Here is a 60,948-nt window from a genome sequence, read left to right as displayed (position 1 = left end):
TGTCACTTGGGGCCTTGGAAAGACATTCAGGAAGGGAGTTACTAAGCCTGAATTTCTGGAGATATGTTTAGTAGGGAAGAATTCACTATAATCCATGAATGATTGATTGATTTCTAGAAAGGCTCACGAATGTTTCTTTTTGCCACTCAGGACTGGACCTCTGAATCAGTACGGAATATGAATGAAAGCGGTCAGGGGAGAACTGGAGGATGCTGGTGGAGGCTGGAAGGCTTGCAGTCACCTGCATGTGCTTATCTAAGTGATGAGAATGTAGGAGCAGCAGGACCTGGCCCATCACTACCCTATGTTTGTTACAGGAGAGAGGACCGTCCTCCCACAGGTCAGAGCTATTGTTAATCAAGGTGTCAGTGCAAGATGCATTCCCACTCCTGACTTCTTCCTGTAAATAGGTTTCCTGAGTGGTGTTGGTTTATTTTCAATTTGGGAGCCAGTTCAATCAAATGTTTCACTAGATTCAAGTTTGATGAAAATACTAGCAAATCCCCCAACTAATGAGTCACTATAAGTAACTCAAGGCATCAGTCCTGCTCCCCACATAAGGGAGTACTGGTCCTGAGGAAATGGGACCGCATATATAGGGAACAAAAGTGATACAATGGGCCATGAGGGTGTGATGAGTAGCCCAGTGATTGCTTTTGGTAAATTCTGCTGGCCATATGGGTTTCAGTTCCTCTACATAGACAAGGAAATGCTCCTCATGACCGACAACGGCTCCTCCTGCACCAAGGCTGTCTAGTCATTAGAATGGTCTCTGGAAGACAATATCATCAGCAATCAGTCAGCCAGGAGCTGGCTTCTGTGGTACTGTGTTGTTGCTAATAGTTTTTGTTAGAGCAACTGCATTGTGGGAGGCCTGATCCAGGGAAGGCAGAAACCAAAGCCTGTGCTCCCAAGGAGGTTATGAAAAATGAAGAAAAACACCAGCCCCTCTGCAGGGGGAAGCTGGAAATGGTTGGAAGGCCCACCCACGGCTAGAACCCCAGCACTTGGGTCATGACTCACCCTGGGTAGGTCAAGTACAGGCCCCACTTCTTCAGGCCTTGGTTGTGGATCACACCCTGGATTCTTCCCCTTCAGGTACAGCCCAGTTGCCATGATGCTTCTTGAGTCAATGAGCTCTTTGGTCTGCTCTTCTGCTCAAGCAAAGAAAGGGTCTGGCTTCAGTTCTCAGAGGCTGATAAGTACCAAGGTGGCAGAATATGGGAGTATCCTGCAGGTGCTCCCAGCATCTGCCCTGGCTCAGGTGCCAGAGGCTTGCGGTTTTCTAGCTCTTGACCTCACACCCTCAAATGTTTGTTTTCCAATTCCTTCCTGAATAACAGGGTGAACATGCCACCCCTCCTGGTGGCTAATGGGGTTCCTCAGAACTGGGAGGCCACAGTCCAGATCCTGAGGCTCTTCACCAAGCAAAGGCTGGAGAGCAAAGCCACTCACTCACAACTCGCTCTCTCTCTTTCTCTTTCAAATTTGGGGAAGGGGAGGCCATCTGAGCAGTTTTTCTCACACTTCCCAGTAAGGAACTCATACAGGACCAAGTGAGCTCTAAGCCCCCAATAAAAACATTCAGCTGTTCCAATGAACTTCTTGTGATCCTGAAATCTGCAACGCTAGAACCAAGGCAGACGTAGGTACTGCAGTTACCTAACACCACAGAAATATTGTTTTTATTTCATAAAATAATAAATTTAAATACTGCTGTGGTTTCCACATTTGCCCCCTCCAAAACTCTTGTTGGAACTTATCTCCAATGTGGCAGCATTAAAATGTGGGGCCTTTAAGAGGTGATTAGGTCACATGAGCTCTTCCCTAATGAATACATTAATCTATTCATGGAATAATGGGTTCATAGACCAACAGGTTATCTTGGGAATGGGACTGATGGCTTTTTTTTTTTTTTTTTTGAGATGGAGTCTCGCTCTGTCACCCAGGTTGGAGTGCAGTGACGTGATCTTGGCTCAGCTCATTGCAACCTCCACCTCCCAGGTTCAAGCAATTCTCCCACCTCAGCCTCCCAAGTACCTGGGATTACAGGTGTGCACCACCACGCCCAGCTAATTTTTGTATTTTAGTGGAGACAGGATTTCACCCTGCTGGCCAAGCTGGTCTCGAACTCCTGACCTCAAGTGATCTGACTGCCTTGGCCTCCCAAAGTGCTAGGATTACAGGTGTGAGCCACTGTGCCCAGCCAGGACTGATGGTTTTAAAAGAAGAGGAAGAGACCTGAGCTGGTACACTCAGCCCCCTCGCCCTGTCATGCCCTGCACCACCTTGGGCCTTTGCAAAGAATCCCCACAAGCAAGAAGGCCCTCACAAGATACACTCCCCGGACCCCAGACTTCCCAGCCTCTAAAACTGTAAGAAATAAATGTTGTTTCTCATAAATTACACAGTTCCAGGTATTCTGTTATTAGCAACAGAAAAGAGACTAGGACAGATATCACAGTTGGATTGTATTCTACATGTTCTGACTGGTTCTCCAGAGAAGCAATGCATAAAAAGAGGAATAGTCGGCCAGGCGCGGTGGCTCACACCTGTAATCCCAGCACTCTGGGAGGCTGAGGCAGGCGAATCACGAGGTCAGGAGTTCGAGACCAGTCTGGTCAATATGGTGAAACCCCATCTCTACTAAAAATACAAAAATTAGCCGGGCGTGGTGGCGTGTGCCTGTAGTCCCAGCTACTCTGGAGGCTGAGGCAGAAGAATCACTTGAACCCAGGAGGCAGACATTGCAGTGAGCTGAGATTGCGCCACTGCACTCCAGCCTGAGCGACAGAGCCAGACTCTGTCTCAAAAAAAAAAAAAAAAAAAAGAGGAATAGTCTCCAAAATAGTAAACAAATTCCTGCAGACAGAAAATATAATGGTGGATACCTGAGCTAGGAGAGGGGGAATGGGGAACTATTATTCAATGGATACAGAGTTTCAGTTTAGGAAGATAAACAAGCTCTGGGAATAAACAATAGTAATGGTTACACAATGTGAATGTACTTAATGCCACTGAACTCAAAGTTGGTTAAAATGGTACTTGTTATGTTAGGTATATTTTACCACTTGAAAAATTATAGGTGATTGTGCGTCTAAGACAGTTATCAGTTTAATCTTCAATAGAAATAAATTGACAAACAGAAATACACAACGACTTCATTTTTAACAAAGTCAAAACATGCATACGAAAAGGTTATGGGGGTAAAGGCAAGGGTAATTATTTTTTTCCCCGAAAGGTATTTTCTACAATGAATGTTTTTATGTAATAAAAAATGAAATGACAAAAGTTTAGAATGTTTGTGGGTTTTGTTCCTTAAATCCTTAATTATATAAATTAATATCTACATTATATAGATTAAGATACATATTTTTCCTCTATCTAAACATTTCTCCATTCTCTGTATCTTAAATCCTGACATTAAATGTCATTAAATTTCTTAAATCTCAAGAGAACGACTTGGTTACCAAGGAAGATACAATCCATAACGTAGAGAGTGGGTGAATAAAAGCAGCTTCTAATGTTCTCAACTGCTTTTCTCCTGTCAACCAAATGTTTCTGTAAATAACTCATTTCTGTTGGTTTTGGGAAAGACGTGGGAGAAGGAAGAATCCCTGAATGGAGGAGTCTGGAAAAGACGCTTGACAAAACGCCCGCGCTCTCTGGAGACGCAGTCAGTCCCCTCCCTTCTAGGGTCTGGTCTTGACGATAGCATCTCGTGTTTTGGGGATGCCTTTCCCTACCAGATTCTTCTAAAGCCCAGCTGCACCCACCCTTAAGTGGGAGATAAGGCTTCTGCCCGCAGGCTCTGCGTTCTTCCACCCGGCCCCACCTTTGCTGTGGACTAAACAGGAGCCACTGGACTAGAGTACACTGACTCTCGGCTCTGCGAACCAAAAACTCCAGGACTAAGGAATAGCAAGGTTAGGCTGAAAAAGTCCATACAGGGCTTGCAGTAAACGTCTTTTCAGGAGCCACTCGCCCAGTGCAGGAAGTCGGTACTTAGTTGACTCGAGCGCTCCAGGGAGATGCCCGACCCTACTCTGCGCAGCCCCGAGGCACCAGGTCCGCTTCCGCCAGGTCCACTGAGGCAGGCACGCCCAGCTCTGGGACAGTCAGTAAACAAGCCACGAACCGCGCCAGGGATCAGAGCACCCAGAGGCCTCGCCCAGCTGCCGGCGCAGCCAATCGAAGCGCAGCCAGGCGGTGGGGCGGTGCCGGTCGAGCCCAGACCCGAGGTTTTAGAGGCAGAGTCAGGCGAAGCTGGGCCAGAACCGCGACCTCCGCAACCTTGAGCAGCATCCGTGGAGCGCGCCTGCGCAGCTACGACCACAGCAGGAAAGCGCCGCCGGCCAGGCCCAGCTGTGGCCGGACAGGGACTGGAAGAGGACGCGGTCGAGAAGGTGTGCACCAGCCCTGGCAACGAGAGCGTCTGCCCCGAGCTCTGCCGGCCTTGAGGTGGGGAAGCCGGGGAGGGCAATTGAGGACCCCGCGGAGGCGCGCGACTGGTTGAGCGGGCGGGCTAGCCTCCGAGCCGGGTGGACACAGGTACCGCAGCCAGGCCGCGCCGCGCCGACTCAGGGCCTGGCCCGGCCAGACAGGGAAGCCCAGTCCCCGCACGCCAGACAGCGGTACTCCTGCTGGCATCACCGCATTCTCTGACCGCTACAGCCTGTGTGTGGCACAGGCGTCACGTCCCCAGCCCTGCCACGCCTGGAGCCCTGGAAGCTGGCTGCAGGGCGCTGGCTTCCCGCGTGCGGCCATATGACCCCGTCCCTGATTTAGGGGAGCAATTTGGGGTGTCGGCAGCACAGGCCCAAGTGAGTGAAGGAGGGAGCAGTGCGTGCTCTCCTTCCCAGTTTTTCCTGGGAAAGCATTTCAGCAAGGTTTCATTTAAGGAGAGATTGGGGCGGGCGCGGTGGCTCACGCCTGTAATCCCAGCACTTTGGGAGGCTGAGGTGGGTGGATCACCTGAGGTCAGGAGTTCGAGACCAGCCTGACCAACATCGTGAAACCCCGTCTCTACTAAAAATACAAAATTAGACGGGCGAGGTGGCACACGCCTGTAGTCCCAGCAGTTCAAGAGGCTGAGGAAGAATGGCTTGAACCCGGGAGGCAGAGGTTGCCGTGAGCCGAGATCGCACCGTTGCACTCCAGCCTGGGCGGCAGAGCAAGACTCCATCTCAAAAAAAAAAAAAAAAAAAAAGGAGAGATTGGAAAACATATCTCAGCTTTGTTAGGAAGATGTGTGAAGGCCTCCTAACCCTTGGGGATCTCTTTGTCCCTACTTGGGAATCCCACCTTATCATTAGTGAGGTTTTGCCTGGGCACAAAACCTGGATTTTTTGCGATTGGTACAAAACCTGGATCAACCGTTTCCTGGTTTCCTAGTTGTTGCCTTAAGCTTCTCACCCACAAGGTACTTTCATACCTTTCTCATAACCTAAATTATCGTTGCATAAACGGTTTCAGCTCCTACAGCTCTGGACAGGCTGCTTTTCATTTTGGTGAGTCCATCCAGTACCTCCACGTGCCCTGTTTTTCTCCAAGCACATCCTTGGCCTCTTCCACAGTCCTTGGGTAAATGCTTGGGAGAATAATTGAAATATTTTTATTCTACCATGGTGGCCCTACTTTTTCAGGGGGCAGTAAGATGGCTTTTTAGGATTGGTCTAATCAGATCCTCATTATTGTTCCCTTCCTAGGTTTTAAAACATGAATCCAACACTCATCCTTGCTGCCTTTTGCCTGGGAATTGCCTCAGCTACTCTAACATTTGATCACAGTTTAGAGGCACAGTGGACCAAGTGGAAGGCGATGCACAACAGATTATACGGCATGGTTAGTGGCACCTGAAACTTCCCCAGAAAGAATAGTCCTGGCTGTTGAGAAGTTTTAGTCAGAGAGTAGCTTCTAGAGGCCGGCTTTTACCAATAGCCTAATGTAATAACCTAATGGTGTGGATTATGAGCACAATGTGGACATTCATCCCTGTTGTGTCTCAGTTTGGAGAACAGCATCCCCAGAGGTGTCAAGCCTTCCCTTGCCATGGTTTCTCTTCCATCTCTGTCTGCAGATTCACTTGGTGAGGATGAGATGGGTTTTAGGTAGAAGTAAAGAGCATCAGTTACATGTTTGCCTCTAGAATGAAGAGGGATGGAGGAGAGCAGTGTGGGAGAAGAACATGAAGATGATTGAGCAGCACAATCAGGAATACAGGGAAGGGAAACACAGCTTCACAATGGCCATGAACGCCTTTGGAGACATGGTAAGTGTGCTGTGGACTGCCGAGCTCTGTGCTTCCTCTCTTCGGTTCTTTACTAAGGTAATCTCTTGCTTTTCAACATTGTATTTCCTTTTCCTTGAAGACCAGTGAAGAATTCAGGCAGGTGATGAATGGCTTTCAAAACCGTAAGCCCAGGAAGGGGAAAGTGTTCCAGGAACCTCTGTTTTATGAGGCCCCCAGATCTGTGGATTGGAGAGAGAAAGGCTACGTGACTCCTGTGAAGAATCAGGTGAGGCAGTGTCAGGTTCAGACCTCCCATCTTCCCAGGAAAGCCAAGAAGTGATTGACATCTTTGTTTTGGTAGACTTTAAAGTGATGTGCAGTTCACTTTTTAACAGTATTCAGATGTGTGAGCTGTTGTCAAAGTCTTACTATGTTTTTTTTTGTGGATGACAGCTTTTTTTTATTCCCTTTTCAGGGTCAGTGTGGTTCTTGTTGGGCTTTTAGTGCTACTGGTGCTCTTGAAGGACAGATGTTCCGGAAAACTGGGAAGCTTGTCTCACTGAGTGAGCAGAATCTAGTAGACTGCTCTGGGCCTCAAGGCAATGAGGGCTGCAATGGTGGCCTAATGGATTATGCCTTCCAGTATGTTCAGGATAATGGAGGCCTGGACTCTGAGGAATCCTATCCATATGAGGCAACAGTAAGTGAAGCTCATTGTCATAATTCCAGCTCAGCTTTTGGAAGGTGGACACTTTCAGAGATAACAGATACCTTTTACGGAATTCATATATTAGGGCTGGGTGGGGTGGCTCACGCCTGTAATCCCAGCACTTTAGGAGGCTGAGCCGGGCAGATGGCTTGAGCTCAGGAGTTTGAGACCAGCCTGGGCAACAAGGTGAAACCCTGAATCTACCAAAAATACAAAGAAAATTCACACCTGTAATCCCAGCACTTTGGGAGGCCGAGACAGCAGATCACGAGGTCAGGAGATTGAGACCATCTTGGCTAACACGGTGAAACCCCGTTTCTACTAAAAATACAAAAAATTAGCCGGGCGTGTTGGCAGGCGCCTGTAGTCCCAGCTACTCGGGAGGCTGAGGCAGGAGAATGGCGTGAACCCAGGAGGTGGAGCTTGCAGTGAGCTGAGATCGCGCCACTGCACTCCAACCTGGGGGACACAGTGAGACTCCGTCTCCAAAAAAAAAAAAAGAAAATTAGCCGGCTATGGTGGTGTGCATCTATGGTCCCAGCTAGGCTGAGATAGGGTGATTGCTTGAGCGTGGGAGGTGGTTGTGCAAATGCACTCTCCAGTCTGAGTGACAGAGTGAGACCCTGTCTCAAAAAAAAAAAAAGTTCACATGTTAGATGGCAGAATCTGCATCTGCAAATTGTGACTGCTGTCATTATAAATTAGCCTTTGCACAATCCTGTGATTAGATGGGTAACATATAGCTGTTCTTGCTTCTAGTAACGTGAAGAATATACGAGCCATTCTACATATACACATTTCTCTATTGTGAAAAATGTCTTATGGAAGTAAACCTAGAGGTCTCATTGAAGAGACTGGAGCCAATTTTCAGTTTCAAATTAACTAGTAGCATTTCACTTCCTGGGATGATTTATAACAGTGGTGACTTGGAAATCCTAAGCTGCACACTGCTGAGTGTTGTGGTTGTAACTCATGTTCTCCAGGAGGAGGATAGCAGTAATCAAGTCTTTTTTTCCCTTTACCTTTGAAAGGAAGAATCCTGTAAGTACAATCCCAAGTATTCTGTCGCTAATGATACCGGCTTTGTGGACATCCCTAAGCAGGAGAAGGCCCTGATGAAGGCAGTTGCAACTGTGGGGCCCATTTCTGTTGCTGTTGATGCAGGTCATCAGTCCTTTCAGTTCTATAAAGAAGGTAAGCATTTTTTTCTTTGTAGAAATTGATGCAGAAAAAGAGTATCATGACATACGAGCATGATAGACTCTGGTTTGTAAAGTTCAGTTTAGATATTTAGGTGCTTAGCATCATAGTTGTTCATTCTGTACATGCAATATTTATACCCGATGTTTCCATTTGACATTATGTTGAGTATATCTCCATGAATATAAGTACTTCATAACTTTTTATAAACAGCTACATCATTTACTGTGTAGTTTAATATATTTAAAATATTCTGCAATTGTTGGATTTTTATAATTTTTCCAAAGATTTTTACTTCTGTTATTAAATCCGAAAAGAGTCTTTTGATTCAAGGATTTTAGTGTTCTGTGCTACTTTTTTAGATTGATATCCTAAAGTAGAATTACAAGCTTACAAAGAGGGGTCTTTTTTTCCTCTAGGAAAGCTTTTTTTTAGTGAAGGATTTATGCCGATTTCTATTTCTGCCAGTTGTAGATGAGAGCTTAAATCCCTAGCCTTAATAACAATAGATCTTATTGTTGTTAAGTACTATATGGAATGTGTGTCACTTCACTGAATTCAGAGATGCCTCATTCTCTGTGGGTGACAGGATGGGTTACTGTTGTGTGTCCTCTGGAGCTTCTCACCCCAGCCTTCATTTTACTATCCCAGGCATTTATTTTGAGCCAGACTGTAGCAGTGAAGACATGGATCATGGTGTGCTGGTGGTTGGCTACGGATTTGAAAGCACAGAATCAGATAACAATAAATATTGGCTGGTGAAGAACAGGTATAAATTGCCAGAAATACTTACATTTGAAATTCAAAAGAGAATACTTATTTGCAAACAGTGTTTGGATACAGTTCCACATGCCCTTAGGCATACTTCTGAAATCCCCAGAAGTCTAAGTTGAACATATTATATTAATGTTTGATTATAAAAGACACTGTCACAAATATCTTGGAAGTATGAATATAATATTTGTTCCATTGTATAAATGTGTGTCTAAGGCTGGGCGCGGTGGCTCACGCTTGTAATCCCAGCACTTTGGGAGGCCGAGGTGGGCGGATCACGAGGTCAGGAGATCAAGACCACGGTGAAACCCCGTCTCTACTAAAAATACAAAAAAATTAGCCGGGCGTGGTGGCAGGCGCCTGTAGTCCCAGCTACTCGGAGAGGCTGAGGCAGGAGAATGGCGTGAACCCGGGAGGTGGAGCTTGCAGTGAGCCGAGATTGCGCCACTGCACTCCAGCCTGGGTGACAGAGCGAGACTCCGTCTCAAAAAAAAAAAAAAAAAAAAATGTGTGTCTAAATCTGAACAGTTTTTAAATTCTGAGGCATATCTGGCTGCAAAGACATCCTATTCTTTTCCTGTCTCTGATGTGCAGTTCTGTGAAAGGTCACAGTTTTGAGGCTGGGATGGAAGTTATGTCCAGGTTATGTCAAGAATTTTTTAAGGATAAACAGGAACATTGCCTGTCCTGATTCTTTCTGTTAAGTCTATGGCCTCTGGCACAGTGTTTAAGTTGGGTGTTCCTGTTAATAACCCTTTAGGCTTTATTCTTTCTCTGAAATGGAAAACCTGCTCTTTTTTCAGCTGGGGTGAAGAATGGGGCATGGGTGGCTACATAAAGATGGCCAAAGACCGGAGAAACCATTGTGGAATTGCCTCAGCAGCCAGCTACCCCACTGTGTGAGCTGGTGGACGGTGATGAGGAAGGACTTGACTGGGGATGGCGCATGCGTGGGAGGAATTAATCTTCAGTCTACCAGCCCCTGCTGTGTCGGATACACACGCGAATCATTGAAGATCCAAGTGTGATTTGAATTCTGTGATATTTTCACACTGGTAAATGTTACCTCTATTTTAATTACTGCTATAAGTAGGTTTATATTATTGATTCACTTACTGACTTTGCATTTTCGTTTTTAAAAGGATGTATAAATTTTTACCTGTTTAAATAAAATTTAATTTCAAATGTGGTGGGGCTTCTTTCTATTTTTGATGCACTGAATTTTTGTGTAATAAAGAACATGATTGGGCTGTAAGCCATATCTGCTGTGCCAGTGGCTCACTAGGAGGAAGAGTGGGTGGCCTTCTGGGTCTTCTAGTCACAGATGTACAGATCTCATGTCAGCTGCCAGTGGCTGTGTCTTAACCAACCCTTGATTGCAGCAAAATTTGAAAATGATCTATGAGGACAAAGGAAAATTGTTGGAATAAGGAAAAATACTCACTTTTTAGAAAAGTGAACATACATATATATAATTTTAATACTAGAAAAGGACCTTAGTGATCGTGTTTATTTCACCCAAGGTGGTTGCATCTCAGTCAAGTTACAGGGCAAAGGTCTCAGCCCGTTTCTGGAGCATCTTCCCCCGCTGCTGGTGAAGGCCCTGTGGACACTTTGCAGTCGAGGCAGGTGAAGAACTAGTGCATTGCCAAGGCTGTTTGTTTTTGGGTCCTCAAGGGATGAGGAATAAACTGCAGGGTTTGAGGCTGGGGTTCAGAAATGGTGCTCTGGCCTCAGAAAATAAAAGACAGGTGAGAGGCTAGAAATGATAATCTGTTGCCCCATTTAGAGCAAGCTACCTGAAAATACCTGATTTATTTTTTTTAGATAGAAAAACTTCCCACATTGCACTAGCTTAACAGCCCATACTTCCATCACCTGTGTGTTTTCAGAAGTCTCTTGTTCCAACTGAAGGAAATATAAAGAACAGATGAGAATGTCTAATGAATAGACTCCATATCACAGAGGAGGGTAACCAGGTGCACAGTGGAGTCTCAGCTTACAAAGCCTCGGGCAGGCTCTGTCCAAGTCCATCTCGACTGGACCATGTGCCATACTGGACTCTCATGTGCCCTTCCCGAGTAGATGCTAAAAGTTCAAACTTTTTGACCTAAAATGGCAAATGCGGCACCTGTGAAATTCTTTGGGTATTGTAATAAAAGTCATCAGGGGTAGCAAGATTTGGGGAGGTTCCCAGGCTAAATCCCTCGTGCAGGTTGGGGCTTAGATTTGACACAACTAGAATTTATATACAACACCCACTACATGCTGGTCATCACCACTGTGGAACAGACAGACCCTGACCTCAAGGAGCTGAACAGTTACGGAGAGTGAGGTTATCAGGGAGGGCTTCCAGGAAGAAGTTAAAGCAGATGGCTAGAGCAGCTAGTCAATAAGGGAAGATGAAGAGGTGAGCATCTTAGCAGAGACTAGCACATCAGCAACCCTGCGAAAAGACCCTGTGGTTACAGACCCAGTAAAAGTCGCTGGATCCAGGTGTTGGGAGATGAAGCTGGTCAAGAGGTAGATTTTCAGGATAAAGGAGCCACTGGGAGTGCAGTGAACAGACTGTTGGTTCTGTTACTGTAAAACAAACCACCTAGAAACCCAATGGCTAGGAAGAAACATCTTTCACATGATTCTGCCTGGACTTGGCTGTGTGGTTTTCACGTGGAGGTCTATATCTGTGCTTGAGACATCTGCAGGTTTGAGTAGACTGGACATCTGCAAAGGCTCACTCACATGACTGGCTTCAGATGCTGGTGTTGGCTGGACATTCAACTTGGGCTGTTGACCAGAGCACCTGCGCGGGGCCTCCCCATGGCTTGGGCTTCCCACAGCATTGATACTGGGGGAAATACAGATATAGTGAAATTGAGTGTTTTAAGTTTGTCAACTTGGAAGGTGTATACATACAGCTTTAAACGCTGAATTTCACAAATGTTCATGATTATCTCTTTGTTAATAAGTTAATAAGAAAAATAATTTCCAGGAGACTTGGTCTCTTTTCTCCAGTACTACAATTTACACATTCCATAATTCATGTTTAAAATTTTTTTATTTACACTTTCAACAAGTATTCATTGGGCACCATTTATGAGGCAGTGCTGTGCTGCCAACACAAAAGTGAAGCAAATACTCATGACTCCTTCCTCTGTAGCTCATGTTCCCATTGAAAAGCAAATCAAAGCCTGGCACAAACCCATGGGCAAGTGCAGCACTAGGGAGGTCTCAAAGGAGCACAGGGACAGTCAGGGCACACACCAGGGACATGCCACCCTCCAGGGTCAGAGTAGGTATAAGCAGGGGCCATCTGATCCCAATTTCAAGCATTCATAGCTGTCATATCTTGGACAGGGCATGAGAGGGCAGTTTCTCTTTGTGCTGTATTATTTCAATTTTTAGGTAATGGACCTTCATTATTTTCACAAGGTAACAGATTCCAAAAGTACGCAGTTCAAGAAAAAAGTTATAAAGAATTGACAAGAAGAAGGAGGAGGAGGAAGAGGGGGAGAAACAGAGGGTCCTTAGATAACTTGATGAAGGCGAGTCTCCTGTTTGGGGACTGATGTTCCTGAGATCTGTGCGGATGCTGCTCAGCGGGTCCATCACACAGCACAGGCGTGAGGAAGCACCACTGCCCAGCTGGACTCCAGGGTGCTCCACGCACCTCTCAGTCACACAGAACCTCTCTAAGGATGGTGGCTGTTGGCTCCAATTGACCATTCCCTGGCAAGAGAAACAGGGAGGGGGTTTTGCTAAGGGCTAAAGGAGGGATGGACAATGAGGGGATAGACCAGGGACAGTGTTCTAATGAGACTGCTTTAGTGAGGACGCAGGGTGACTCTGCTCAGGACGCCAGAACACTTGCTCCCTTCAGCTGCCCTACTCCCCACAACCATGCACACTCCCGTCATCCCAACCTGGGGCAGCATGTTGAGCACTTAACAGAACCGCCATTTCTGTGGCTTTTTCATCCCTTTCCTTTCCCTCCATATTCAGGAAGAACAACAGATGACTAATCACCCACACTCAGGGAAGTCCAATATAAGTAGGAGCAAGAGCAAATCCTGAGCTTTGGGTCATTAATTCTTCTGAAAAACCATAGCAGAGACTTCCTGTTTCCATTACAATGTGGAAGGAGTTTTGAAGTTGTAACCATCCACTCACAAGTAAAAAGCTGAACAAATTGAAAAATCAACAACTCTTCTTAGAATCATCAGACAAGTGAAGACACACAGCAAACCACTGCCTTAATAATTAGAGAAATGAATGTCAAGAATCACAGCTTACAGAAGGAGAAATTTATGAGCAGAGATTTCCACAGGAACAAGTGCTTAGTAAGGAAAACCAAGCTGTAACTGAGGAATTGCCAGAGGTCCATGTGGACAAGTCTGAGAGTTAAAATTCTAGGAGTTGTGTCCTAGAGGGGCTCCTCAAGTTGTAGGGCTCCAATAGCAATACCAGGTTCTCAAAGTAGAAATCTAACACAAATTCCCTCATGATTCAGGTATGTGTGGTGGGGCGGGAAGGGGTGTCATGATATGAAAATATGCCAGAGCATTCTGTTCTTCTTAACAAGGCCTCTCCTCAAGAAAAACTTGTTTTGTTTTTTTTTGAGACAGAGTCTTGCCCTTTCTCCCAGGCTGGAGTGCAGTGGCACGGTCTCGGCTCACTGCAACCTCTGCCTCCTGGGTTCAAGGGATTCTCATGCCTCAGCCTCCTGAGTAGCTAGGATTAGAGGCGCGTGCCACCACACTTAGCAAATTTTTGTATTTTTGGTAGAGACAGAGTTTGATCGGGCTTAGCAGAGCTTAGTTTGACCAGGCTTTAGTAGAGACGTGTTGGCTGGGCTGGTCTTGAAGTCCTGACCTCAAGTGAACCACCTGCCTTGGCCTCCCAAAGTGCTGGGATTATAGGCATGAGCCACCACGCTTAGCCACTTTTTTTTTTTTTTTTAATCAAAGCTGACCTATTGGGGTTTCATCAAAACCTAACTGAGCTGGGGAATGGAAATACCCAACTGCAGGCTGCTTCAGCCTTCCATATGGAGAAGGGTAATAATCAACTCCAGTTCTCTCTAGCCATCCTGTCTCACCTAAAAATGGAAAACCCGAGAAGCACTTGTGAATTCCACAGCCCAGGGACATAGGCTGATTAAAAGACTGCGACCCACTCATAGGGCTAAGGAATACTTCTCCTCCCTCTACATATTTCCAGCACATTCCCAAAGGCTTATTTACCAGTGTTCCTTTTACCCGGTACACCATAACCCTCTTTCTAAAGAATATTAAAAGGTATACTAAAAGGCAAAAGTCACAACTAGAAGAGACAAAACAAGCATCAGAACCAGAATCAGATATGCCATGAATGTCAGAAACATCAGACCAGGAATTTAAAATAACTATGACTATTATGATAAGGGCTAATAGATCAAATGACAACATGCAACAACAGACAGAGAAGGTAGAGAGTAAGTGGAAAATTCCAGACATCAAAAAGTAATGCTAATTCGGCTGGGCGCAGGGGCTCACGCCTGTAATCCCAGCACTTTGGGAGGCCGAGGTGGGTGGATCACGAGGTCAGGAGATCGAGACCATCCTGGCTAACACAGTGAAACCCCGTCTCTACTAAAAATACAAAAAATTAGCTGGGTGTGGTGGCGGGTGCCTGTGGTCCCAGCTACTCGGGAGGCTGAGGCAGGAGAATGAACCCAGGAGGCAGAGCTTGCAGTGAGCCAAGATCGCACCACTGCACTCCAGCCTGGGCGACAGAGTGAGACTCCGTCTCAAAAAAAAAAAAACAAAAGTAATGCTAATTCTTAGCAAACTAGGAATGGAGGGGAACTTCCTCTCCTTGATAAAGAACATCTATAACAAACCTGTAGATAATATGATTTTGAGAAAATAAAATCTTTATTACTAAGATCAGGAGCAAGGCAAAAATGTCCCCTTTCACCACTCCTTTTCAACATAGTACTGGAAGTCTTAGATAATGCAATAAAACATGAAAAATAAATATATATCTATAGATTAGCAAGGAAGAAATAAATTGTCTTTGTTTGCAGATGAGCTAGAGAATCCAGAAGAATCAACAAAAATCTGTTGGAACTAATAAGTGGTTACAGCAAGGTTCTAGGATACAAGATTAATGTCCAAAAGTCATTTGCTTTCCTATATATCAGCAATGAACAAGTGGAATTTGAAATTAAAACACAATACCATTTATGCAAGCACCACACAAATGAAATAATTAGGTATCAATCTAACAACAAATGTATAAGATCTATATGAGGAAAATGACAAAACCCTAATGAAACAAATCAAAGAGCTAAAAATATATCTCATGTTAATTAATAAGAAGACTCAATATTAGCAAGACATTATTTTTTTCCCATTTCATTTATAGACTCTATGCAATTCCAAACAAAATTCTTGCACTTAGTTTTGCAATTAGTTCTGCAGTTTGCAGAACAAACTGATTCTAAATTTGTTATGCAGGAGTAAGAATCTAGAATAACTAACACAACACTGAAGGAGAACAAATTCAGAGGACGTAGACTACAGGGTTTCCAGACTTCCTATAAAGCTACGATAAACAAAAAAGAATGATTTTGGAGAATGAATAGACAAATCATCCATGGGACAAAAGTGAGCCCAGAAACAGACCCACGTAAATACAGTCAACTGATCTTCAACTAAGGAGCAAAGGCAATACAATGGAGAAAAGATAGTCTTTTTTTTTTTTTCTAGAACAACTTGGCATCCACTTTCAAAAACATGAATCTAGACACAGACATTTCACGCTTCGCAAAATTAATATAGATCATACATCCAAATGTAAAACACCAAACTGTAAAACTCTTAGAGGATAACATAGGAGGAAATCTAGATTACCTTGGGTATGGCAATGGCTTTTTAGATAAAACACTGAAGTACAATCCATGAAATAAATAATTGATAAGCTGGACTTTAGTAGAATTAAAAACTACTCCATGAAAGATACAGTCAAGAGAATAAGCAGACAAGCCACTGACTGGGAGAAAATATTTGCAAAAGAAATATCTGGGCCGGGCACAGTGGCTCAGACCTGTAATCCCAGCACTTTGGGAGGCCGAGGCGGGCAGATCACAAGGTCAGGATATTGAGACCATCCTGGCTAACGCGGTGAAACCGCATTTCTATTAAAAATACAAAAAATTAGCCGGGTGTGGTGGCAGGCGTTCGTAGTCCCAGCTACTCGGGAGGCTGAGGCAGGCGAATGGCATGAACCCGGCAGGCGGAGCTTGCAGTGAGCCGAGAATGCGCCACTGCACTCCAGTCTGGGTGACAGAGCGAGATTCCGTCTCAAAAAAAATAAATAAATAAAAAATAAAAATAAAAAAATAAAGAAACATCTGACAATACCATTCAGGACATAGGCACAGGCAGAGATTTCACAATGAAAACATCAAAAGCAATTGCAACAAGAGCAAAACTTGACAAATGGGATCTAATTAAGCTAAAGAGCTTCTGCACAGCAAAAGAAACTATCATCAGAGTAAACAGACAACCTACAGAGTGGGAGAAAATTTTTGCAATCCATCCATATGACAAAGGTCTAATATCCAGAATCTACAAAGAACTTAAACAAATTTACAAGAAAAAACTAACAACCCCATTAAAAAGTGGGCAAAGGACATGAACAGATATTTCTCAAAAGAAGACATTTATGCAGCCAACAAACATGAAAAAAAGCTCAACATCACTGATCATTAGAGAAATGCAAATCAAAATCACAACGAGATATCATCTCATGCCAGTTGGAATAGCGATTATCAAAAAGTCAACAAACAACAGACTCTGGCAAGGCTGTGGAGAAATAGGAACACTTTTACACTGTTGGTGGGAATGTAAATTAGTTCAACCATTGTGGAAGACAGTGTGGTGATTCCTCAAAGATCTAGAACCAGAAATACCATTTGACCCAGCAATCCCATTACTGGGTATATACCCCCCAAAATATAAATCGTTCTATTATACATGCATGCATATGTTCACTGCAGCACTATTCACAATAGCAAAGACATGGAATCAACTCAAATGCCCACCAATGATAGACTGGATTAAAAAAAGTTGTACATATACATCATGGAATACTATACAGCCATAAAAAGGAATGAGATCACATCCTTTGCAGGGACATGGATGGAGCTGGAAGCCATTATCCTTAGCAAACTAGCACAAGAACAGAAAACCAAACACTGCATGTTCTCACTTACAAGTGCAAGCTGAACAATGAGAACACATGGTCACAGGGAGGGGAGCAACACACACGGGGCCTGTCAGGGGGGTGGGAGGAGGAAGAGCATCAGGAAGAATAGCTAACAGATGCTGGGTTTAATACCTAGGTGATCAGTTGATAGGTGCAGCAAACCACCATGGTACACATTTACCTATGTAACAAACCTGCACATCCTGCACATGAATCCCATAACTTAAAATAAAATTTTTTAAAAAAGAAAATATAGGCTAGGAATGGTGGCTCATGCCTATAATCCCAGCACTTTGGGAGGCTAAGGCAGGTGGATCACATGAGGTCAGGAGTTCGAGACCAGCCTAGCCAACATGATGAAATCGCATCTCTACTAAAAATACAAAAAATTAGCCGGGTGTGGTTGTGGGCACCTTTAATCCCAGCTACTCCGGGGGCTGAGGCAGGAGAATCACTTGAACTAACTCGGGAGGTGGAGGTTGCAGTGAGCCAAGACAGTGCCACTGCATTCCAGCCTGGGCAACAAGAGCAAAACTCCATCTCAAAAAAAAAAAAAAAAAGAAAAGAAAATATAAAAAGGGCTCTCGAAATTCAGCCATAAGAAGAACAACACAATTACATAATGGACAATTGACTTGAACAGACACTTTACCAAATATGTGGGTGGCAAATGAGCACATGAAGAGATGCTCCATGTCATATTTCATCATGGAGATGCCAATGAAAACAACAATGAGATAACACTACACACATACCATGATGGCCAAAATCCAAAACACTGACAACACCAAATATTGGTGAGGATATGGAGGAAAGAAAGTCTCATTTATCACTGGTTGGAATGCAAAATGGTACAACCTTTTTGGAAGATAGTTTGGCAGTTTTTTAAAAAATAAATCTTATCTTACCACAGAATCCATCAATCCCACTCATTAGTATTTACCCAAATGAATTGAAAACTGTGTTGACACAAAAACCTGTATAATGGTGAGTGGTGACTATCTGGGCCACGGCACAGGTGGTAAAAGAATTTACCAAGACAATGGTAGGTAAAGAAAGGCAGATTTATTAGAGAAAGTAGGAACATATGTTGCAAGGGTGCAACAGGCAGGTCAGCAAGAGAGGAGCTGACTGCCAGGAGACAAAAGCTTACTGTGGATTTTATGGAATGGTGTTTGTGCTGGGTGCTGAAGTGGGCTTTGTGCAGTACTGATAACACCAAAATTGCAGTGAGCTCATTTACATTTTTCTATCAGCCAAGGGTCTGGTGATAGCTGGGTGCAGGAAGAGTGTAAGTTATTTTCGCAGGAGGACTGTGTGCTCTAGACCATGAAGAAAAGACAAACTCATAGCTTATCTGCTTTCTTTTTTCGCTTTCCCTCCATCCTGCCAGCCTGACTACCCCTCCCAAATTAGGATTCCACAATCTGCAAACGAACATTTATAACAGCTATATTCATAATTGCCCAAACTTGGAAGTAATCAAGAAGTCCTTCAGTAAGTGAATGGATAAATAAATGTAGTAAATCCAGCCAATGAACTATTATTCAGCCATAAAAACAAATGAGTTCTCAAGTCATGAAAAGATATGAAGGAAACTTAAATGTGTATTACTAATGAAAGAATCCAGGCTACATACTGTATTCCAACTATATATCTTTCTGGAAAAGGCAAAACTATGGAAACAGTGAAATCGTCAGTCGTTGCCAGAGATTAGGAAGTAGGAAGGGCTGAATAGGGAGTGCACAGAAGATTTTTAGGTCAGGGAAATTATTCTGTGTGATACTATAATGGTGAACACGTGTCCTCATACATTTGTCAAAACCCATCGAATGCACAATACCAAGAGTGAACCCTAGTGTTTATTATGAACTTTGGATGATAATGGTGAGTCACTGTAGGTTCTTGGACTGTAGGAAATGGACTACTCTGGCACATATGTTGATAGTGGTGGGGGAGGAGAGGTTGTAGGGGTTTGGAGAACAGGGGCATGGAACTTCCTGTTCTTTCCACCCAATTTTGATAAGAACCAAACTTAGCTCTTAAAAATTATGGTTATTAATTTTAAAAAGAAACAAAGAATATCTAATTTTTTACAAATTGCTCTAATTTCATATAATTGCACATTAAAAATATGAGATGCTACAAAAAAGAAATTATAGCTGTGCTTTAGACAGGAAAGGGGCATGAGAGAACTTTCTGGAATAATAGTAATGTTGTATATCTTGATAGGGACTTGGGTCATACTGGTATATGCAATTGTCAAAACTCAAAGAACATACACCTCAGGTTTGTGCATTTCAATCAATATAAATTTCATAGTAAAACTAGGATTTTAAAACAAGTATCAAACCATTGTTAATGATATGCATGCTAAAGTATTTAGGAGGAAGCACTACCTGCAAATTTCTTGAAAACACGTGAAAAATAACATGAACTAATGGACAGATAGAAGCAAAAATAGATCTATAGATGTGAATTAAAACAAATATTAAAATGTTAATGATAAAATCTTAGAGGTAGATATATGGTATTCACTGTAAAAATTCTTTCAACTTTATTGTATGTTTGAATATTTGCATAATATAATGTTAGGGGAAAATTGCAGCAGAGATAATATTCTAAATAGCTAAAAAAAATTTGACTTTCAGAAGACCAGACTCATTGAGAGAGAAAAATTTATTTTTGTTTTGTTGTTTGCTTGTTTTTTAATTCTGGCAGTGGCAGAGGAACTCTGACTCCTGGGGTGCAGAAAAATTCTCTGTGGAAGCCCCGTGAAGGAGGTGGGGGACCGCTGCAAAGGCAAGGAAGAGGATGAGGATGAGGACGTCTAGGATAACTGGGATGATGGTGATGACAGGAAAAAGAAAAAAGAGGAAGCAGAAGTAAACATTTTAGAAAAGAAAAAGCTAACAGAGAAGATAAAAGAGAAAGAATGGCAATAGAAGAAAGGGCAGGAAGAAATTAAAAAGGGGTTAGAAGAACCTGAAGAACTCCAGGTGCTAACACCAGAGGAACAATTAACAGATAAACCGCAGCTGGAGAAATCACAGGAAGAGTCAGACATGGAATTAGCAAAGGCAACTTTTGGTGTTAAGACTACTGTATGTGGAATGGATGCTATAAACCCATCTTCAAGGAACGACCTTACAGAGTTTGGAAAGTTACTAAAAGATAAAATTACACAAAATAAAAAGTCACTATATTATGCCAGTTTTTTGGAAGTCTTACTTGGAGATGTGTGTATTTCATTGGAAACTGATGACTTGAAAAATGTTCCCAACACATTGTGCTTTGAAGTGAAAAACAGAAGCAAGCAAAGCCAAGCCAAAAAGAAGAACAAAGGTGTGGTTCCTGGAGGGAGATTAAAAGCCACCATGACAAATGATCTGGTAGATTATGGTGGTGATGATGTAGGGTATGCACAAGACTATGAAAACGTCATGTGACATTGCGTCTTTTCCTGGTGTCATCTTTATGTTGCCCACGACCCCTTCAACGCACAGCACAACTTCCTTTCCTTTCAGTTCTGCCAAATGCTACAATGCAAAGTGCAGTCTCTTTCATGCTGGTTATTTAACCCCTTGATACTTAGGTGTTAATGTGCAAATGAGGGAGCTTGGATCTTGCTGCCAAGGGGTTAAAATCAGGAATCTCAATTGCTACTAAATCATAGTCCACAACAAAACAAACCTAATAATGTTGTCATGTTTGGTTTCAGATTTCATAGCGGCAGTCACTAAAAATTGGAAACAAAAGGCTTCAACATGACAAAATAAATTGTGTAGTACTCAACAGCACTATTCAGTAATACAGCCTTAACCATACCTCCTTGAACGACTTCATAACTTGTCAAGAAAAGCAGTTGCAGCAAGGGCATGTGGCATGCATCTAGTATTAAAATTGCTTTGTCTTAAAATTGAATGTGAGGCTATTAAAAATACATTGTGAAGAAGACTGCTTATGCCAGAGTGAAGATACTGTGGCTGAAAAGCACTAATTTGATAAAAATTAAATGACCAAAGCCTTCCAACTTTGAATCCGAAGAGGGTAAGCCTCTCCATTATAACATCACATGTGTGGATTCTCTTGAGTACAAAGACTGTCTAGTTACTGAAACCACCTTTGCAAAATATGACTGAGACAGTGAAAGAGATCTAACTTAATTGACTCCATCTTGCTTCTAACCTCCAAGCTGTCCTTGTTCATTCTTGGGTGTAGGCTGAAGTAGCTTCGGGAGAAACTTAGTTTATAGTTTAAAACAAAGATGATAACAGCCCTATCCCAAAGCAGACTTCCTCCTTGCCTGCGCACTAGACTGCCTTTGCAGGACTAACATTAGCCACAAGGTTAGAAATTATGGTTTAGGAGTCATGCAGCTGGAGGCTGCAAGATTCTGACCCTCCCTAACCTATTCCTAAGATAAGTGCCTGAGATATTTTGCAGCTGGCACACGCAGATTGACAAACTGTCTCATCTGACCTTGTGACCCCCAACCAGGAACTGACTCAGCACAAGAAGACAGCTTCAACTCCCTATGATTTCTTCTCTGACCAATCAGCAGTCCTGGCTCATTGGCCTCTCCCCACCCACCAAGTTGTCCTTAAAAACTATGCTCCCCAAATGCTCTTCGGGGAGACTAATTTGAGTGATAATACAGTTCCGGTCTCCCACACAGCCGGCTCTGTGTGAATTACTCTTTCTCTATTGCTATTCCCCTGTCTTGAGAAATTGGCTCTGTCTAGGCAGTGGGCAAGGTGAACCCCTCGGGCGGTGACATTACTTATCAGACTATTTCTACTGATGATGTGCTTCAGATGGGGGCTACAGGACTCTTTACCTGTTTTTATTTGCCTGATTTAAGTGTCTGAGAAACAAATCTTAGTTCTCCTGGGCTGCAATAAAACAACTTTACCAGGGTTTTGGCATTTCCTTTCTTTTCCTTTATAAAATATGCTCAGCAAACTGCACCAGTTAACTACGGTTTGATAAATTGTTAACAATTATGACATTTGCAATGTTTTATAAAGCAACTATTTTAAATAAATAAATAACAAAGAGAATTAAAGAAGTTTATCCTATGAACAAAAGACAGCAGTTTCTTCCCCAGCCTAGAGAAGGGTCAGAACATGAGAAGGATTTGAAAGGAGAGCAGAGAAGTCACATTTGGGTGTGAGTCCCCGAGCCACAGAGGTAGGGGACAGGAGACAGGGGAAGTGTCAAGAATGTGCATTTTTGCACATAGGAGTCTATGGCTATAAAACTGCTCATAATTAAACTAAAGAGCTTCTGCACAGCAAAAGAAACTACCATCAGAGTGAACAGGCAACCTACAGAATGGGAGAAAATTTTTACAATCTACCCATCTGACAAAGGGCTAATATTCAGAATCTACAAAGAACTTAAACAAATTTACAAGAAAAAATCAAACAACCACATCAAAAAGTGGGTGAAGCATATGAACAGACACTTCTCAAAAGAAGACATTTACGCAGCCAACAGACACATGAAAAAATGCTCATCATCACTGGCCATCAGAGAAATGCAAATCAAAACCACAATGAGACACCAACTCACACCAGCTAGAATGGCGATCATTAAAAAGTCAGGAAACAACAGGTGCTGGGGAGGATGTGGAGAAATAGGAATGCTTTTACACTGTTGGTGGGACTGTAAACTGGTTCAACCATTGTGGAAGACAGTGTGGCGATTCCTCAAGGATCTTGAACTAGAAATACCATTTGATGCAGACATCCCATTACTGGGCATACACCCAAAGGATTATAAATCATGCTGCTATAAAGACACATGCACACGTATGTTTATTGTGGCACTATTCACAATAGCAAAGACTTGGAACCAACCCAAATGTCCATCAATGGTAGACTGGATTAAGAAAATGTGGCATATATACACCACGGAATACTATGCAGCCATAAAAAAGAATGAGTTCATGTCCTTTGTAGGGACATGGATGAAGCTGGAAACCATCATTCTGAGCAAACTATTGCAAGGACAGAAAACCAAACACTGCATGTTCTCACTCATAGGTGGGAATTGAACAATGAGAACACATGGACACAGGGTGGGGAACATCACACACTGGGGACTGTCATGGGGTGAGGGGAGAGGGGAGGGATAGCATTAGGAGATATACCTAATGCAAATGACGAGTTAACGGGTGTAGCACACCAACATGGCACATGTATATGTAACAAACCTGCACGTTGTGCACATGTACCCTAGAACTTAAAGTAAAATAATTTAAAAAAAAAAGAAAAAGAAAAAGAAAGTTAAAAAACTGCTCATTATTATATGTTAATATAAACATACTACAGATTCAGGCGATCTTCCCACCTCAGCCTCCCCAGTAGCTGGGACTACAGTTGTGTGCCACTATGCCCAGCTAGTTTTTGTATTTTTGTAGACATGTGGTATTGTCACATTGCCCAGGCTGGTCTCAAACTCAAGAGATCTGCCCACCTTGGCCTCCCAAAGTGCTGGGATTACAGGAGCAAGCCACTGCATCCAGCTATTCTTCTTCTTCGTTTTTTTTTTTTGTTGTTTGTTTGTTTTTGAGACAGGGTCTCCCTCTGTCACCCAGACTGGAGTGCAGTGGTGCGATCTTAGCTCACTACATCCTGCACCTCCCAGGTTCAAGTGATTCTCCTGCCTCAGCCTCCGGAGTAGCTGGGACCACAGGCATGCTGATTGGTTTCAGGAGGGGACTAATCAGAGGCTGAAGTGAAACCAATCAGATATTTGCATAGGATGTAACTTTGTAACTTCACTTCAGCCTCTGATTGGTTGCCTTCCACAACCAATCAGACTGGTTGCAGGCCACTCTTTCATTTACATAGGGTGTAAACCAAGTAACCAATAGGAAACCTCTAGAGAGTACTTAAACCCCAGAAAATTCTGCAATCAGTGCTCTTGAGCTGCTTGCTCAAGCCCACTCCCACTCTATGGAGCATACTTTGGTTTCAATAAATCCGTGCTTTTGTTGCTTCATTCTTTCAATGCTTTGTTTGCTAGGGTTTCCGGGTAGGCAGAATGGCCCCAAAGATACCCCAATCCCCAGAATCTGTGAATACCGAGCATTACAAGGCAACAAGGAGTTTTCAGATGTAATCAGGGTACAGATTTCAAATAGGAAGATCACCCCGGGTCATCCTGGTTAGATTAGTCCAATCTAATAAAACCGCTTTTACAAGCACAGAACTTCCTGTGGCTAGGGACAGGGGAGATGAGGCAAGACGGGGAGGTTGTGTCACAGATTCAAAACTTTGACTAACTATTGCTGCTTTTGAAAATGAAGGCCTACCAAGCCTAAGAACACGGGCAGCATTCAGCAGCCAAGAAGGACCCTGGCCATCAGCTAGCAATGAAACGAGGACCTTGATCCCACCGCAGAAAGGAACTGAATTCTGCCGACAACCTTAATGAGCCTGGAGACAAATTCTCCCCTGGAGCCTCTTGATAAGGAGCCAGACTGGCTGTCATCTCAATTTTGTACTCAGGAGACTCTAAGCAGAAAACCCAGCCAAGCCGACTGGACTTCTGACCTACAGAAGTGGGAGGCAATCAACAGGTGGTGTTTGCTGCCTCTAAGTGTGTGCTGATTTGTTCTGGCAGCAAAAGAAAATGAATACCCTAACAGGTGAGATGCAGAAAGAAGAAACAGAGTGGGTCTTCGGATGCCCCCTGGAACCTAACAATGCCGAAAGAAGAAACAGAGTGGGTCTTCGAATGCCGCCCGGAACCTAATACTATGTTTGACATTGGCGTTGCATCCAGATTTCAAAACAAGATCCCGGCTGTCCTTCTACCGCCCCAGGAACAGCAGAAAGTAGTCACAGGGAGAATCAACAATTCAATTCTTCTAATGAGGAGCTTAGGAAGAGAGAAGTTTGTGATTTGCCTGCAGTGGCTTTTCTAGTTAGTAGGCGGACAGAGATTAGGACTCCAAACTCATGACTCTCAGCCTAGGAACCTTCCAGAGACCACTTCAGGAGGGATACATGAAATGTCAGCCCTCCTCACATTTTGCCTGTCTACTCACCTTTCTGTAGACGGCAAAGATGGTTCCAATGGAGGCCAGGCAGTCGATGCTGGAAGATCCATCCAGTGGGTCAAAGCAGACCATGTATTTCTTCTAAATCAGAGAGGGAAGCACCACCCAGTCAGCATATCTTCCCATTAGCACAATTGTGCTATGTCAGGGCTGTGTGCAGCAGAGAACACCACGTGGAAAAAAGAGAACCACGGCATATCCTTATCAAAAAACACCATGACTTATAGAAGGCAAGGTGTGTCAGCTTACATAAAAATACTCCTTTGGGTTTTGTATTGGACAACTCGCCTGTCCAATGTGAAGACGAGAAGATAAAGTCAGTGGGGTCTTGAAAGACCCACATCCCTACAGCCAGCCACTCTGCTGTCACAGGCAGCTCCAGCCATGGAGGGAAGTCCGTGGGTCCTTTATACAGCTGCCTGTGTGCAAGGTCCTGAGAGAGCCCTTAGTGATGGGTACTGGAGCCCCTGGCTCATTAGACACCGGTGACAAAACTTCAAGTGAGATGAGGGTAATTTCTCCCTCTGCACAAATTAGTTTTCCCTGACTTTCCAATGAGTATTAGCCTAGTTTCATTCGAGCTTTGTTTCTGTTTTTTTTTTTTTTCCATGCTCAGTCAGAGGCAGACAAAAAAAGTTTGATAATCTATAAACTTAGAAATTCCCCATCATCTCTACAGTAATCTAATGTATCCCATAGTGATCCGATTTAGCCCACTCGTGCATGCTTTCATTCAGCAGATACTTGTTGAGCTTCCAGCATATGCTGGGAACTGTTCAGGGCACTGGGATTTCAGGGGGGGCGGCAATACTGGCAGCAAGGCTGATTTCCTGGAACTGACATTCTAGTGTGAGAACAGGCAGCACACAGGTCAGCACACACACAAATAGGTTGTGGTGTGTGCCCTAAAGAAAACCTATGCAGGCTGGAGGGGCTGGAGACCCATGAAGGGGGTCACATTTGATGACAGGCTTGACTAGAATTAAGGAATGAAGACACACAGAGAGACCTAGAGAACAGATTTTTTTTTTTTTTTTTTTTTTTTTGAGACAGAGTCTCATTCTGTTGCCCAGGATGGAGTGCAGTGGTGTGGTTACAGCTCACTGCAGCCTAGAACTTCTGGGCTCAAGCAATCCTCCCACCTCAGCCTCTTGAATAGCTGGGACTACAGGAGCACACTACCATGCCCAGCTAATTTTTCAATTTTTTTACTTTGATTTAGGTTGCCCAGGCAGGTCTCAAATTCCTGAGCTCAAGTGATCCTCCTACTTCAGCCTCCCAAAGCACTAGGATTGCAGGCGTTAGCCACCATGCTCATCTTAGAGAGGAGAGTTTTAGGCAGAGAGATTGGCAGGTGTGGAGTATTCAAGAGCTGGCATGAAAACCTGTGTAGTTCAGACCAATGGTAGAAGACAATGGTAGATTAGACAGGAGGGAGAAACAAGGGTCATGTCAACTGAAGTTGAAAGTTTAAAATAATAGGGGTGATGTGGCTTAAATTACGTGAGACAAGTGTAAAAGTGCCTTACACAGTACCTGGCATATAGCAGAGGTTAAATAAATTTGGCTTTACTTTACCTTTTCCATTCTTCCAGCTAATCACAAAGAAATAGCCTCTTGTCCCCAATTTCCAATGTGTAAAAGAAGGGCAAATAGCCCAATAGATGCTATTCTATTTGAGAGAGAGGCAGGTCAGTGCTTTGTTTCATAGTTCATTGAAATATCAGGGCCAGTGTGCTTGTCACTCCTAAGGAGTTCAGCCAACTTTTTGGGTCAAATAGAATAGCATCTATTCTGCGATACTATATTGCTGCTGAACATTGGTTGAACCTTTTGACTGCCAGCAAACCTCTCTATAAAAAGCTATTCGTGGACCCGTAGTGAATACGGTCCCTCCCTAGCCATGCCCTGCACTAACCAACTTTACCAACGTGTTGAACAAGAGCACAGGATCCTCGTGATTTCCTTTCTAGAGTAGTCTAACAGCTCATCAGGCATGAAGAAATCTCTGCTGGAAACATAATCCCCTTGCAAAATGTGGGGTGAGGGTGGGGGTGGAAACAAGAAGGGGGGTGAGAGTACGAGGCTGTATTTTACAGCTTTTCCCAGGAACTCTGGTTTTTACTGGACTCCACAAGTTCAAGCCCCAAAAGATGTGTCACTTGTCACTGACAGATAAAGTGAACAGCCGTGAACAGCCGTGAACAACCGCCCACTGATGTGGTTCCGTACATCACTCTGAACTATTTCCTGAATGAATCACTGTCCTACTGTAGAGTCTTCTTTCAGTAGACAGCTCAAGATTTCCAACTAGAAAAGTGGCAATCCATTGTTTCTAGAAAACAAATGTTAAGAAATAGAGGAAAATCCCAGAAATTAAAGAAAAACAGATTGTTCCTGGCTCAGTAGCATCATCTAATGGCGAGCACGGGCACTGCAGCCCCTGGGCGCACCTTCTTGGCGAGGATGATCACGTCCTTTTTCTTTTGTATGAGATGGTGATCATGGGCTGAGCAGATGCCCCAAAGGTGTCTGCCATGCTGTATACAGGAATGCTGAGGTTTCATGCAAAAGCATATGTTGGGATCACTTGACAGGGTGCATGGAAAGTATCCTAGCAGAGTTTTGCTAACAGAGAATGTGCCCTCTGCTAGTACTCTAGAGTCATAGCCCAGATCCTAGCCTTCGGGTGGAGGTCCCTCTCTATGAACTGCCATCAGATTGTCCTATTGTTCAGAGACTCCTTTCGTCCTTACTACTTTGTCTCAGGCCTGTGAGGATCTCTACCAAGCAGAGCAAGCCCATAAATAAATAGCTTTGTGCTCACCGATGCATCAGTGGCACTGAAATAACTGTGAAGTGGACACCACTCTCCCGCCCTCTGGCACTTTCAGCTGCTCTGTGTGTCCACGCTGTTGTGTGTCCTGAAAGAACTTTGAGATTTGCTGAAAGGTCTCCAGCTGCAATTTCAGACCATGTGGGTAACTCAAATGTCTAACATATAAATATGGCTGAAAGGGGTCGACAGCTGGGCTGGATGGTGGCAGAAGTAGCAGGCCTTCCCTTGGATCTCTTTACAGGGCAGAGATGACTCCTTACAAATGGCACTAGTAATCCCTCTCCCTCCTGATACCCATCTAACAGAAAAGTGCACCCTGCTCATAAGAAAACCCCAGGCCACATTTGTCTTATGTGACCCTGGTCTCTGGCTACAGCTGACTTGACACAAACTAAGACAATCAGATTTTTTTTCTTCTGGAACTTGCTGTGAGACACAGAGACGCAGCGGATTGGATGACAATGCTGGGATGTAAAGGATGTGTCCTCAAGGCTAGAAAGGCAGTAGGTGCTGGATTTCATGAGAGTCCCCTGAAATATTCCAACAAATTCCCTTTCTGCTTCAGCCAAAATGAATGGGTTTCTGTTACCTACAGCAAAGATGGCCGTGAGTACAACAGATATTACAATTAACATTTTGCAAATGAAGAAAGGGAGACTCAGAGAGGTTAAAATTGTTGCCAAGCTCAGTCTACCCTAGTCAGGATAGCATAGGTTATGCTGCAGCAATAAATAAGCCGGAAACCCCAGTGGCTTAGTACAGCAAAGGTTTGTTTCTCCTTCCCATGCCAGGCTGATAGCAACAGGGTAAGTGGCTCAGGCCTCCAGGCTCCTGCTGAGTCATGACCCTGTCTCTAAAATGCATGGCTTCAGGGGTGGTTCAGAAGGGAAGAGAGAGGATGAAGGACTGAGCATTGGGAGTCAACCTAGATGTAATTCTACCCCCACCCCATTTGACAAAACCCCTGGCGCTCAACTGAAAGCAAGAGAGGCTGGGAAATGTAGTCTTCCTAGGGGCCCAGGAAGAGAAATGGGTGTGGAGAGGCTGATCTCTACCAGCCTCTCACACAGCTGGGACGGGCAGAGGCAGAACCTGGCCTAAGGCCACCCTGACCCCAGCATAAGGCATCTCACCAGCACTGGTGCGGGACGCCTTCTCTGCAGTTCACCAGGACTCCACTCTCCATCACCAGCATCTCCATCCACCTCACTCCAGCTGTGGCTGCCATAAGGAGTCCTTGCACCTCATGGCAGCACCTCAGTGCTTCAGGGACCAAAGGATGCATCTCTTTTTATTTTTCTTTTATTTTTAGTTTTTTAATTTTTGCGGGTACATAATAGGTGTATATATTTATGGAGTACATGAGATGTTTTGATACAGGCATGCAATGCATAATAATCACATCATGAAGAATGTGGTATCCATTCCCTCAAGCATTTATTCTTTCTGTTACAAAAATCCAATTATACTTCTTAAGTTATTTTTAAATGTACAATTACTTTATTTTTGAGTATAGTCACTCTACTGTGCTATCAAATAGTAGGCCTTATTAATTCTTTGTAACTATTTTTTATACCCATTAACTATCCCCACCTACCCCTGCCAATCCCCTCCCACTACCTTTCCCAGCCTCTGGCAACCATTCTTCTGCTCTCTATACCCATCAGTTCAATTGTTTTGATTTTTAGATCCCATGAATAAGTGAGAAAATGCCACGATTGGCTTGCTGTGCCTGGCTTGTTGCACTTAACATAATGACCTCCAGTTCCATCCATATTGTTGTAAATGACAGAATCTCATTCCTTTTTATGGCTGAATAGTACTCCATTGTGTATATGCACCACATTTTCTTTACCCTTTCATCTACTGATGGACACTTAGGTTTCCTCCAAATCTTAGTTATTGTGAACAGTGCTGCAGTAAACAGGGGAGTGCAGATTTCTCTTCAATATACTGATTTTATATACCCAGCAGTGGGATCACTGATTTGTACGGTAGCTCTATTTGTAGTTTTATGGGGAACCTCCTAACTGTTCGCCACAGTGGCTTTATTAATTTATATTTCCACCAACGGTGTATGAGAGTTTACTTTTCTCTAGATTTATACTCGTATATACAGAAAATGCTGAAGATTCCACCAAAAAGGCCTGTTAAGATAAATGAATTCAGTAAAGTTGCAGGATAGAAAGACAAAACACAGAAATTGGCAGCACTTGTATACACTAATAATGGACTATCTGAAAAGCAAATGTAGAAAAAAATTCCATAGAAAATAGCCACCAAAAAAATGAGATGCCTAAAAATAAATTTAACCAGGAGCTGAAAGACCTCTGGTTTGAAAAGTATAAAACATTGATGAAAGAAATTAAGCAGATGCAAATAAATGGAAAGATATCCTGCATTCTTGCATTAGAAAAACTAATATTTTTAAGATGCCAGTCCTAACCAAAGCTATCTATAGATTCAATGGAATCTCTATCAAAATACCAGTGACACGCTTCACAAGGATAGGAAAAACAATCCTAAAACTCACATGGAACCGAAAAAGACCCCAAATAGCCAAAGCAATCTGGAGAAGAAGAAAAAGAAAGTAAGCTCCAAACATCATACTGCCTGACTTCAAAATACACAATACTCTACAAAGTTATAATAACCTAAACAGGATGGCATTAGCATAAAGAAAGACAAATAGACCAAAGGGACAGAACAGAAAGCCCAGAAATAACTCCATGCATCTACAGCCAACTGATTTTTGACAAAGTGCCAAGCACACACATTGCAAACAGGACAGACTCTTCAACAAATGGTGCTTGGAAAATGGGATGTGCACACACAGAATGAAACTGGATTTCTATCCTTCACCAGATAGAAAAATAAACTCAGATGGATTAAAGACATAAATATAAGACCCCAAAATATGAAACTACTAGAGGAAAACAGCAGAAATGCTTTAAGACATTGGCCTGAGCAAGATTATTTTGAACATGACTCCAAAAGAGAATTGAAGCTGCTGAAGCCCTGCTTCCTATGAAATCTCCCACCTACTTGAGGGATTCAAGAAGTCCTGAATTTATCCATGTTGCTATAAGGCCAGATGTCATTACAGAAACTGTAGTGGAGGTGTCAACTGAGGGGTCTGAACCAATGGATACCTCTCCTATTCCTACATCACCGGATAGCCATGAACCAATGAAAAGGAAAAAAATTGGCCGTAAACCAAAGACCCAACAATCACCAGTTTCCAGTGGGTCTCCTGAGTTAGGTATAAAAAAAACGAGAGAAGGAAAAGGAAACGTAATATATTTGTGGGAGTTTCTTTTAGATCTACTTAAAGATAAAAATATTTGTCCCCAGTATATTAAATGGATTCAGAGAGAAAAAGGCATATTCAGGCTGGTGGATTCAAAGGCTGTCTCCAAGCTTTGGGGAAAGCATAGGAACAAACCAGACATGAACTATGAAACTATGGAATGAGCTTTGAGATTCTATTACCAAAGGGGAATTATTGCAAAGCTACCAAAGGGGAAGTCTTGCAAAGGTTGAAGGACAGAGGCTTGTACATCAGTTTAAAGATATGCCCAAAAACATAGTGGTCATAGACGATGATGGAAGTGAAACTTGTAATGAAAATTTAGCAGGAGCTACTGATAAAAAATCATTGGAACGAGTGTCACTGTCGGCAGAAAGTCTCCTGAAAGCAGCATCCTCTGTTTGTGGTAGAAAAAATTCATCCCCCATAAACTTCTCCAGAGCAGAGAAGGGTGTAGCTAGAGTCGTGAATATCACTTACCCTGGTCACGATGCTTTATGCAGGTTTCCAACTACCACTGCATCTGTATCAGCAACAGCAGCTCCAAGGACAGTTCGTGTGGCAATGCAAGTACCTGTTATAATGACATCATTGGGTCAGAACATTTCAACTGTGGCAGTTCAGTCAGTTAGTGCAGGTGCACCATTAATAACCAGCACTAATCCAACAACAGCGACCTCTCCAAACGTAGTCATTCAGATAATCCCTACTATGACAGCTTCTACTGAAAACCAAGAAAAAATCACCATGCAGCCTGTCAAAATTATTACCATTCCAGCTACGCAGCTTGCACAGTGTCAGCTGCAGACAAAGTCAATTTAACTGGATCACGAAGCATTAACATTGTTGGAACACCATTGGCTGTGAAAGCACTTACCCTTGTTTGTTTTAATAGCCCACGGTACAGCTGTAATGAGACTCTCAGTGCCTACTCAGCAGGCATCTGGCCAGATTCCTCCTCGAGTTATCAGTGTGGTCATAAAGGGGCCAGAGGTTAAATCAGAAGCAGTGGCAAGAACGCAAGAACATGATGTGAAAACTTTGCAGCTGAAAGAAGAAAAGCCGGCAGATGGAAATAAGACAGTTACCCACGTAGTGGTTGTCAGTGTACCTTCAGCTATTGCCCCTTCCTGTAACTATGAAAATGATGGACTAGTGACATGTGAGAAATAAAATAGCAGCTCCACCATGGGCTTCAGGCTGTTAGTGGTAGTAGTGACATAAACATTTGCAAGGGAAGTCATCAAGAAAAGTCAAAGAAGACATTAAGACATTTTTAATGCTTATAAGAAAACAATTGGCCAGGCGCGGTGGCTCACAATCCCGGCACTTTGGGAGGCTGAGGCAGGTGGTTCACCTGAGGTCAGGAGTTTGAGACCAGCTTGGCCAACATGGTGAAACCCTATCTCTACTAAAAATACAAAAAATAGCCGGGCATGGTGGCGGGTGCCTGTAATTCCAGCTACTTGGGAGGCTGAGACATGAGAATCACTTGAACCCAGGAGGAGGAGGTTGCAGTGAGCCAAGATCGCGCCATCGCACTCCAGCCTGGGCAACAGGAGTGAAACTCTGACTCAAAAAAAAAAAAAAGAAAAAGAAAAAAAGAGAAAAAGAAAACAATCAAACTTACTGGAAATAAATTACCTATCTCATGTTTCAGTGGGAAATGAACTACATATTAAGATGCTGACAGAAAACTGCCTCTTAGAGAAACAACTGAACCCAGCAATCAAAAGAATTGAAAGGGACCAAGCAGCTCACTATGAGATCAAGTTACACTAAGACTTGGAACACTAACATTCTGTAAGAGGTTATGTAGTTTTCAGTGGGGAGGGGTTGGGATGAGTGATCTCATTGTTACATATAGCAATTTTTGATGCATTTTATATGCATCTCAGCAATTATTACTGTGTTTGCACAATAATCACCTAACTGGTGCTAAGTGAAGACCCTGCTAATAGAGGTATTTTAGAATGTGAATTGAAGAATGGATCCAAAAACTTCAGAAAAAGGATAGCAAAAGAAGATCTAGTGATATATATATACATATATATACACATATGTATACATATATACACATATGTATATATATACACATATATACACATATACGTATATGATCTATATACACATATATACATATATATCATATATAGTGATATATATCACTATATATACACACACACATATATATACATATATATATATCTATCTTATAGCTTAAGCTAATTTAAAACAAAGCCCTCAGACTAACTTTCTGTTTTCTTTCTTAAAATAAGCTAATGGCTTGTTTGTGTAAAGCTTTTTTATTAAAAGAAAAAATGTAAAAATCTTGTACCTAGCACAGTATTGTGATAGAATTTACATGTAACATTTTATATGGTAGTTTAAGTCTGTCAGTTTCTTAACTGTGGACAAATTAACAATTGGCTTTGGCTTTTTGCTGTAACATGCCTGTCTCACTCACTCAGCCCTGGCATTTGTGCAGATGTATCAGTTTCAGTTCTACTGTCTCTAGGAAGTTCAGGCTCAGCATGAATTTTTGTCAGGTAGCTCTAATACCTGGAGCTTTTCCTTCCTTCTTTCTTTCTTTCTTTCTCTCTCTTTCTTTCTTTCTCTTTCTTTCTTTCTTTCCTTCCTTCCTTCTTTCTTTCTCTCTCTCTCCTTCCTTCCTTCCTCCCTCCCTCCCTTCCTTCCTTCCTTCCTTCTTTCCTTCCTTCCTACAAACAGGAAATACTAGATATAGCAATCCCACTATTGGGTGTAGATTCAGATAAAATTAAATCAGTATGCTGAAGAGATATTTGCACTCCCATGATTATTGTAGTACTATTCACAATAGCCAAGAAATGGAATCAACTTAAGTGTCTATCAATGCATACATAGATTGTTACAAATGTGGTATATATACAGAATGGAATCCTATTCAGCCACTAAAAACAATGAAACCCTTTAATTTCCAACAACATGGGTGACCCTGGAAGACATTATATTAAATGAAATGAGCCAGATACAGAAAGACAAATATCACACGATCTTACTTATATGTGGAATCTAAAAGGTTGATCTTATAGAAGTAGAAAATAAAACAGTGGTTGCCAGAGACTGGGGAGGGAGTGGTTAACAGGTACAAAAGTATAATTAGATGGCAGGAATAAGTTCTGGTGGCCTATTGTACAGCAGAGTGGCTGTAGTTTACAATAATGTATATTTCAAAATAACTGAAAGAGAGGCATTTACATGTTATCACTACAAAGAAATGATAAATGTTTCAGGTGATGATATGCTAATTACCCTGAACTGATTATCACACTATGTATACATGTTTTGATATATCACTTTGTATCACATAAATATCTATAAACATTATGTATCAATTAAAATTTTAAAAAGAGCTGGACACGACCTCCTAAATGAAATTAATGATCCAGTAGTGGGTTGCAACTTATATTTTGAGAAACACTGATTAGTGTTATCATAATAATCACGAAAAGCAGTGAAAGCTAAAAGAATTAAAGAAGTCACCACCAAGCCATGGTGCTGGGAGGTGAGAAAGAAGAGGGAGGACAGCTGCTTTTCATCACATGCTCTTCACTTATTTAACTTGTTGTTATGTGAATTCATTGATTTGATAAAAATGAAAAGTACAACAAAAAAGCTAAGCAAGCAAGAAAGGCCTTTAATTCTTTTCCTGGTTCAAGTGGTTCCTGTTGTGGTTTCCACAGCCCTGATTCAGTTCCCTGGGATAACAGCCTGCCCTTGGGTTAGAGAACCAGCACCTGACCCTCACCTACTGCTGATCTCTTTCAGCAATGATGTATCTCTGTCATATCCAAACTCACCTCCAGCTGGTTCAGGAACATTCATGATGTCAGCATGGAAGCCAGCAGGACCACTTGGAGTGGGTTCTTCAGCTTGTCACCAAAGGCTGGGGGCAGAGAATGAATTATTTCAGGAGGCAGATCCTGCTACCTGGCTGACTTTACTACCCAGGTGAGGAGGGCATGCTGGCCTCATGCCCAGGCCATCTCTCCAGTTGGAGGACAGGGCCACAAACACCTTCAGCATGGCTTTGGGGAGGCCCAGCTCCAATGTGACGCTGCAGTTCCTCACACTATGTTCTCACAGTCTGGGTACAGGTTTTTAATGCTTATGGAGGCTGCAGGCCAGAAAGAACTCAAGGGAGCCCTTGCACAGGGCATCGTGTACCTCCCAGCTTTGGCCTTCTCTCTCCAGCCTTTGCACTGTGTTTTCCTTTTCTGCAACACCCTGCAGCATTCCAGGAAGAAGGTATAAGAGGTGAGGATTCCTCCTGATGCCAGTATTTGATCTGTGCTATGCTTGGACCTGTGTGAGTCCAAGCTTTGTTTTTAAGGGCAGAGCCTAAGTAGAACATGAGGCAATTCTGCAATTGGCACAGTGACGATGATGGACCATTGTGTCTGTGGCTGTGATTTCAGTGGAGCCCTTCTTTTGCTATTGCTGGGGCAGTTTGCCATGGCTGGAAAACAAGGGGTGCACACAGGGTCACCAGCCAGCCTAGACCACAGTTGAAAGCCACCAAAACCACTGTGTCAGCCACAGGCCAAGGACTGGTGCAAAACCCTTCCTCCTAGACCTTGATGGGAGACAGCATAGAACCCAAGACATCCTGGAGAGACAGGGGCCAGCATCCGGGCTCCACCTGCAAGCTTAGAGCCAGGTGCAAAGGTGGGATTCTGCTGTAGCCGGGAGGGAGAGGAGAGTCAGGACCTCACCTTTTGAGAAAGCGCCTCAGCAGCCCACACTTGAGAGAGTCCATAAGGCTGCTTTTCTTGGAACCTGAGTGGCGAAAAAGCCTGAGCTTGATTCTTGGGTGCAGGTTCTGCATAGGTCAGGGCTGTTAGATGAAGAGTCCTCAATGCGTATCCTGAGCATGGATGAGAAAAAGCCAGTTTGTGACCAAAAAAAAAAAAAAATTCAAGTAACTATTCTCAAAGTTCGTAACCCCTGGTCTGCAATTATTACTAATGTTGTAGATATGTTTATTTCTATCTCTAATAAATTGTTTTAAAACTTCAGATAAAATTGACATGACAAGAAGTCCAAGCTAGAACAATCAGGCAAGAGAAAGAAATAATAGGCAACCAAATAAGAAAAGAAGAAGTCAAACTATATGATTCTATACCTAGAAAATCCTGAGGACTCCACCAAAAGAATCCTGGAACTAATAAATGCTTTTGATATAGTTTAAGGATATAATACAAATGTACAAAATAAGTAGCATTTCTATATAACAATAACAAGCTGAAAACCCAATAAAGCAAGCAATCCCATTTACAATAGTCAAAAACAAATAAATATGTACGAATGCGTCTAACCATGGAGGTAAAAGATCTCTACAAGAACTACAAAACTGCCGAAAGAAATCAGAGATGACACAAACAAATGGAAAAACTTTCCATGCTCATTAATTTGAAGAATCAATATTGATAAAATGGCCATACTGCCCAAAGTGATCTATGGATTCAATACTATTCGTATCAAGCTATCAACATCATTTTTCACAGAACTAGGAAAAACTATTCTAAAATTTATATGGAACTAATAAAGGTCCCGAATAGCTAAAGCAATCCTGAGAAAAAGAACAAAGCCAGGGGCATCATGCTACCGGACTTCAAATTATACTGAAAGGCTACAGTAACCAAAACAGCATGGTACTGGTACAAAAACAGACATGCAGACCAATGGAACAGAATAGAGAAACCAAGAATAAAGCTGAACACCTACAGCCATATGATCTTCAACAAAGTTGACAAAAATAAGCAAAGAGAAAAGGACTCCCTAGTCAATAAATGTTCCTGAGATATCTGGCTAGCCATATACTGAAGACTGAGACTGGATCCCTACCTTTCACCATATACAAAAAGTAACCACTATGGATTAAAGATTCACATGTAAGACCTCAGAATATAAGAACCCTAGAAGAAAACCTAGAAAACAGCATTCTGGACATCAGCATTGGCAAAGAATTTATGACTATAACCTCAAAAGCAATTGCAACACATACAAAAATTGACAAGTGGGACCTAATTAAGCAAAAGTGCTTATGCACAGTAAAAGAACTATCAACACAGCAAACAGACAACCTACAGAATGGGAGAAAATATTTGCAAACTAAGCGTCTGACAAAGCCCTAATATCCAGAATCTATAAGGAATGTAAACAATTGAACAAGACAAAATTAAAAACCAAATAGCCACATCAAGAAATGGGCAAAAGACATTAACAGACACTTCTCAAAAAAAAGACATACAAGTGGCCAGCAAAAATGAAAAAATTACTAACCACCAGAGTAATGCAACATTACTAATCATTAGAGAAATGCAATTTTTCACACCTTTTCACTTTCAGAACCCAGTAGAGCTATTGAAGCTTTACAGCTCATGGGGCCTCTCTATGACTGGGAACTCTTAAGAGTTTTAACTCTCAGCCTTGCTCACACTGGGCCTCCAGCAACTTGCCAGTTGCACTTTGCTTTCCCCACCCAGTTGCTTGTTCCTGTGGAGGTCTCTACCTGTGGGTTTCTGAGGCTGTAAGTTGTGATTTTTAGTATTACTTTGTCTCTCCAATTATGGGGTCGTGGTTTGCTCCATGACTTCACTTGCCTGAGGGGTCTAAGAAGAATCGTTGATTTTTCATGCATGTTTTCCTTGTCCAGACACCCAAGAGTATGTCCTTCTCTTGGGCATAAGATCTGAAATTATATTTAGGTGCTAATGTGTGGTGAAGAGCGGATCCAACTGGCATGCTCACAATGACCAAACTGTGTCGATCATATTTTAATCCAATACATTGCTCCACTATTAACTTGCAAATAAATGACACATTTGCTTTCTAGACATATTCCAGGAAGGCCAAAGAAACTGGCTTCTTATCAATACGGAATAATTCCCCTGGTGAATTTCTTTTAGGATAGACCAAAGCTGATCTAGAACATAATCTTTACATACTTGGATCCTTCCCACTAGACAAGAAAGAACATCTGAGCTGAAAGGCTCCATTAGAAGAGCAATGTGGGATGGTGCTGTGCTGACAACTGGTAGTCCCTGCCCTACATCTTTGTAGAGGACTGGAGCCCAGAGTGGGCCATGGTCAACTTACATGTTGAAGTGAAGACCTACTTCTAGGTGTGCATGTCCTTATTACAGATATGCCAGGTGCTGAGTACCCCAGGACTACAGGAAAAAATAAGAATAGATGCTGTATCCACAATCAGGAGGCACACAAGCCAGGGCGCCAGCTGTGGAATCGCACAGCCCGGGTTCAAAGCCTGGCTGGGCCATGACCACCTGAATGACCTGCAGAAAGGTCTTAGGTAAATTTGTGAAAAGAAGTGGAGATCCCACCTGCCAGGAAGGGATGTGGTAAGGGGCAGCATCCAGTCAGGTCAGGGCGCCCACCGTGTCCTCTCCTTGGAAACCTGCGTAGGGGGGCTGGTGGCCCTAGCGGCCAGGGTGGCCATGTAGAAGGCGGGCCTGGCTCCAGGCGGCATAGAGACACTGGAGCAGCCCTGGGGGAGCCTGGCAGGATCCGGTGGCCCCGTTCTCGGCTTCCAGCAGGTTCTGGCCCTGTAACCCAGGGCACAGGGCTGGCCAATACAGGGCCACTGGGTGCCAAGGCAGCGCCCAGGCCAGGCGCCAGGCGGGAAGGGCTCTGACATGTCAGCCCGCACACCCCACAGCCCCACAGAGGGACCCATCCGAGGCCGCACACCTGCTCCCAGCAGCAGGATGTCCTCAGGTGTTAGAGAGTCCTGCTGGGCCCGGCGAAGGCGGGCGTGGTGGGGGTGGGGCTCTCTCTTTTGCCCTTTGACCCCTCCGGTAGGCGCCGTAGGGCGGGGGTGCTCCCGCGCGCTTCGGCGCGCCCTGGTTCTGTCACCAGCCCCAATGGGACGTCACAAGCGCTCAGCTGCCCAGTGCGCGCCTGGCAAAAGAGAAGTGGGCGACTACGGAGCAGCGTCTCCATTACTGACCGTTTTCTCGCCATTGTACCCACACAACTTGCTCTAAATGGGCAATTTATTAAGTATATTTTGTCCCTGGTCCCGCCGCAGGCCCCTGCCAGGCCGTCGCCCACAAGCTCCCATAGCCCGTGAGTCCTCTCAGCCTGGCCGGGCTCACCCTGCGGCGCCCACGTCTACCCCGGGCCCTTTCCGGTTCCTCTTTAACCCTCAGCAGAGTCGTGGGCCTTCTCCAGTCAGCTTCTACAGCGCGCCTAGGAGACCGTGTCCTCTCCCGCCAGACACGGGCGCCCCCCTGGGGGTCCTACCTGCTGTGGGCTTCGGGCTCCCCTCAAGGAAGAAACCCGTGCTGTCTGCTCGCAACTCCATGATGTTGGGACACCCCAGCTCGGTGAGGATCCCTCCTCCCAGAAGCAAGTTCACTCTCCAACTGCCTTCACCACGTGAGCAGGTGGTCCGGGCTAGGAAGCTGATTCCGATCCCAGCCAGGCTGCCGAATAAGACCAAGGTGAGGACCCAAGAAAAGCCCAGAGCAGTGATAGAGGAGGGGGGTCAGGTAGAGACCCAGAAGCAGGAGGACAAGAAAAGCCCCATCTGTCCGCAGGACATCCACATCCAGGGCCCTGGAGACCCAGGGAGACCTCAGTTCCTTCAGGTGCAGTCCGGGGCCCCTGGAGGGAAATGTTTATCCCAATTGCTTGACAGAAAATAACTTGACTGACAAGGCCCAGGTGTCTCCAGTGAGTTTCTGCTGGGAGGGTCATGTTGTCCCCAGCTCACACAGCCCAGCTGGAGGGGTCCTTCCCCTTAAGAAGCCTGACCCATCTCCAACAGTGCTCCTTGATCTGGCCCGGGGCTGCTCCCTGCTGCCAGAGAAGGTGGCCCAGGAAGTGCAGGATAAAGACCACCTGCTCAGCTCCCCAGGCTTGCTGATGTTGGGGAAGAGCCTTCAGCTCTTGCATCAAGGAAATCTTTTCCACCCAGAGCTGCCAGCCACAGGTCCTGCAAAAGAAAATTGTCAGTTACAACTTCTGCTGCTGGCCTCTCCCATGCAATTAATTGATATGGGATAGAGCTGAGTTGCAGTTAGACCTTCCAGGAACAACGTTTACAGTCATATTTGATGAGTTCTGAGCAGAAGTTCTTATTCTGGAGTTTGGGAATTCTCTGGGGGACTCTTGGGTAGACTTCAGGGCATCTGTAATAAACCCTCTAAACATGTAATGTGTATGTAACGTGTATGTGTATCTGCATTTTTCTGGGAAGTGTGTTGATAAATTTCATTAGATTCCTTATGGGGTTTATGATCCCAAATCAGATGCTGAAGCTAAAAGTCAGACGCGGGCTGTGGCAAATAAGACACACAGCTGGCTCATGGTGAATGACGGGTGTGAGGCCGGAGGGGGAGGACCGTAAGAATAACCAGTCACATAATTTTGGCCTTCTCCTTCAAACCTACTACAGCCTGGAGGCTCACTCAAGGGAAACAGAGCTGGTTTCTCTTCCCCTACCCACCACACAGACTTGCCAAGGAGCAGCAGTGCAGTAGCCAAACAGCAGGCGTGAGACGAAAGAGCTCCTCCTCCCCCTTCTGCCTCTCACAGACTCAGTGACATCCATTATTCCCCATCTCTTCTTTTCACGTACTTCAACTGAAGGGGCGGCCTGTCCCTCCACAACCTGTGGGTGTTTCTCGTCAAGTGGGATGAGAAACTGAGAAAAGAAACAAGACACAGATACAAGTATAGAGAAAGAAAAGTGGGCCCAGCAGACCGGCGCTCAGCATATGGAGGACCCGCGCCAGCACTGGTCTCTGAGTTCCCTCAGTATTTATTGATCATTATCTCTACCATCTTGGAGAGGGGGATGTGGCAGGACTATAGGGTAATGATGGGGAGAGGGTCAGCAGGAAAACTTGTGAGCAAAGATCTGTGTGTCATAAATAAGTCTAAGGAAAGGTGCTGTGCCTTGATGTGCACGTAGGCCAGATTTATGTTTGACTTTACACAACTCGGTGCATTAAGGAGCAGTATTGCCGCCAGCATGTCTCACCTCAGCCATAAGGCGGTTTTCTCCTATCTCAGTAAATAGAACGTACGATTGGGTTTTACACCGAGACATTCCATTCCCAGGGACGAGCAGGAGACAGATGCCTTCCTCTTATCTCAACTGCAAAGAGGCATTCCTCTTTTACTAATCCTCCTCAGCACACACCCTTTATGGGTGTCAGGCTGGGGGACAGTCAGGTCTTTCCCTTCCCACAAGGCCATATCTCAGGCTATCTTATGGTGAGAAACCCTGGACAATACCTGGCTTTCCTAGGCAGAGGTCCCTGGCAGTGAGTCGTGTCCCTGGGTACTCGAGATTAGAGAATGGTGATGACTTTTACCAAGCATACTGCCTTTAAGCACTTTTTTAACAAAGCACATCCTGCACAGCCCTAAATCCATTAAACCTTGAGTCAACACAGCACATGTCTCTGCAAGCACAGGGTTGGGGCTAGGGTTACAGATTAACAGCATCTCAAGGGAGAAGAATTTCTCTTAGTACAGAACAAAATGGAGGCTCTTATGTCTACTTCTTTCTACATAGACACAGTAACAGTCTGATCTCTCTTTCTTTTCCCCACATCAACTTTTCTTTCAGCCTCAGCCCATCAACTCAATGATCTCCCATTTGATTAGAAATTCATCCAAAGTCCCCATCAGACTCTGGTTCCATCCTGGGATCCCCCACTGCCACATTTCGTAGAGGTGTGGAGGTGTACACATCCACCACCTCCACATCACCACCTCCCCCCATTCTTCTGCCCACTGCTCCCTGACTACAATCCCATTACTCCAGTGGAATACACTTCCCCCAAGGTCACCAATGCCCCCAAGTCACCATAGCCTATGGACACTATACTTAACTTCTAAGCAGCACTATCTACTATTGACTATGAGCTCCTTCTTGAAACACCATCTCTGGTTCCTCGAGAAGGGGTGAGTTGAGCTGGCAAGGAGCATCCCAATCTTGCCATGGGCATCTGGAACCCTGGCAGAAGAAGGCCCCTCAACCACCGTGGACACTTGAGTTGGCAGGGAAAGCTGCTTAGAGAAGGGGTAGGGGCAGAACTCCAGCCAGTGTGGAGCTCAGAGAGTTTGTTGCAGGAGCTTCTCTAGTGGACTATGGCCAGGGACACCCATCCCCTGAGGTTCAACTTGCTCCTATAAGAGACTTAAGCCCTAAGAGAACTGTGGGACCTGAACTCTGTGGGGTGGTCCATGAGACAGGGCCAGTCCGACCTGAGCACCCCTCAGTCTCCTGGTCTCTCCTGGGGCCCCAGCCTGGCCACGCCTGCTTGCAATGCAGCCTTGGGTTCCCACAGAGGGTACCTCCTAGGGCCCCACATCATAGCTCCTGTGCTGGCAGACCATACCTGACCAGCAGAGAGCTCCAGCAGAGTAGCCCCACAGACATACACCAGCCTGCTAATGCCCTCCCCCCATTGCAGCCTCCCCTGTGCTGCTTTGCCTGCATACACTTGCCCACAGCCCCATATGGCTTTGCCAGAGCATGTGTGTATGGGTAGACCTTGCCCCAACTAATGCCCCACCCGTGCGCCAAGCTACCACCAGCCTGAAACTAGGCATGGAGAATAATGGACACATGTCCACCCTGAGTGGTCACTGCCACCCAGAGGAACACACACAGAGGACACACACACTCCTGCACCCACCAGCACCCCACCCACATGCTAACACCATCACCAGTGTAAATACATGTAAGACACCAGCTGGAGTGCCCTTCCTCCTGACACCATGCTGCCTCTGCCACTGCTGTGAACACATGCACAGAGGCCGGCAACCCAGCACCCACTAGCACCCCACCACAGTGGACAAGCATGCACCCCGCCACGGCACCACTGCCACTGCTGCTGGCACATGCAAACGAGGACAGATTCCACTGCCACCATCCTATGAAGCACTTTGGCTGGCACCACCCATACAAGTGTTGTGACCTGCTATCTGGGAGAACCTCCATACCCCCAGCACAGTGGATTCCTAACGTCAAGGAGACAGGGAACAAAGTCAGCCCAGTAGAAGTCCAGTATTAGAGCATGCAGTCCAGAAGATGGGAGCTGAGCATGTAAAGGGAAATATTATCTTTAGAAGGTAAATTTTAGCTATAAAAGATACTGATTGCTTATGAAGAAAAGCAGAGTTTGCCATTCTCATACTGACCAGAGCTATGAACAGTGGCTCCAACCTCTTTCAGCAAGGCCCCCTGAAGCCACCACCCAAACAGGACCCCATGGAGACAACATTCTCCCTCCGACCCACCTGGGCTTTCTTCACTCACCTCAGGGAATTTCTTTTTCTGCACATATTCAGTGGCGGCCCTGTCAAAATACTTAGCATTGCCCTCATTCAGGCTATAAATCTTTCCTTTCTTACTAATCTTGACATCTTTTTCCACCAGTACAAATTCACCAAGAGCCTAGAGAGATGAAGAGAGACGCCAGAAAGAAGAGAGACACCAGGAAACAGAAGCCCACAGAATCATGAGAAGATGAGGGACCTGCTGGCAGAGCTGGGGCTTAGCTGTGGTCACTCTGGAGCCTGCCCTGTGGTGTTTTTATGAGTGGTGGAAAGAACAGTGATAATATGGAGCCCACAAAGGAAGCTCAAGCAGTAACATGGCAAGAGGGAAGACAATTCAAAGGGAAGAGGCCCATGGTCTTCTTTCTTTTTCTTTGTGATTTCTACGTCAGGGAGGCTCCTTATTTATAAAGAACATGACTGTGTTTATCTCCCAAGTTCTCACCCCCAGATTAATGTTTTCAGAAAGACTTGGGCCGTCAACAGTTAGAGGAGAAGTTGCACTGATGTGTGAGGGATGCATTTTGACAATTTGCGGCCCAGTTATTTTGTTTATGTTAATGATTCAATCTCAGAAACCATTAAACGTTTCTGGTATCCCAACTACTCTTATCCGGGGAAAAGAGGAGGTTCTTTCAATTGGAAACTGTGTTCACCTGGCATAAGGAAAAAGTTGGTAAAATCTAAAGGAATCCTCAGACTTATTAATAAAATTGTGCCCAGTCCCTCTTATAGCCACCGTTGTCAACACCTGCAGGGCATCCCTCAGACACCCCTTTATCTAATTCTGGTGACATCACTCACTAAAAATGTGATCAGCTCGCAACAGACACCACCTTAAATGCTGATGTCTCTCTAAGTCACTAGGGGTAAAGTCGGGGCCTGGAAACCAGATTCATTTTGATTAATGTTCAAGATTTTGAGAAAGTGAGAAACTCCAAAATGATAGCTTACAGCTAACAGCTAGCCCAGAAGTTCCCAAGGAACATCAGAGATATTCCCAGAATATAAAGAAGGAAGGCCATGCTGTCCATGTCTGAAATAAGACGGTGACTAGGAGACTCAACAACTACACATTCCTCTCTTCTGCTAACAAGACTGACAACTGCTTCTTTACCAACGACTTCACTTTAATCTCTCTAGCTCCTAACTAAAAATTATTAAGATAACTAATCATTAATTGCACTCACTTCCAGGCAATATCCAATCCAGACTGACCCTCTGTTCCTCAAACCCTCTTTAGAATCACCAAGCAAAATCCCCCTGCCCAGTAAATCGAACTTCTTTTTATTACAGGCATGCACGTGATGGTTTTTGTCTCATGAGCTTTAACTCGCTGTGGGCATCTGTTGCTTTGGAGCAGACCAGCCTTGAGTTCCACTTCTGAAAAGTGCCCTGACATCCCTTAAAGAGTGGGATGTCAGTCTAGAAAGATCCGTATCTGGGCCTCTTCTAGACCAAGGCCAGGCACATGCCTTAGCTTAAAAATTAGATACCCCTCCATGGGATTTGAAACCTGAGAGAGAGGCACAGCACTGGAGTTGGTGTCCAGGACAGAGTGGCCGTGTTGCAGGACTACTGCCGTGCTTTCTGCTTCCTGGTGCTCTAGCCCTGCCCGTTCCTAGCCAACGTCCTCTGCTTTCCCAATGAAACGAGAAAAGTTCCCTTATCTCCCTCGCAGGGCATGTGATGGGGGTGTGGCTTGCTGTTTCCGAGCCCCGCCGCTCAAACCTCTAGGGGGAGCATGCAGAGAGGCAGGTTGTGAGGCTCCGACCCCATGGCAGCATCTAGGTGTGCATGTTTACAGCTGAAGCCCCAGTGGGCGTGTGTTCCAGAGCGCTCTTTCAGTTTAGCCATCCGTCCACAGGCGGCTTGCGTTAGTCAGCTCAGTTATATGCCCTGCCTTATCTTCCGCCATCCACAGGTCAATGGCCTGATGGCAGATGCCCGTGTGTTCTTCCACGGGCGTGTTCCTCTTGAAGTCCAGCCGCTTGTGTGCGTGCCCACCAGGGTCTCGTGGTTTTTATAGGCACAGGATGGGGGCGTGACAGGCCAGGGTGGTCTTGGGAAATACAACATTTGGGCACTGAAACACAAATGCCTGTCCTAACCTAGGTCCATGGGCACAGGCCCGGGGGTGGAGCCCTCGCCAAGGACCCTGCCCTTTTCCCCCCGCACTTCCCTGCCCCCTTCTCGTATCACCATCAATGCAGTAACTAACTCCTTTCACTTAATTGATCTGGGGTCGATTTTGCTCTTGCTTTTCAGCAAAGAGGGTGGAGATGCACAGCTGTCATTTAAACAGTGGCACTCACTCTCCACCTGAACAGAGGAGCTCATTCTGCATCAGGGTGGGTGAAAACGCCTTGGGTTGATCCACTCCTGGGTCTGGGGCAGGGACTCTCAGGCCCCTGGAATGTTGTTTCCATAATTTTATTAACCTGGAAAATATGCCCCTTTGTTCTGATTGTGTGGTCACCAACAACTGCTGATTTTTTTTTTTTTTTTTTTTTTTTTTTTTTTTTTTTTTTTTTTGAGACGGAGTCTTGCTCTGTCACCCAGGCTGGAGTGCAGTGGCCCAGTCTCGGCTCACTGCAAGCTCCGCCTCCCGGGTTCACGCCATTCTCCTGCCTCAGCCTCTCTGAGTAGCTGGGACTACAGGCGCCCGCCACCACGCCCAGCTAATTTTTTATATTTTTAGTAGAGACGGGTTTCACCGTGGTCTCGATCTCCTGACCTCGTGATCCGCTCGCCTCGGCCTCCCAAAGTGCTGGGATTACAAGCGTGAGCCACCGCGCCTGGCCAACCGCTGATTTTTAATATGAGCTCTCATACACTCTGATAAGAGGGTCCCTGATGATCAGGCACCAGATCCTTGTCACTGAGAAACAAAGGCTCCTATTTGTAAATGAATGCTTTGACACTGAGCTTTATCCCACAATGGGGAGTTGGTTAACAGGAGGTGGTCTCTCTGTGCCTGAACAATATGTGTGTTCTGGCAAAATCAAATCATCAGGTCTGCAAATCCACAGACCTCACAGGCTGAGTTTGACCCACCAGGGAATGCTGCCTCCATCACTGCTGACTGCCCTCCACGGCGTTTCTATCTGTGAAAACTGCCACAAGCTATCTCCACTGGACATCAACATCCCAAACAGGCACTAAGCTTTGTGCACTGGGTCTTTGCTCAAATGTCCTTTATAGTAGGGTGATGTGATCCAAAGGGGTTTCAGGATAATACACAGAAATCAGGAAAGATTATGCTATGGTTCATCTCTTCCTTCTGTCATGCTGACAAGCTCTCCTGCCCACCTATGTCCAGACTGGGCCCTACTGTCATGATTGAGAGCAGAAAGCAGAGGCTCTGTCTGTGCCTGGGAATCCTTGAGTTGAGTACCTGAGTCAAAGCACCTCCCATTGCCTTTAGAACTGTTCAGAATGTTGTTGGACATATTTTACTTGTACTCAAGAGCAGTTGTTTTTGAAATTCAATCTGGTTTAGTAGTTAAAGCACCGATTGCCAGAGTGTGACTCCTGACACCACCAGTCACTAGCTTGACCTCAGGCAAGTTACTCACCCTCTATGTGCCTCACTTTCCCCATCTGCAAATGGGAATAATAGTAGGACCTACCTCACAGAGCTGCTGTGATGTTTAAATGCATTAATAGATGTAAATTCCCTAGGACAGGTACCTACATTCCTACAACTTAAGAATTATGTTAGCTGTTACTCTACAGCAACTGTAGAAAGGGCAATTTATTGAGAGTAATATGTGTAAGCTATAGAATTTCTGAGGGTTTGCCGGCTTCTTTGAAAATAAAGGGAAACTGTGGCATTAGCAAACTGACACAGCAGTGGGCCTTTGTCTAATGGGTTTATAGGTGAAAAGATTCTATTTGAAAAGTTTCTGGATTTCCATACTGCAAACCCTGTTTTGTTAACTCTGTTTCATTTTGAAATTTGCAATCCCCCTCTCTCCACATACAAACTGACATGTGAACTCCACAAGGGCTGACATGTGTGTTTGATCAATGCTGTATCTCCACTGCCTGAAATGGTGCTTTGGGACATAGTAGATGCTCAGTAACATCTGTAAATCGAAATTAAATTTAAATACTGACCTTTTATCTAAGTGAACACATGAGGTTTTGAAGTTGTCATTGGTCAACATTATCTGAGTTTTCACAAGACCTCAGTATAGTTGGCAAAACATTTCACAAGTGATAAACAAGGCATCCAGCATTTAAAAGCAAAACTCACAGAGCGTTCTACCGGATGGTGCTGCTCTAAAGAATTCATGCTTCTGTCTGGAAATTTGCAGCATTACGACTCTTAAATCATGGAGCTCTCATAAACCAAAGAGATTGAGTGCATTTTTGAAAAATGAACTCCTTAAGGACAGGGCTTGAGTTGATGCAATTGACTCTGCAGGAACCCCTACCCCGGGTTCCCTCACTGCGACAGAGGCCCTTCATGGTTTCTGATGATAGTGTTGGCTCCCGAAACTAGATTTTCAGGCTCTCTGGCCCCAAAAACAAGTATTAGGAATGACCAGGAAATTATCCCAGGGGACTAGCATTAAAACACAGAGGCCCATCAAGTCCCCAAGCCCAGAGGCTACCATATTCTGTACCTACCAAGTCAAGCATGAAGAGGTTCACCCCTTGCCCTGTGGAGAGAGCCACCAGGGTTGTGCTACTGTACAGTGTATAATCTGTGGTCACAATGTTGCAGCCAGGCTGCAGGGCGTCCGTTTCAGAAGGCTTGTCCTCTGAGGTCTGTGGAAGAAAGGAGAGAAACACGGTGTGTTATTGTCTTGGGAGAGAACCCTTTGTCAGAGGCCTGGGATTCAGATCTCCTTGAACCACTGAAGAAAGTGCAGTTCTTAGAATTTTAAGCTGCCACAAATCTATCCAGAGGAAATGAGTTGCCACGTTACCGACAATTCTAGCTGAGCCATGGCAAAAGCCATTTTTGGATTTCTTCCTATTTTCCAAACGCATGTGTCTGCAGCCTGCCAAGAAAAGCACTCCCAGATGCTAAAACCGTAAGCTGTGCTCCTGAGCCACAATAGTCACAACTGAGATCGCTGAGCGGAGTGTGCAGCGTCTCACTCTGCACACTCAACAGCCCTCTGAGGCACATAGCACTGTCACCTTCATGGCTCAGTGGGAGAACTCTGAGAACAAAACAACCTGAGGTGAACAATCTACTGCAGTTGGAGCAGCTGCACAACTCACTCAACAGCAGGAAGCCCTGACTCTGCTTTCTCTCTGACTCTGTGGATGCTCCTTCTCATTTGCTTCTCTTCCCTGCAGCTCCTCTTCCTCTGGTTCTTTAAATCTTGGTGCTCTTTCTAGTTTTTCTCTAGCCTTTGGTGCATCCAGCCAGTGCAAATGGTTCTTCCTCACCCCCTCATCCAAAATTAGGACTCAGCTGCTACGTTTATATTGAGTCATGCCTCCCACCACACACACACACACACACACACACACACACACACACACACGCACACACACTCTTGATGGGGTAGGAGAGAGAGTCCTGACCTAGAATGGCCCAATCAGCATCTCTCCTCCAGATATCTAGAATTAGAGGACATCGAGGACATGTCCTCTAATAGAAGGACATTCTAACAGAAGGCTTGTAAATCTGTATGGTCTCACCCCCATGCTCTGACCTCATGATTTGGTCTTCCAGGTGCTTGATGCCATGAGCACTCAGGGCTACTTCTTTGAAGCTCCCAACACATTTTCATTCATGGGTTTAGTGTCTGACTTCCAAGCTACACTGTAAGCAGCCTGAAGGGAGGTACCCACTCCATCTTGTTCATGTCTGTTTTCCCACCATGTAACACAATCTGGGCCATGATCGTTGCATTTAATTAACACAGACAAACACACAGATACATATACATGCAAGTTTATACACACACATAGATACATGCATACATGTAGTGGTTTTCAGCATAAGAATCCTACACACGTTTTTTAGATTTATATAATACTATTTCATTTTTTAAGGGATTAATAGTACATATTTTAAATTTAATTATTATTATGAATTAGTTTATTGCTAATATATAGAAATCCAGTTGGTTTTGTATGTTGATCTTGTGTCCTGTGACTTTGCTGAACGCACTCATTCTAGGGAGTGTTTTGGTTTTTTGTAAGTTCCTTGGGATTTCCTACATAGATCATCATGGCATCTGCAAAGAAGGACAATGTTATTACCTGCTTTCCAATCTGTTTCCCTTTCATTATTTTCTTTGCCTTAGTGTGCTGACTACAACTTCCAGGGTTACATACGTTGAGTAACAGTAGTGAGGGAGGACATCCTTGCCTTGTTCCTGATCTTAGAGGATAAGCATTCACTCTTTCACCATTAAATAATAATGCTAGCTAGAAATTTTTGTAGATGTACTTGATAGAGTTGAGGTAAGCTCCTCCTCTATTTATTGTTTTCTTTTTTTTTTTTTTTTTTGAGACGGAGTCTCGCTCTGTCGCCCAGGCTGGAGTGCAGTGGCGCAATCTCGGCTCACTGCAAGCTCCGCCTCCCGGGTTCACGCCATTCTCCTGCCTCAGCCTCTCCGAGTAGCTGGGACTACAGGCGCCCGCCACCACGCCCGGCTAATTTTTGTTTTTTTTTTTTTTTTTTTTTGTATTTTTAGTAGAGACGGGGTTTCACCGTGGTCTCGATCTCCTGACCTCGTGATCCGCCCGCCTCGGCCTCCCAAAGTGCTGGGATTACAAGCGTGAGCCACCGCGCCCGGCCCTATTTATTGTTTTCTAAGACTTTCTTTTTTTCAGAGATAGGGTCTCACTCTGTTTCTCAGCCTGGAGTGCAGGGGTGTGATCATGGCTCACTGCAGCCTCCAAGTCCTAGGCTCAAGCAATCCTCCCATCTCAGCTCCCAAGTAGCTGGGACCATAGACATGCACCACCACCCACCTCTCCAGCTAATTTTGTTTTGTTTTGTTTTGTTTTGTTTTTTTGGGGGGGATGGAGTCTTGCTCTGTCGCGCAGGCTGGAGTGCAGTGGCACGATCTCGGCTCACTGCAGCCTCCACCTCCTGGGTTCAAGTGATTCTCCTGCCTCAGCCTCCCAAGTAGGTGGGACTACAGGTGTGTGCCACCATGCCCAGCTAATTTTTTGTATTTTTAGTACAGACAGGGTTTCACTGTGTTAGCCAGGATGGTCTCAATCTTCTGATCTCGTGATCCACCCACCTCAGTCTCCCAAAGTGCTGGGATTACAGGTGTGAGCCACTGCACCTGGCTATTTTTTTTTTTTTTTTGATAGGGTCTTTTTATGTTGCACAGGCTGGTCCCAAACTTCTGGCCTCAAGTGATCCTCCCACTTCAGCAAGTGTCTTTTTTAAGTCATGAATGAGTTTTGAATTTGTTCAAGTGGTTTTTCTCCATCGATTGATATAATTATATGATTTTTCTTCTTTAGCCTGTTGATATGGTGGATTACACTGACTGATTCTGAATACTGGACCAGGCTTCTATTACCAGAATAAATCCCACTCAGTCATGGTGTATAATTTGTTTTATCTGTTGTTGAATTCTACTTGTCAATATTTTGTTAAGGGTTTTTTCATTTATTGATGAGGGATATTGGTCTTTGGTATTCTTTTTTTTTTTGAGATGGAGTCTCGCTCTGTTGTCAGGCTGGTGTGCAGTGGCAAGGTCTCAGTGCAACCTCCACCTCCTGGGTTCAAGTGATTCTCCTGCCTCAGCCTCCCAAGTAGCTGGGATTACAGGCACTCACCACCACGCCCGGCTAATTTTTGTATTTAGTAGAGATGGGGTTTCACCATGTTGGCCAGGCTGGTCTTGAATTCCTGACCTCATGATCCACCCGCCTCGGCCCTCCAAAGTGCTGGGAATACAGGCGTGAGCCACTGCGCCCGGCTGGTCTGTAGTATTCTTTTGTTTTTGTTTTTTTTGGAACTATTGTTACCAAAACACCAGGGGTTTGGTCTAGGCCTTGCTGCTCACCACACAAAAAGCCAATCACTGAGACAACAAGTATTGCAAAGGAAGAAAGCTTTAACTGGGCGCTGCAGCCGAGAAGATGGGGGAGCTCAGTTTCAAATCCATCTCCCTGACAGACTAAAACTAGTGGTTTATATAACAGAGAAGAAATGTGACAATGTGCAAGAATATAGGAACTAGAGAGGGGAAAGGAAGCAATCATGAGGAATGAGGGCTCCAGGCTTCTTATTGTCAGGATGTGGTGATCTGGTGACTTTCAGTTCTCTAATACTCTTTTTGAGAGGTCTGAAGGTCCTTTCCTGAGGAAGGAATTCATATAAAACAAATGCAAGCTTCAAGCTTTAAGAACAGAAAGATCAGTTTCTATGTTTATCCAAAAGAACAGTCTATAAGATTATTGGGTCAGTTTTACTATCATTGTCTGGTTTTTGTATCAGAGTAATGCTGACTTTATAAAATGAATTGAAAAATGTTCCTTCCTCTTCTCTTTTCTGGAAGAGATTGAAAACCTTTGAACATTTAGTATAATTTTCTAGTGAAACCATCTGAGCCTGGAGATTTCTTTTTTGAATTCTATTTTCTAATAGTTGAGCCCTTAAACTAGCCTTTTAAATTATCTATTTTATATTGGGTAAGTTAGAGTACTGTGCTTTTTGAGAAGTTAGTCCATTTCATCTAAGTTATCAAGTTTATGTGTGTAGAGTTGTTTATAATATTCCCTTACTATCTTTTTGATGGCTCCTTTTTGAAAAACAAAACAACCTGAGATTAACAATCTAGGTCATAAATACATGATTCTCTGATTGTTTTCCCAACAGAAATTCCAAATAATTAAATTACTGGGTAAAAAATCTTTTTATACATATTGAAGTTTTCCTCCAGAAAGGTTGCATAAATTTATACCTTTACCATCAGTGATAAGAGGGTTCTTTTTAATTTATTCTGGAAAACACAAGATAGTATTGCCTTTTCAACTTCATCAATTTGATTGGTGGAAAAAAATGACCTCTTTTTTGTTTTAATTTCTATTTTTATGAGTGAGGTAAACTTTTTATGAGTTTATTGATCATTTTTATTTTGTAGGTTGTATATTTCATGTCTTTTGCTTATTTTTCCATCAACATATCCATCTTCTTATTTATTTATTTTGTTTGTTTGTTTGTTTGTTTGTTCTGAGATGGAGTTTCAATCTTGTTGCCCAGGCTGGAGTGCAGTGGTGCAATCTAGGTTCACTGCAACTTCTGCCTCCCAGGTTTGAGCGGTTGTTCCTGCCTTAGCCTCCTGAGTAGCTGGGACTACAGGCACCCACCACCATGCCTGGCTAATTTTTGTAATTTTTTTTTTCTTTTTGAGACAGAGTCTTACTCTGTTGCCCAGGCTGGAGTGCAATGGTGCCGTCTCACTCACTGCAACTTCTGCCTCCCCGGGTTCAAGCAATTCTCATACCTCAGCCTCCTGAGTAGCTGGGATTACAGGCGCCCGCCACCACACCTGGCTAATTTTTGTATTTTTAGTAGAGATGGGGTTTCACCATGTTGGCCAGGCTGGTCTCGAACTTCTGACCTCAGGTGATCCATCCACCTTGGCCTCCCAAAGTGCTGGGATTACAGACGTGAGCCACCACACCCAGCCTATATTCATATTTCTATTCACAATATCTCCTACACAGTGTTTTCCTGTGGGAGGAATCAGGCAGATGGCAGAAGACACAGGTCAGATCTTGGGAAGAGTTTCTATGGCCTCCAAACAAGCATTTATTGATTATAGACTTAGGGGTAAATATTACGAATGTGGGGAGATGTCCCACAAGGTTAGCTCCTATGCTATCTAATGCACCAAGCAGCTTGTCCATAACTTTTACAGCTCCATGCCCACTTGCTGTAAAAGCAAGATTACTGAGTTAATCTTAGATTTTAAAATGGAAAACTTGGCTTCACAAAAGCAGTTGGAAAAGTTACCTGGAGATTGTTTCTAAGGCAGTCCCCAACTGTACAAGCAAAGGACAATATGTACAAAGTCAGAGCTTCATTAACTCTTGATGATTGATTCAGTCACTTACTTAATGCAAGACTTCAGGGGAAGAAGAATCTCTGAGTGGAGGAGACTGGAAACAATGCATTATGAAATGCCCATGGTCTCTGGATACCCACCCAGCCAGTCCCCACCCTCCTAGGGTCTGGTCTTGACCATCTCATCATGTGTTTTGAGGGTGCATTTTCCTACCAGTTGTTTTTTTGTTTGCTGTTTTTTGTTTTGTTTTGCTTTTGAGACAGGGTCTCCTCTCGCCCAGGCTGGAGTGCAGTGGTGCGATCTCAGCTCACTATAGCCTCAACCTTCCAGGCTCAAGGGATACTCGTGCCTCAGCCTCCCGACTAGCTGGGACCACAGGCGCGGGCCACCACGCTCGGCTAATTTTTGTATTTTTAGTAGAGACGGGGTTTCGCCAGGGTGCCCACGCTGGTCTCGATCTCCTGACCTCATGATCCACCCGCCTCGGCCTCCCAAAGTGCTGGGATTACAAGCGTGAGCCACCGTGCCCAGCCAGATGTGTATTTCTAACTGTATATAATTGACGAGGCATATTTGGGGAGTTTTGAGAGGATGTGTGTGTGTGTTTGCAGTGTGATATTTCTCTGTGTTTTGGTGGGTGGGGTATGTATCCATTAGACTATCCCAGATTATCCGATGTAAAAAATAATTCTGCATCTCAGTGACTTCCAACAACATAGATTTCTCACATATGTTACATGTCCTCCATTGGTTGGCTTTGATGAGTTACCGGTCCTCTGCACTGGATCCGGATAGATGGAGCAGCCTCATTTGGGACAGGACTAGAAGGACTTTTTCTGCTCAGTCATACATGGCATTTCTGCTCACATTTCATTTGCCATAACAAGTCATGTGGCCATACTCGAGTTAAACAGACTAGGGAGGTATAATATCTCAGACAGAGACACCACAGAGAAGGACCATGAATACTCTTCATAGTGATACATCTGCCCCATTGTTTATACATTCAGAACATGTTCCATTGCTGTGTTTACATTTCACTAAGGAGTATGGGGAGTTGATGAGGGAGTGTGTTTAGGTGTGTGAAGACTGCTGTATGACAAGGGAGGCATTGGCGGGTGTGGTATGTTTTTATACTAACACATTTTGGGGATTTGTGTCTGTTTTGGGTATCTGTATTCTGTGTCATGTATATGTGTTATATATTTAAGATATATATTTGTGTAGGTAGGTTAAGTAGTCGGTGGTGCTGGAAATGTGTTTTTAGGGGAATGTGGGTGAGTTTTTAGTATATTACAGAAGCATAGTGGATTTTGGGTTTATTCTGAGGGTACTGGATAGTTATGTGTTCATATTTGAATGGTGTGTGTGTGTGTATTTGCATGCTGGGGGTGGTTCTCTGTATTTTGATGGTACTGTGAGATATTGTGAATATGTGTGCATACATTTGAAAAGGCAGGAAATGTTCTATGTTTTAATGCTTTGTGTGTTGGATTTGTGTGTATTCAGAGTAGAGGAGTTTTATTTATGCTCATGGTGTCTAGATGAGAATTTAGGTGTGAAGAATTTGGAGGCAGAGAGATGGCTGGGTGTATTTGGGTGTTACAAGCTGTATGTATGTAACCTGAGGATATGGACAGAATATTTGTAGTTTTCAAGATGGAGGCTTGTGTATGTTTGTATGTGGGAGTATACAGCCATGTGTGTGTTTGGATCTATGAGTATATTGTGGGTGTGTTATTCAGGCATCTGCATGTTTGAGTTTGTGTAATCTGAAGAGTGTTAATATCATCAGGAAATGTGGTGGCTGTGTGTCCGTTCTAGAGCTGTGAGTGTGTGGTCTGTGCTTCTACCAGGGGAGTATAGGATAACTTCCTTTTTTTTTCTATTTTTATAACATTTGATGTAATTTAAAAAAATAGTGTTGTATAAAAATTCACACAAAGTTGCTAGAGAGCATACGATTTCCAAAAATGTCCTGGGTTTTTCATTACATTAAGTTTTTCTAAGGATACACTCAAGTAAATGGTAAAATGCAGACATTATGTGGGATTTCATTATCTTCAGCAAAACTATTCTCACTACTTTGTTTCCTCACAGTATTAACTCTGATACCCACTTTGTGCAGGGTTTACTAGTACTAGGATGTCACAAAACCATTAAGGCTGGATCTACAAGAGGCAAATATTTCCAAACAGCAGTAATAACCCCTTGGCCCCCACCCCCACTTCATATATCCATACAGTCTGTCTACACAGTCAGGCAGGGTGCAAGCTCATGACCTCCACCTGGGAGTCTCAAGATCCCCTCTCAATTGGGCAAGAAGCAAACATTTGGGGTGAATGTTGGAAACTGAGGCCATCTCTGCAGGAACCCACGTGGCCATGCTGTAGTGTGGTCAGGCCAGCGACTCTTACCAATTAAACAGCCAGACCGCTCACCACTAAGTAGATCCCAGTGGTTGGTTGCTGATTGCTGCTGATGTGGTCCTCCCTCCCCAACAACAAACATAAAAGAAAAGGAAGGTTTGGGGCCAACACTGAAGGGGGAGGGACACACTAGTGCAAATGACACCAGATACGACTTTATTCCCTGTCAGACATTTGTCGTCATGTAGATACAGCCAAGGTGAACTGAAGCAGGGTTTGAACACTCAGTACATTCATGACTATCTTCATTCTTTAAAAACTTACTAACGGAGAAACCAATGAACCCTACCACCTACTGTGACTTACTAGTTCACTCAACATCAAAACGTGTCTGTGCTAATTTTTTAGTCCTTGGGATACAAGACAAAAAAAATCCAAAAAACAAACAAGTAAAAACCAAATAATTTAGATGGGGGGAAGGAAAGGGATAGCCAACGGATTTCATGGAACATATTAAATTTTGAAAAAATCAGTATTTTATACTTCTATTGCTTCATGTAAAAAGTTTAAAATAAAAAAATGCCCACTGGAGCCACCTGTATGGATGGAGAAGTGAGGACATGATATGGACAGGGCACAGGACCTGCAGGCGTTTCCTGACGACAGTCCAGAGGGGTGGGAATAGTTCCCAGGATGTGTCCATTTCACTTCACGAAAGGGACTGTAAGATTTTGGGGGAAGAAGCCCTACACATGAAAGCTATTAAGAAAATCATCACTGAAATATGGTTTCCAAAAATTGAGCATGTTCTAGGTTACAAACAGACATATTTAATTCCTAGAACTTATTGATTTCTCTGACATGGGTAGATGGGAATTCCAAAAAAGTTATTAATAAGTGATTGTGCTTCTAAATTTGCAGGGTCAACATTTCGCCCTCTGGAAAGCAGGGCAATTCATGGCTTGGAGTCTTCTTGTTTACATCCTAGAAACCAGAACAAATTTCATGGGACTCCTCACCCCCAACAACCAGTGGGGCAGGTGGGGAGAGGGCCACAGATGTCTTTGGGTAAGGCACGTGTGTGTGCATGCTGTGTGCATGTGCTGGAGAGACTAAGGCATAGAGAAGGGCCCATGCGATGAGGGAAAGTGAGTCTCCTGGCTGCTCCAGTCCCTTCTTTCCAGGCACAAAGAAGTTAAACTTGTTTTTCATGTAGGCCGCCTTCATCTCACTTCAGCTTTTAGTTAGCAGTGTGTGTGTGCATGAGTAGCTGTGTATGACAGTAAGTCCCTGTGTCTTTCTAGATTTCAGTAATTCAGGTTTGCAGTTTCAACAGAAATAATCTGTAAATGACACAAGAGCAAATTTACTAGTTATGTTAGCAACTTTATATTGCTTAAAATCTGATGTTATATTTTTAAAAATGCCCCTGGGTACAGGCAAAATTATGTCATATGGCCACTGGAACTGAAGTCTCTACCAGCTGTATGAAGAATATTCAGATTGTTTCTGTTATCTCTGCATTTTAAAGTAGCAAAATACTAAGCCATTAGGTTATTGAACCCATAATATTCCCACAGGGGTTTTATGTCTACCCCATGTGATTCAATTAATTTTCCTGGACTGTGGTTAGACTGTTTCCTTTCCCTCTTAGGCATTTGGCCCCCAAAGTTAGGTAAGTAAAAGTGTCATTTTTAAAGATTTTACCTGTCGGGGAATTTCCTGGTTGGTGCTCCTGGAGAGCATACAGCTGGCCTGCAGGAGTCTGACATTCCCAGTCAGTGGGGAGAGAAGACATGTGTCTCCCAAAGCCAAGGAGTGGCCAGATGGAGGACAGCAGGACTTTCTAGGGGGTCCAAGGGGAAAGTCCTGAGTGGACCCTGGGAAGGGACATGGGTGCCCCATCTGAGATGACCTGTGCCCTTCCACTGCCTGGTATCCCCAAGAGGGGCCCAGACATGGGCCCACCCTAGGGAACGAGGATGTGGTGCTGCCTGGAGGAGCTAACACTGAGGTTTGGGGAAGTCACCACACAGCTCCCAGAACCCAGAATCTCCAACAAGCAACCATGTGTGGAGAGGGAATGGGGACAGTGGAAGGCCACAGCTCAAATGAAGACACTGCTGACATGTTTCCATGGCTTTCTACATTCATATCATCATCATCAAGTGTTCTCCTCTACAGAGTGAGCACAACAGTTTGCCCACGTGCCTGATGGACAGGCCAAGCTGAATGGAAGCCTTCTGAGGCACTGGAGCAGAAGGAAAAACTTGCACATGGTCGCAAAGGGCTTCACACTATTCCATCCCTTCTACTGCCATCCAAGAGGCCTCTTGACTCTTCCAGAATCAGATGTAAAAGACAAGGTCGGTAAAATCAGTATCCATGCCACCTGAAGCTATGATTAGCCATTGTACACAAACATGGCACTTTTATTTATTTATTTATTTATTTTTATTTTGAGATGGAGTTTTGCTCTTGTCGCCCTGGCTGGAATGCAATGGCACTATGTCGGCTCACTGCAACCTCTGCCTTCCGAGTTCAAGCGATTCTCCTGTCAGCCCCCTGAGTAGCTGGGATTACAGGCACCCGCCACCACGCCCGGCTAATTTTTGGTTTTTTTTTTTTTTAGTAGAGATGGGGTTTCACCATGTTGGCCAGGCTGGTCCTGAACTCCTGACCTCAGGTTATCCACCTGCCTTGGCCTCCCAAAGTGCTAGGATTACAGGCATGAGCCACCATGCCCGGCCTGAAGACGGCACTTTTAAAAAGATTTTTTTCTAAGTAAAATGGCCCCCAAAGAGCCCAGTGATTTTTTTAAGGGTTTCTTTTTAATTAAAAAAAGAAGGATAAAAATGGAAGCTGTAAAATATGGGAAGAGGAGTGAGAAAGCTGCTGAGTTTGCATTTGAAGTTGTGAGGGGCTGGGGAGGACACGACCAGGGAGAGAGGACCCCTACCCACTAGTCCCTGCTCTCACAGCTTGCACTCCCCACTCTCAGGCTGCACCAGGGGACACACAGGACAGAAGTCATAAGGACAAGAGACCAAACTCAAGGCTTCTTTCTTGTGGTTGGTTGGGTGTTTACGTGCGCAAGTGTAGTAAGCCACACCCCACGGACATAAGTTGCCTGTCTGTGGATGCCGTAGGCGTGCTGCTGAGCAACGCTCAGTTTCTGGTGACCCCGAGTCTCTGGGCAGGCCACGGGCCTTCACTTCTCCACTTTCTTGGCTTTCTTGAGGATGTTGCATTTTTTCCTGTTAGGGCAGCGGCACCGCTCATCGATGCTGGGGATACATTCACAGTGCCACACTTCCTCCACCTTCTCCACGGGGTAGACGGCTTCCACGTCGTGGTGGATGAGCCACAGCTGTGTAGGGTCCAGCTGCTTCTTGTTGCAAGCCCGGGAATGGTTGTACTGCAGCCGGAGGTTCTCAGTGGTGGAGGAGCCCTGCAGCCAAGTTGCCCACGGAGAGGCTCTGCTGCACGATCTTGCGTACCTCCTTGTCAAACAGCAGGTAGGGAGAGGGCACCGCGAAGCTGGGCGAGGGACCACTACCTCGTCCAAGGGGGTCTGGCAGAAGTCCTTGCTGCTCCTCTCAGGGGCAGCAGGGGACCCTCAAACTCCTCCCCGAACCTTTTGGGGTTAATTGCATAGCTCCTCATGTCTCTGCACTGGGGGCCAGCACGTGGACCTTGCACTGCTGCTGGTAGGAGGGCCTCTGCTCGTGTCCCGGCACGGGCAGTGCTTGTCCAGTTTGCCCATGAATTCCAGGGTCCAGAAGTGGTCGTTTTTGGCATGGAGGTAAAGCATGTGCACGTAGTGGCGAATGAACTTGATGCGGGACAAGTCCAGCTGCTTCTTGCCTAGGGAGCCCCTACAGCTGTACTGCTTGTGCAGGTTCTCGTGGGTGAAGAGCTTGGGGAACAGGGGCATCAGCAGGCGCGAGGCCAAGTTGCCGATGGACAGCCTGCTCTCATAGATACTGCGTAGATGCTCCTTGCTGAGCAGGCAGTTGGCGCCGGGTACCTCCAAGTTGGGCTGGGGGATCTCCAATTTGTCCAAGTCAATGGCTACCAGCCAGATCTTCTTGGAGCGGCGCCGCTCGCCCTCAAAGCTATCCTCCACCCTGATTACTGAGATGTCATCGGGCAGAGGCTGGAGGAGTCGCAGCAGTCGTCGCGTGGGGGGCTCACCTTCGCTGCCCGCGTGCAGCCCCAGGCCCTGGAGCTTGTCGTTGATGCGCTGGGCGCACTGCTGCGGCCAGGCCTCCTCCTGCATGTGGGGGAAGTAGACCTCCGGGTAGTTGTGGATGATCTGCAGCCTCAGCGGCTCCAGCTCCTGCTTGCCGCCATCCCCGTAGCAGCTGTGCTGCTCACCCACCTTGCAGTGGTCGAAGAGCTCAGGGAAGAGCCAGTGGAGGAGGAAGAGGGCAAACTCGCCGGGCCCTAAGAGGCTTCATCCAGGAAGTCGGTGAGGTCCTGCATGTCCACCACGTGGTTAGAGGCGATGGTGCTGCTCTGGTCCAGAGACAGGCCCTCCTCCTCGTCTTTGTGGTCTAGGAAGTGGCCAGGGTCCACTGCTTGGCCTCAAAGAAGCTGGCAGTCTGGCCACCGGGCTGGCTGTTCTCCATCTCCCACTGGGCCCAGAAGCGGCTGAAAAAGTTATTCAGCTGGGGCAAGCACTCGGCCTGTCACGCAGCTGTGTCCTTCACTGAGGGGTAGTAGACCTCCACGTAGCTGTGGATGAGCTGCAGGTGCAGTGACTCCAGCTTATGCTTGGCCTCAAAGCCACAGGCACTGCAGCCT

The 60,948-nt window shown here is 44.6% G+C and overlaps 2 protein-coding genes and 3 pseudogenes across 5 annotated transcripts; 3 read left to right on the top strand and 2 right to left on the bottom strand.

Annotated features, from left to right (window-relative positions):
- The first annotated feature begins 4,203 nt into the window (after positions 1-4,203).
- Positions 4,204-10,103, top strand: CTSL (cathepsin L). Of its 4 annotated transcripts, none has more exons than XM_004087024.3 (8): positions 4,204-4,406; positions 5,709-5,844; positions 6,149-6,271; positions 6,372-6,518; positions 6,708-6,932; positions 7,973-8,135; positions 8,793-8,910; positions 9,719-10,103. In XM_004087024.3, exons 2-8 carry the CDS (start codon positions 5,719-5,721, stop codon positions 9,816-9,818), a joined length of 1,002 nt encoding a protein of 333 aa, XP_004087072.1. In that variant the 5' UTR covers positions 4,204-4,406; positions 5,709-5,718; the 3' UTR covers positions 9,819-10,103. The 4 variants fall into 4 exon arrangements, with proteins under 4 accessions (XP_004087072.1, XP_003279085.1, XP_004087073.1 ...); XM_003279037.4 differs by having other exon boundaries at positions 4,204-4,461; XM_004087025.3 differs by having other exon boundaries at positions 4,204-4,551.
- LOC100598308 lies at positions 9,833-20,617 on the top strand (annotated as a pseudogene).
- A 10,470-nt stretch (positions 20,618-31,087) lies between these two features.
- On the top strand, positions 31,088-32,564 carry LOC100598654 (annotated as a pseudogene).
- Positions 32,565-39,176: 6,612 nt separating this feature from the next.
- On the bottom strand, positions 39,177-48,730 carry LOC115835451 (fructose-1,6-bisphosphatase isozyme 2-like). The gene is made up of 5 exons (XM_030814025.1): positions 48,698-48,730; positions 48,396-48,536; positions 43,738-43,875; positions 39,702-39,797; positions 39,177-39,356 (listed from the first exon to the last, which is right to left on the bottom strand). The coding sequence occupies exons 1-5, from the start codon at positions 48,728-48,730 to the stop codon at positions 39,177-39,179; spliced, it is 588 nt and encodes a 195-aa protein (XP_030669885.1).
- A 10,620-nt stretch (positions 48,731-59,350) lies between these two features.
- The window catches only part of LOC100605179, a 2,413-nt pseudogene continuing 815 nt past the window's right edge, over positions 59,351-60,948 (bottom strand).

The sequence above is a fragment of the Nomascus leucogenys genome, chromosome 1a (genome assembly GCF_006542625.1).
Source record: "Nomascus leucogenys isolate Asia chromosome 1a, Asia_NLE_v1, whole genome shotgun sequence".
Taxonomy (NCBI): domain Eukaryota; kingdom Metazoa; phylum Chordata; class Mammalia; order Primates; family Hylobatidae; genus Nomascus; species Nomascus leucogenys.
This window is presented reverse-complemented; position numbering and strand designations above follow the sequence as displayed.

Coding starts and splice junctions, on each gene's coding strand:
- CTSL (XM_004087024.3), top strand. CDS start 5,719: ATGAATCCAACACTCATCCTTGCTGCCTTTTGCCTGGGAATTGCCTCA. Junction 6,272..6,371: donor TGAACGCCTTTGGAGACATG/GTAAGTGTGCTG, acceptor TTTTCCTTGAAG/ACCAGTGAAGAATTCAGGCA. Junction 6,519..6,707: donor TGACTCCTGTGAAGAATCAG/GTGAGGCAGTGT, acceptor TTCCCTTTTCAG/GGTCAGTGTGGTTCTTGTTG.
- LOC115835451 (XM_030814025.1), bottom strand. CDS start 48,730: ATGGCTTTTGCCATGGCTCAGCTAGAATTGTCG. Junction 39,798..43,737: donor AGAAAAAGAAATTCCCTGAG/GTGAGTGAAGAA, acceptor TGCTTCTGGGAG/GAGGGATCCTCACCGAGCTG. Junction 39,357..39,701: donor GAGCCCGAAGCCCACAGCAG/GTAGGACCCCCA, acceptor CTCTTTTGCCAG/GCGCGCACTGGGCAGCTGAG.